The following is a 71,802-nucleotide window of genomic DNA, read 5'->3' on the forward strand; positions in this document are numbered from 1 at the left end:
TTCTTATCTTTTTGCTTGGCTCAGATACAGCAAGCTAAAGATGAGAGATTTCACGGCACAGCAACAGCCTTCCCAAAGTAAGATAATGGTTGACCGTTGATGGAATCCGCAGACCGATTTGTTCGGTTATAAAATAGGGTTAGCATCCAGAGTAAACTGCTTCGTGTTTTTAGTGGTTGAAATTGTAATGTCAAAAATAAAAACAGTATTCACATAGCAGTAGGTTACTATAAGATCTGAAAAAATGTTCTTGTGTTTTGATACCAACTGATAAGTAAAATGTTCATTTGATCTATGCCCAAAATCAATTTGTCGCATTTTTATTCATTTTTTGCCTATGAAAGAGACCTTTTCTATAATTTGGATTTTGGAAATGGGATCAAGTGCTTTTTGTGCGAGCGTGTGACGTCAGTGGCCTGATTGATGACAGCCCTCCTACCTCCCTCTGTCTCTTTCTGCTTCCCTGGGGGTCCTGTTAACTCCATTCTGCCCCCCCATGGTCGTGTGATACTTATCGGATTATAAACCCTAACCAACAGCAAACCGCAACTGCCCTTCTAGATCAGTGTCAACAGCCTGACAAAGACAGCACACCACATTTACGGAATAATCTACAGTTTTATACATTCCTGCTGCACTGGCCAAAAAAATACTGCATTAAAACTAAAGCGATGATGTCGAGTGAAAAGATGTCACGTTAAAATTTGAGGTGCTACTTTTTGATCACACTGATTAGGCTGCTCTGCGGCCTGAGCATTTTCATTTAAACTGACATTTGCAGCGTGGAAAAGATGAGTAGTGCACTCTTCGGCATCAATGGGAGGCTGGGCAGCAGCAGAGCAGTGTGTGAATGAATCTGGGGTGTGGTGCACTGTAGCAGTAAGCTGGGTGGAGAAGAGGAGCACTTACGTAAGACAGGCCTGATGATGACTCATGCCTGCTTTTATTAACACACACTGCAGTTATGAACCACCTTTGTTATTGTCGCCACATAAGCCATCTCTGTTTCCTCATTGGTGAAATATCGACACACCTGTAAGAACGACTATTGAATGTGACTGAGACGGAGGATTTGCATAGGTAATGGTAAGCTTAGTTTATTATATAACTGACTTCATTCATTCATAGAAAACAAAGTGGGTTTATTCCATTGCCTGAGAGTGAGTCAGACAGTCAGACACAAAGCTTTATATAGTAAATTCTCAGGGAAACACGCTGCTTTGCTGTTTTATTGATTTATAAAAACAGTTCTTCAAACCATTAGATCACATAAAAGTAATGCTTCACCAGGAAAATGCCCTAAAATGGCAATACCAAGCTATACCAACTTAGCTCACTGTGATTAATACATGTACAAACTGTCCGGAAGAGCGAGGAATACCCCGGACACAGTTAACGTGCTGTCTTCCTGATACCCACACATGTAGACCTCATTTAAAGCCAACAGGCATTTGGGTTTAGGATTCCTGTTTTTCTTGCTTGTCTACATCACATGGCCTTGGAAGCTGTCCAGTGCCAAATATTAAAGATTAATCTCTGGAAATTTCTGTTATTCACCATTCACAATAGCAGAAAATACATGAATATAAGCTCCCAGATTCTCTGACCCATTTCCAGCCGTTGTTCCTTTTTAGGTCATGTGACAGTGACTTTTTGTTTGTTTGTTTTGGCCGTGTAAAATGACGTGTTCGTTGTAAATGATTACATAAATACGATAAATACATAAAGACAGTTTTAAATGAATTTCTGTATGAGAGCGAATGCTAGGTTGTTTTTGTTGCCATAAATACACAATGAGGAAGTGGAACACTTTAGACAAAGAGAGAGTGGAGAATGGAAGGACTGCAAATCAAACTGGAACAGACGGAATATTGTATCATGACGCTCCATCCCACTTCTGGTGCTGAGAACACTAAAGTACTGTTTCTGGACTGCCTTGCCATAATGGCCCATAGAACAGTGAGACTACAAGACACAGAATTCTCAGATTCCACAATAACTATTCATGGAATCAAATGAATAACAGCTATTGTTTTGTTTTAATGCACCACTGGAGGGTTTATCTATTTTTACTTCTAGTTATGCATGTAAAATGAAGAATACACACTGCACACTTAAGTTATAGAGCTGAACAACAATACTGAAATTCTCCAAGTCCTGCAATAAAATGTTAGCCTAGATAACTTGAATTATTGCTTATTTATTAGCATTTTAAAACTCAATTTAATTACTTATGCTATTGACAATGTATTTGACAAAAAAGTGCATGAAGTAAGTTTTAAAAGCTGATCACAAAGGTGAGTCCTGCATTTGGCACTATGGCATCATGTTTAATATACACTCGCCAGTCACTTCATTAGTTACACCTTGCAGGTACTGTGTTGGACCCCTTGCCTTCAGAACTGCCCTCAACACAGTGCTGGAAACCAGACAGATGATTTGAGCTTTGTGACATGATGCATCAACCTGCTGGAAGCAGTAATCACAAGGTGTGTACACTGTGATCATAAAGGGACAGGCATGGTCAGCAACAATACTCAGGTAGGCTGTGGTGGTTAAATAGTGCTCATTTGGTACTAACAGACCCAAAGTGTGCCAAGAAAATATCCCCCACACCATTACATCACCACCACCATCCTGATCTGTTGATACAAAGCTGGGTGGATCCACGTTTTCATGTTGTTTTTGTGCCAGATTCTGACCCTACCATTCAAATGTGGCAGGAGAAATTGAGCCTCGTGGGACCAGGGAAGGTTTTTCAAATTCAATTCAAAGGTTTTTCTGTTTTCAAAATTTTCCTGAACCTGTATGAACTGTTTACTATTTCCCTGTTCTTAGCTGATAGAAGAGCCATCCAGTGTGTTTGTCTGCGGCTTCGAGCTTCATGTGGTGTTTGTTTTCAGAGATGCTCTTCTGCATGGCCACAAGCAGTGTGGTCATTCTCCTCTGACTTCATCAGCAAAGCATTTTCAACCAGACAGCGTTAGCTTACTGGATATTTTCCCTTTTCAGACCATCCTTCTTAAACTCTAGAGATGGTTGTGTGGGAAAATTCCAGTGGATCAGAAGTTTCTGAAATACTCGGACCAGCCCGCCTGGCACCAGAAACCATGACACATTCAAAGTCATTTAAATCGCCTTTTTTCCCTCATTCCGATGTTCGTTTTAAACCTCAGCCATGTCTACATGCCAAAATGCATTGAGATGCTTTTGCCTTGCTTACCCAATAAAGCTGCCATTTACTGTACTAACTATGTAGTAAAGTAAGAAGCTGCAATATTTAGTACATGGATGGCAGCTTTAGGCTCCTCTTGGCTTGGTGCTGTTAGCTGTTAGTGTGGGGTTTTTTTTTTGTGAAAACAGTTTTCTCTTACAACTAAAGGCAACTCAAGAAGACGTGTGAGACTAAATCACAGAGGAAAATTGTGGGCTGGGAAATTAGAGAGCTGAATGGGTCAAAACCTGTGCAGAGCGTTCTCATTTACATATTATATAATTTGAGTCATTGTTCATTTTAAAATATTAATCAAAACTGCTTCAAGGCTGGTGCTTGAGTAATATGCGTTTTTTAAGTTTTGCTACAGTGTAAATAGTTCAGTTGGAGATGTTTAAAGGGGCTTACTTTTGTTGGTTTGTTTGTGGGTTTGTTTTGAGTGACACGTGGAGATTCCTGCTATTGGCACTACGACATCAATATTTCAGGCACCGATGACGTAGAAGTACATCCCGTAGCACAGACATGCTTTTCATCTCACTCAGCAGTCCAGTACTATGAGCAACATATGGCCTTGTATGAATGGCATACCAGACAGCAAGACATTTCCAGCATGGCCTCCTGTGTAGCTCCTGAACGGGAGCGCAAAATAGACAGATGACCTTTACTTTGTGTTAGGTCTGCACAAGGAATGTTTTCTTTCACTGACTTAGCTGCAGATTAAAACTGCAAATAACTATCACTCTGTTCTTGTGCTTGGTGAGCGCAGGCTACTGTATATTACTGGATGGTGAATTTGGCTATGAAATGAGAGACTTCTGGTGTTAACAGATGGCCGCTTCGGCCTGCCACTCGGATTCCATGGGGCTCTGCTTTACACATGACCCAGTATTCTCTTGGCCAAAACTTACACTTCTCTTCCTCCTCAGATAACATACATGTCTCCCAGAACAGACTGATGTGACTTAGAAAGGTTTTGAGTTCAAATTAAGTTTACCGAACCATAATATTTGTTTTGATTTTGTCGTTATGTTGTTAATTTTTGCAATATGGTAACAAATCACAAAGTTGAGCTTTTTGGCATCTTAAATCTAGCTTTAAAAATCTTTTTTCCCTTGAAAACAAATGTGGGAAAATAGGAAGGATCGAAAATGGCTTTGCTGTGACTCCAAGCATCTGGGAATCAAATGGCAATCTCCCAAACGGGAAATTGGCATGATAACACATACCATTCCTCTGTAGTTATACATGGCAATAGGAAATTTCCATGTTTCAGTGCACTTATGAACTGACTAAGAAGAATTAAACACTTCCACGATCATCATGAGTGCTGGTAAAAAACAAATAAACAAAAGAATAGCAGGTATTTGTATCATAAAATATGACACAACCTTTTAGATATAACAAAGACAGCAAGGCTCAGGGGACAGAGCAGAACTGCATCTATGATGTCATCGCCTACTCAGGGACAGCCTTCGCCCAAATACTGAGATTAGGATTATTCTCGTTTGCTCTGAACATCTGCTGTACACAAACAGAATGAGACCAGCAGGAGTAAAAATCCCTGCACTAACGATGGCAGTTATTTAGATAAGAATGGCTTTTATAGCAGGAGGGCCAAACATTCATAGGATCGTGGTCACCCCTTTCGAAATGTACGAATGAACTCTTATTTTATGGAAATAGCGTAAATAGTCCTCTGTGAATACCGTGGCTCTGTGTTCAGTGAGGGTGAACTGAATAAATGAGCTAATGCTGTTAGTGTGCATCAGAAGCAGCTGTGAAATTATTGTCAGTCATGCAGTATGTTAAGTATGTTCTTATAACCACAGCAGGTGTGAACCAGCTCTGGCTGGCTTTTGCTTAGCCCCAGCAGCACAGGCACACACACACACACACACACACACACACACACACACACACACACACACACACACACACACAAATACAACATAAGCATAAGCTTGCAAACAGGCATAGGCCCCTTCCAACCCCCACCCAGAGCTAAAATCAAGTCAGTCTCATGCACATCTGCTTCACCAGCAGTGGCTGCTGAGTAAGCACTACATTAGCCTCTGCTTCCCTTCATAAATGATCATAACAGGACAGAAAAAGTCCCCTTATATCTCACAAAAAATTAAAAACAAAAACAAAAAACTACTTGGTGGGAAAAAGAAAGAAAGAAAATGACATGCACGGGCATCCATTTCCTGTAAATGGAAGTCAATCATCTTTCTTTATCAAAGGTTTGCTTAAAATGTTCTGCCAGACTTCAGAATGAACTCTGTAATTTCACATGTTTCTTGAGTGAGCAAGTGATGGGGAATACACCGTCTGCTCAGACCTCACACCCAGCTTTGAAGCTGGCAGCAAAACACAAAGTGATTCATAACTGCAGAATGCAAAAAGCTATTTTTAAATCTCAGGTGAGGCATTCCACAAATAACAGGTGTCAGGAGTGCTGAATGGTAGATGCATGGGAATCTCACTTCTGAACACCAGTTTGTACATTCTACCTGAAGATAAGTGTTTGATAGACACTAGTGTGCGACGGCAATAAAATCAGGTATTTAAAGGTGTGTAACCATTTACATCACTCTTCTTCACTTGTGTAGAGCACTGACGATACGTTGTGGGTCTACGGTGCCGTTTACAGATAAGTTCACTATGATTGTTCTCACTCCATTATCCCCAGGCACCGAACACTAGTTTTCCAATGCGCTGCAGCAACCCATTACCTTTGCCTTAGAGTGGGTGTCTTTTCAGACCTAATCATAGCTTTAGCCTGCAGGTATGTGGCTTGCCAGGTTCAGTCATGCTGGAAAACCCATCATTCAACAACTTTTATCGTCACAACTGCGAGGTGTTGCTAGGCACGTCTTTTCATGTGCTATATTGCTGCTCAGAGAGCTGTAAGGTTTTATATCTAACCCGCCAAAATATTCTCATTTGTCTTTGTCTCAAAGCTGGAACTAAAAGAGTTTTAATGTAGTATTTAATTCATTAAATGCCATACGGTGACAGTTATTGGGCAATGAACGGCTGTATGGATAGGGGGGCAATACAAAGCATTTCCCCCCATCTCTACTTTTTTTGTCTGACTTAGAAAGCTTGGCTTTGGTTCGTGAAACAATTTCTTTGGGAATTTATTACACCATCTTTCTGTCATCTGGAAAAGAACATTTGAATAAATCTCCCTGACAAGGTAGAAACAATACGAGACCTACTGAGCATTCAGGGAGCTGTAATGACACATCAAATAGAGAAAACAAAGAACTGCTTACCAATTCAGAAACTTCCAGACAAAACTCAAGACGTCTAATTATTGTTTTAAGGGATATGAGATAGAGTATATTGTTTGCATGGTATTATGAAATATACTTAATGTACTTTCTTTTCTTTTTTTACCAGAAAGTAAATACTTTCTTGTAAACTTTGTGTGTGAATGACTTCTTTTTAATTGGTAGCGTGAGAAAAGCAAAATGACGTGTTAATTTCCCTCTAAATGGTAGAAAGAGTGTTAAAGAGTTCTCAGTTCTTCTTTGTAAATAAACAAATTTCATTAATGGCTTTATAGGATATTGCCCCTTCCCCACCCCCTTCAGGAAATGTGCAAATCTTAATAAACAACAAACAAAAAAAGGTAATTTCACTAGGAATAACAGCTATTGTGCAGCACTGTTATTAAATTTTATCACTCTAGAGGAGTGAAGTTGCAGAGGGGAGCTGTCCGAAGTCTTGTATCTGTGGTGGATTACATGCTGTGTCATCTTCCTCTTCCTTTAAGCAATATATGAGTGACTGGTGGGTGTGCCTGCACTGTGGTATTGACAGATCTGGCCCTGTCACTTGTCTTGTGTCAAGACAGCCCTGTGGGAGACAGGAAGTCGGGCTTCAGCGTGGACAGAAAACAGACATCTGACCACAGTGGCAACCTTGATCCCAGAAAACACTGAACAACTACTTGCAACTCTCTCTGGATCTCTCAGAGCCCTGTTTGTTACTGACTCAACCACATAACCACCTTTGTTTTGAATGTTATTGACTCCCAGTAAAAAGAAAGCAAAAGTCTAAGCAAAGACAAACAAATCGTATTCAAGTAAAAATATACAATATATTTGAACTATAAACTTTTACAGAATGTCTTGGACATTTAGCTTTACACATACTATACATAAGGGTCCAACAAGGGTCACTTTCATATCTTGTTGATTTAAAAAAAAAATGTTCCCATGGCAACCACATTTTATGTACATCTTTATAAACATACCAAACAAAACAGCCCTTGGGAGCACTTTAAGAGGCCATGATGAGATACAGATGCCTTGTATAAAAATCCCTGAAAATGTCTCACTGTGAGGTAAGAATACACTGGTCAATCTCATTTCCTTTTATGCCCTTTCATTCATCAAACTCATTCATTTGTTCTGAGATGAGACGGGCGACAAAGCACAGCTAATTACACGTCATCTTTCTCGAAACATTCCGTTTTCGTCAGAAGTAGCTGCAGACTGAAGAAGGTTGGATTAAAAAACAAGGTGGACGTGTACTTGTTCATAAACTGAATACTTACATACTTGTTCCTTTCAACTGACTAAAAGGATACTCCTACACGTTATACCTATAATTTCATGTTAAGGTATGGTCAAGGCCTCACCAACAACAGGTTATATGATGTAAAGGTTACAAGAAAAAACCTTGATAGAACAAAGTCCCATGCAAATAATGCAGCTTTGAGCAACAAGACGTACAGGGAGCGTTTTTGAAGGACAACATATTCAAACTTTGATATTTTGCAATAAAAAATATCACAGTTAAAATATATATATACACAGAACAGGCTGCCAGAACTTACGTTTAAAGTCTAATATGTTTAGCAGAAATTTGTGAAAGTGGAAGAAGAAAATATTTATAATGTATTTAAATACTTATATAAGAAAAACTGGACAGTAATTCAAGCTGGGATTGCCGCAGTAGCCATTTCCCCCCCCATCAGCTTAGGTAACCCCCCAAAATATCTCATATCGGTTCAAAGAAAACATTCTAATTGGCCAAAGACTTTTTTTTAGACCATCAAGGCAATATTGATGACTGATACAAATACAGGAACATCCATTGTACAGCTGGTGAATAGCAAATAACAGTCAAAGAGCAATGCTAGAGAAATGTCCTGTTATTATGGCTGTACATGACCATTCATTAATACCATGTATGTCACATACCAAAAGTCATCATTGTGTTAGATATTAAGGCATTGAGACTGGATCTAACAGAGTATGTTTTCTGCATATAGGAGTAGTTCCTTTTGGTGCAGAAATACTGTAACTGACGTACTATAAATATCAGCCATCTGAAAGGCTCGGAAACCTCAGAGTCACCTCAGGAAACCACAAAAAAAGGCTGTTCTATCACATCTCATGTCGACTCCAGCGTATCTAGCTGAAAGACATTGTGATTGGTTGGTGTGGTGAAAAAGAGCTGCTCCTGGTTGGTAGAACAGTTGTCACAGGGACTGTGCAGCCCCAGAGTTCTCTCAAAGTCCAAGAGCTGACCCATGAAGTTGAAGTTTGGCGAAATGTTAGACTTCTTCCTCTTGACAAAGTCGTAAGCATCATTCAGAGAGAGGTGGAGTCTCTGCATCAGGTAAGCCACGGTGACGGTGACGGAGCGGCTGATCCCGGCCAGGCAGTGGACCAGTATGCCACATTGCTTTGACCTAGCCTCGTCTGTGAGAGAAAAGGTAGACTAAGGTCAGCATAACTCTTTGGTTATTTTAGTTATCAATGCCGTGTCTGCTTTTAACAAAACAAACACAGCATACCTAAAACCCGGTTACTTGCCAAAATTAGCAAGCAACCTCAATCTAAACAACACAACAAAGCTTGGCAACCCAGCAACCTGAAATCCAGACAAAGCGTGTAATAGACACGCCGGTCCACTGTATCCAATTCATGCTTTGCCTCTCCAAAAACTGAAATGTAGTTGTAGCAATCTGCAGTAACAGCAGAGGCAGATATTTTATATCAAGCCAACATGAAAATAATCACCAGAAAGTGTTTAGACAGACATTAATAACACATTAACATGTATATAGATATTAGCTTAAACGACTCTAAAGATTAAGGGAATGTACTTGATACGTTTTTTTGCTCACTAACTAAATATATTATCTCCCCCAACTGGTAATGCAATGTCTGCATGTAGTAATGCAACTTCTGCTATTGTCTCAATTTCATGTTTTGGAAAGGCAAAGCGTGAAATTGACACGATGGACCAGCGTGTCTGTTTTACGCATTGGCATGATACTGGGTTGAACCCTTTCATCAAACACAGCCCAGGGTGGAAACAACTTTTCCTTCCTCATTCTGGTTCATGATGCAGAACCGCAGCCACCAAACAAACAAGCGAAAAGCTGCGGTTTCAGGTGCAGTGACGGGAAGAGACGCTAAATCAAAAGCAAAATTAAAACAGCGTTGCGATGCTGCTAGAAACAAAACAAAAAAAGGAGGACGTTCTCTTCCAAGGTTGCTATCCTGTATAAATGTGATAATACTGTCTAACACCTGAGAGCATCATCTTTAATCACCCACTAAACTCCCACCTGTCCAACAAGCACATTCGAGAACCAACTGAGCTAACTAATGGATAGCTCAAGCATGCTCATTTGTTATTTTATTATTAATAAAAGAAACAAAAGAAATAAAAGTAAATCCCTCATTTGTTTGTGTTTAATCCCACGAACAAAAGCTGCCAAGCCTACTTGAACTTACAACCTACTCTCACATGACACGCCTTGTAGCAAAACAAACTAAACTTTCTGAAAAGTGAGTCTCCGAGCTTTTTTTCCAACAAAACCAATATCTGAGTTACTCACCTATAAATGATATTGCCTCTGGAAAGAACTGGGACAGGTTCTGACTCCAGTGGTCCGAAATGGGGATCTGTTTGTACCTGAAGTGTCCATCATGCTCAAACATGTTGGGCAGGTTGGGCGTCACATTCAGGATGTACTTGATATTGTACTTGCTGAGCACATCCAGGTTGGCGGAGTCTTTGGCACAGCCCAGGTAAAGGTAGGGCAGGATCTGGACGGGGAAGGCAGGCTGATTACTCGGAATGGGGCTCTCCTCGGACTCTGTGGCACTGGTAGGCTCGCGATCAGACTCCCCGTCGGAACAATCGGAGCTGATTCTGAGATTTCCGAAGCCCAGAACAGACACTGGTGGTGAGGAGCTGGGACAGGAGCTGTCCAAGAGGGTCTCACAGTGCTCTGGGTACTCCGTGTGGAACTTTACAAACCCACCTGGACAAGAGCCAAAGACACAAACAAGTCACATATACACATTTAAATCATTTTTTTTCTTAAAGTGCAACCTTATATAAAAGTTTATTTAAACCACATATCAATGGAAAATCGCTGCAGGGTGTTGAGACTGGCAGTACTGTAAAGACCCCCCAAAGAGGCCATTCATGAAATGCATGCCTGTTCCTGCTAGAGCAAAACATGGCGCAGCCATTTTGGAATTTTAATTGAGAATCTCAGTAGTGACACACAAACTTCTGAACAAGCTTCAAACCGCAAACACACAACACAGGATGAACATCTGCGCAGGACTAACATTTACGTTTGTATAGCGCAATAAACATTTACAGTTTCGTTTTAAACCCCAGAAGCTAAAAAAGGAAACCTCACAGTTAAAAAAAAACCTCACAGTGTCCCAACTTCTGCTCCACCGAGGAAAAAAAAATCATTTCTTTGCCTTTACCTCTTATAATAAAGTTTTGCTGCTGTTGGGCCAAATCTTACTTTACAAATTTACCTTAAAGGAAACTTATGCGCCGTGAGGCATTTTTTATCCTTATGAACTCAATTACAAGTACAGAACATTTGCATACACAGTTCTCTGTTTGTTGTTTGTTTATTTTAACCGCAAAACTATTTACCTTCCAGATAATACGCTGTACAGCCGTCTTCCCACAGTTTCTGAAGAAGCAGACCCAGAACCGACGTCGGAGTCCCGCTGTCCTGCCAGCCCACGGAGCACTCATCGTACAGAAGGACCGTGTCCGTCTTGCACCGTCTCATGAACTTCTCCTTATCCTCGTGGTTGGGAATGATAGCCCGGATAGGTATGTTTCCCTTTCTGAACCTCCGGAGCATCAGCCCCGGAATGGCCAGGTTTATGGCGGTCTCTATATGGGATGATTCATAAAGCTCATGTGAACGGCAGTCCAGCAGGAGGAGAGAAGTGCCCCCGGACTCTAACTCGAGTTGCAGCCATTCCACGCTTTTACTCGGCGTCACATTAGACATATCGGAGTCAATAGCATACTACTCGCAAGTGCAAACACTAACTACATAGTCCACCGATCGACGAAAAAAACAAACAAACAAAAAACAAAATAAAAGAATAGAAAAAAAAAGCCCTACATATCACCCGAAAAAAAAGACGTTAAATGTTGCCCCGCCAGTTCGTGGTGCTTCTGCTTGAGCGAAGAGATTTCCCCTTTTTCCTCTTCTCTATTTCCATCAGTCAGTGAGTCTGGTCTGCCCCCAACAAAGCAAAGACTCAGTGGAGACCTATTTGCACTTTAATTTACGAGACACACGTTTAAATGTGGACGCTTTGTGGCCAATAGTTTCTTCATCAACTTCAACTGCTCCACATCGTATCCGGGGCATCCATGCGCATTCTCTTCTTACCATTCCGATGCATGCATGGGAGGTTTTTTTTTTTTAGTTGACAGTAGAGCAACTCAAGAGGGAGGAGTTTTATCCTTACGATTTAAAGTCATAGCGGAAATATAACAAAGTTTGTTACGACCAAGTCTCAATGAAACCACTTTTTGTCAATCGCCGTATCATGAGCGAAACATTTCTTTGCGATTTTGTAACATTATAGCGAGTTTTTATTTAGAAGGGAGCTGTTGGCACTCGGTATTATTACATTTTAGTAACACTGGGCGATTTTTATTATTTTCTAAAGTATATTTCCCCCCACCCTTTGAGAACATGTAGGTTAGTATAACAGATATATTTGCGCATTTGTACCTTGAGGTGTAACTTATCCTTTGAGATGCTTAGAACTGAGGTGGAACTGCAGTGGTCCATATAATAATGCATTATTATTGTAGCATTATCTCTTGGTCACAGCCACGTTCCCCTGACCAGTGTGGAATTTTCTGTGGGACCTTCATGATACCCTTTTGAAACCGAAATCCAATGATATACTGCACTGTAGCTGTCACTATGCAGTTCAGTCCAGTTCATTACATAGACTGTAGTGTGGTGCAGTATTTAAGATTAAAATCACACACTTCAGGAGGTAAAAAACAAAAATGAGATTAATTCAGACACTTTTAGCTGGTGATTCATGTAGTTACATAATATTTGTGTTATCTTTCATGATGATAATATTCATAATCAGATTGGACACACCCCTGAAGGTGGAAATAGAAAAAAATTCACACCTCTTCCCTTTAAACTAATTTCCTTACATTTAAATATCATGGGGACTGCTAAGTGTGCTGTTGTGCTTTACTAAAAAGCACAACAGCACGGTCCTCCAAGACATTGCCATAGTACATCACTGGTGTATAATAATGCACTCGGATTGGGAGAAATAAGAGAAGGGAAAGGAGAGAGGGAGAGGGTGATGCGTGCAGTGGGAACCCAGCCATGCAGCTCATCCGTCTGCACACGTGAGTGGGGGGACACACAGATGTGCAGGGCATCGGGATTAACACAGTATGAGAAATGGAGCTAAATACACTCACATTCACACACAAACGCTCGCAGCCACAAACTGATCAGACACTCCGCAGCACGTATCGTATCACTGCCATTCTACACCTTACTGCCGTTTCAGCACCTGCAGCCAGCAGCAAACTTCCTCATCATTTCAAGGGGTCTGAAAACCAACGCACACACACACACACACACACACACACACACACACACACACACACACACACACACACACACACACACACACACTGCCTGTGGGCCTTCATGCCAGCATGATTTCTGCTCCAGTTCAGCTATCTTACAGGAAGTGTAGAAAAGTTGGACCTCCCCTAAAACTTTCCAATAAGGAACTGAACAGCCCGTATCTACAAAGGACAGTGATGGGAAGGGAAGTAATGTGTGATAATGAGGTCAGACAATGCACAAGACCCTAAATGCCAAATTATAGCCTCTGTATCATACGTCTCGTGTGATAATATCTATGCATAATGTAATAAATCAAACTCTACTAAGTCAACTCAATGCATAACAAGAACATTCATTTAAATAAAACCAAATATGGGTGTGCTCTGAGCTAGCAAGACTTGCATCATATTGGTGGTCTACTCCACTTCCACCGACACGGTTACATAACGGGCTCTAAACGTGAGCTCATGGTAATTCTCCCAGAGCAAAGAGGGGAAACGTCTCTGCTGCAGAATCCCACGTCTTTCATGTCAAGTGCTGCTTCAAGGGCTTCCACGCAAACACGGTGGATGCACAAGCACCCTCCTGCAATGTCCGGATGCACAGTTAGATGAATTAAGAAATGAGCAATAAAGCAAGTGCTTCCTCTTCATTGATTTCTGTCTTTGCGTTGGGAGTATGTTAATCTAATCATGGTGATCACGGCCTACAGCATAGAGCACCACTATCATGTAAGAAAAAAATACTGATAATACTGCTGTTACAGTTATAGCAGATTAAGTCAGTATTCATTTAATTGAAATTAGTATCTAAAATCTCTGATTTTACAGTTGTGCCATGCTGTGAGCTGTGTGGAAGTGTGTTTGTCGGATTTTAATACAACCAATGTGATCTCACGTGTTATCTAGATGGGAAACACAATATCCTGTTTTCTGCTGATACCCTCTAGTGGTTCATTACAAAAGCTGCTGCACCAGTTATGAGTCATCTGCAAAGGGAGGTGGTGTCTGATGTCACTGCCTCACAGCTGCAAAGAGGAGGCCCAGTGTGCCTCCATGTGGTGAAGCCATGAATGTCACAAAGGGCATTTCATGAATGAAAAACCAGATGACCACAAATCTGCCCTTAAGATCGTTTTGCATGCAGAAGACTACTAAATTGAACATCTGTATCTGTTGTTTCATATGTTTCACATTAAAAATGAAAACAGAATATTTTAACAGTAAAAAAAACAAACTATTTTGCTTATGCTATTTATTTTATTTCCTAATCTGTAAAACTGAATTGCAATCACCCTTTAGCATGCCTTAGTTGCAACAGATATATCTCTGTCAGGAGTAAAGCATGTAATAAAATTCCTCATATATCAGTACAGCACATATGCACCACAGATACCTTAACTGTCATCTAAATGTATGAAAATAAAACTGGATGAGCCCACAAAAACATAAAACAAGATCTGATCAGAGATCATTTTGGGCTGCTGGATAACTGTGTATCAGAGTGCAGGATATTTCATACCATGGGGTTGATATATGTAACAAACCCAGCACCAGCACACAGCAACCTTACTTACTGGAATAAATGAAAAATGAAAAGGTGAGCCTTTGGAAATATGGAACAATACAGAAGACCATTAGTAGGCTACTGAATTTAAGCTGAAACAGAAGGTCAGCCACAGTAAAAGAAGATGTGTTAGAAAGCATAGTGGCCATCTTGGATTAAAAAAGTCACACCATGCACAATTTGTGTTGGAAATTGTGCATACCTTGCACTGGAAGCAGACGTACGCTTTTTGTTTAGCACAAGGGGCTGAATGTCTGAAGAACACAGTATGAAGTAGTCCTTTGAATACAATGTCCAAGAAAAACAATGATTATTTAAATGGCACAAAATTATAAGATTAAACGTAACCAAAGAAAAAGATTTGAAGCTTGATAAATATCGGCAGCAAATCATTGGCCAGATAAAATGAAAACAAATTTGTTAGGATGACATGAGATTGACATGGCCATGGACTACACTGCCTGCATACAGCTGAATCTGATGTGCACAATGTATGCATGAGTGAAAACAGTAGATGGAAGTAGGGGTAAAGGTTTCTACACTCCAAGAATGACAGAAGATTTGAAAACTATGGCCTGGTCATAATTGGATTCACAGTTCAAGACTGAAGTGAAAGGTAGAGTAACAAAACTCTTCCAACAAACAGCAGCTGAAAAGATTAATCTGAGAAGAACGCAAGAACATCTGTCCACATATTTGTCCACTGCTGTCATCCTTTTCCCAGAATACTCAAATATATTATTAAAAAGAAATACAATTAAAAATATTAGAAAATCAAAGAATGAAATATGAAATCCAGTAGACTAGGAACACGGATCATTTATTTAAATATATGTGAACATAAAAACCTCTGTGATGGAAACTATGTTCAGTATTTAAAGTTTAAGTTCAGTACATCTTTGGAAAAAAACTACATTATGCACATATATGTAACAGCTAATTCATGTAAAAGCTGTAGTTTTTAAAAAATGTAAAAGAGTTCATTGATGCTTTAACCACACACAGACCGCATGTTTATTTAAAATTTAAAAAAAAAATACAGCTTTAATATCATGAGAATTCAGTGCTTTTGGTGATGTCAGACAACTGCTGATATCATGGGACTGAGGCCTTTGTAGTAAGACTTCTCTCTCACACTCATCTTTCAAAGTGAACAAGTTGCTGGCAGAAGTTGCACTCTGCTAAGGCGGGCGACCTCAGGTCCAAACCCACTTCCTTTCATGTTTCATCAGCCGATCTGTGAAGACAAAGCAACACAACAGATGCACTGACGACTGAGAATTACAGATGTTGGATAACCTTAACGGCTTAAATACTGACCAAATAATCCTATCATAAGCGAGTTTTTTAAACCATTAGCTGGTTCACTATCTGATGAAGCTATAAAGTAATACCTTTCATCATCTTTGTTACTTAATGGCCAGGCATATTGTTGAGCATAAAAGTCAACTTTTCTGCATTTTACACTTCAATGGCCAGTTTATTAGGTACACCTTTTGAACTACTTGTAAATGCAAATATGAAATATAATCATATAAGTATAAAAAAAAATCAAAAGCGAGTCCAACTTGTTACTAGCAAAGTGGGCCTAACTAAGTGTTTAGTGAGTATACGGTAAAAAAACATTAACCAGGCATCAAATGCCTGTTTCAGAACCAACTGTCCTGTCAGCTAAAGATTCCAACAGCATAATGTGCATGAATTTTCTTACTTGGACAAGAATAATGTGGTTTGGACAGTGAACCACAGGAAAGCCAGAATCCATCAGCATCTGTCGAAGCAGCTTGACAGTCGTCTGATGTTTCCTTCTGAGCATCTGGCCTTCTTCACTTTTCAGGATCTTAATGTATTCCCCTGCCAACAGCATGGGGGGCAGAGACTTGGTAGAGAAGAAACCTGCAGCACAACAGGGCACTGTGTCCACCAGGGGCTGGTGCTGGCAATATAGCCACCTAAACAGCTGATTGCCATAACTGGATATTAAATCCTCTATAAAACCTATGCAGCAGTTGTCAGAAAATGTTTGCTCTCACTGATGAAGTGTCCACTTACAAAGTGTACCAGAGATGATATCCATTTTTTTCATGACTTTATCTCTGTCTTCAATCCCTCCTCCTCTGGGGCCTTATAATCCTCTAGCATGCAATTCATCCACAAATGTAATAGCACCAAACTTGTGGGCAACGTTGCACATCCCTTCAAGTAGGCACACAGCTCCTGCAGAGAGCACGGCATTGAAAATTAAAATATTTTTATTCATACAAATCAACAGTTTGCATTTATTTATTCATTGCTGACCCTGACGTGTATTAGATGTGTGATTTCACTGAATCCACTTACACAGAGAGTAATAGAAACTTCTAGAAATCCTGTACATTCTAATTAAAAAGAATAGCTGAACATTTTAAAAGCCCAATTAAAGACATTCACACTAAAAGGAGGACCACATACTTACCATCCATTGAACAATTGGCAACGATTTTTGAAGTGGAGGAGTCCGATTTCTCAAGTAGCTCTTGTAGGCGGTTGGCGTCATTGTGACGATATAAACTTTTTAGCCCAGCTGTTTCTTAAACCCTGAATCACTGATGCATGGTTTCCGGCTTCCGAGTAAATTTCACAACCTTGCAGAATAAACAAAAGAAAGAAAAAAAATCTCTCCAATACATTTCAATCAAAATAAGAAAATGTGTAACCATTCAAAGACATTCAACTTTAGGTCACTTATTACATTAGTTTAAGCCAAAATTGAAGTAGCTGGTAGCATCTTTGACAGGGTAAACTATGTAGAGTCATTGGCTACAAAGCAGAGAGTGAACAGCTGTGCTGCATCCTTCCCAGGCAGGTCAGGTAGTTCATAATGAAGATCCACATGGAAGTTGCTTGTTATTGAAATGTTTGGTGCTCCTCCTGCACTAGCACCATGCTTTTGTACAGCATATCTCCAGAACAGAAGCAGAGAGAGTTTACTGTCCTGAACCCTGAATTATTTTTCTCCATCATATTTGGTCTAAACAAAAGTAACAAGAGCTACAGATGATCAGCGTGAATACTCACATGATAGCCTTGATGATTTTGGGGTGATGGCTCATGCCTAGGTAGTTGTTGCTGCACCACACAGGAACATCTCTCTTTGTGTGAAAAAACTTTGAGTAGTTTTCTGCTATAGGAAACGAGGAGGCAGATCAGTTCATCTTCTTAAAAACTCTATATGTGTGGTCTGGGTTTTTTTGCTTTATATCTTCTTTTTAAAAAACTTGTCATACTGGAATGCAACAGCCGAAAACAAATTGTGGAAGAAGGGTTTTAAACTTCAGATCAGTTTTATTCCCTTTGAAAATAATTGTGCAATAGAAGAATCAGCTTACATCCAGGTAGTGTCAGGTGTGACACTGGAAGATAAGGGTTTTTCTGGCTCCACTGCATTGGCCTTGTGTGCCCTGATAAGATCCACAACTGATAACTTCATGTTCGTTTTTATTATTCAAGTATGGCCCATTCAGCAGTCTTCAAATGCATGACATTCCTCGGGTATGCACATGAACTGTCACTAAACTGTGCATACTCAAAACAATGACCTTTCACCTATTGTTTTTCTGCACCATCTCTGCAGTCAGAAAAGGGTATTTAGAGCCCACAGCCTGAACAGCTGGGGGAGTAAAGTGTCCTGTGGGCAACTTCAATTTACATTTCGGATCTGGAGTCAAAATTTTTTATTACAATCAGATCACTGAACACACACAAAGCTGAAGAGGGCAAGGCTCTGGACAGAGGACTGGAGGCCATGTCAGTCATCACTGGGCACTTTAGTGCATAACTCACCAGTGATGACCTCCCACACAAGTAGAAGAAAACATTGGGCCCAAAATTTAAGAAAGGGCTATCAGCGGATTACTGCATCCATATAAGGGAGTCTAAAAGAAGAGGTGAAAAAGAAATATTAAAACCCTTGGGGAAAGGCAGGAGGGTAACCAATATGTATGTATGTATGTGTGTATGTGTATATATATTAGGGGTGCAATGATACACAAAATTCACGGTTCGGTTCGATACTTTGGTGTCACGGTTCGATATTTTTTCGATACAAAAAAAAAAATGTTCATGCCTTTTTGTCATTTATTAAATTTTCACGGCACATTCCGCATCACATCTCTGTGCGTTCATCATTTGTTTGAAGCCAGCTCACCTCCTGCAACTACTTTTCCGAGAATACGCGCTTCTTTTGTGGTTCGCACTCCTGACATTTCTTTGGAGGTGGAGGAACATCACAGTAATTGCTTAAAGGAGCTTCTTCGACATCTTTAAGAGTTCTAAACAAATGTCTGTCCTCCTCCTGAAAATCTTATGTACGCAAACACGCGTTGCAACTTCTTATCTTGTGCGCGTTTTTTATTTTGACAGCGAATGCGCACCTGCGGACCACTTATGTGCAGCCCTGGTTATATAGCTCGTCATATTGCAGCCACAGAAATTCTTTTGTCCATGAAACCATAAAGCTGCACTTTCTTTTTGCCTTATAGTCTGATTTGTCATAACTTTTCCATTTTGTGGTAAGCTTTTCTTTGGCTGTCACTTCTTCACCCTGACCTGTCTTATTTGGCTCAGCAGAACTAAAATATATATCCTGCTGATTTTACACACACACACATAATGGTCAGCGATTCTCGGCGCGATCAACCTCTCATATGTTTAAGCTTGCTGCGGGAGATTTCACTTGTCATGTTTGCATAGTAAGCTAACGATTGATAAGACCATGTCAGAGGAATTGGTGCACAAATTATCATCACTCACCAATCAGTGCTGTCGCTCTCTATACACAGTTCGCGCAATTGCAAAGTGAAAGCAAAAAACAAGCGCAAATTCAAACGCGATTTCAATATGTCACATATTGACAGTGGCTCATCGATGCCAATGACATAATTACCCAGCTACATTTCCGAAAGAATGCAAAAGCATTGACATATATTTTTCCTTCCTACAATAGCCCGACGGGCAGGGCAGAGATAGATTTTGGTAGTCCGACTGGAAAAATCGCTAGCCCCGGGACGTTGGGCTAGCGATTTTGCAAGCCCTGTATCTGATTGAGGAATCACTCATCTTTGGAAAAGAGAGTTTATTACAGAGAAATGTCTCTTTCCAAAATAAAAGCTATACTATACGCTTCTTCTGGGCTATATTCTCAGCAGCATATTGTAGCGGGTCAGGGCTGTTCGGGGTTCTGTTTGTACTGTTATGTTTTGTTTATGTTGCCATAGTGACAGGTGACGCCCTCTCGCACCCCTAATATATATATTAGGGGTGCAACGATACTGGTATACTCATATCGATATTGAACCGTTCGATACAGTGCTTTCGGTTCGGTACGCATATGTATCGAACAATACAAAATTTGTAATTTATTTTATCAACTTTCCTTCTGACGATGCTGTCTGTGTTGAGCGCTCAGTGAATCTGCGTTCGACTACTCCGCCTAGGCTGCACTTTCGAGCGCAGATCCACTGAGCGCTGAACACAGACAGCATCGTCAGAAGGAAGAGCGCAGGGCAAGCTAGCGAGACAGAAGTTAAGCTCTCCTTGCAACATGGCAAATTGAACCTCCCCCACCCTCATTCAGATCTGGCGTTTGGAATTATTTTGGTTTTCATGTGAGGTATGACCCTGAAGGTAAGCGCGTCATGGACTAAAGTAAAACGGTATGTTGGATGTGCCACGCAATGCTCAATTACATGGGTGGGAACTAGTGTGTTAGCGCAGTTAGCTCGTTAACGTGTTGGCCGTCTAGCCCCATGCAGGGGTAGCTCATTAACGGAGATTTACCGTGTTGTGGCGTTAACGTCATTTCAACAAGATTAACGCTGACAGCACTAGTACACAACGAACACAACGAATATGACTGCACATTTACGCCGACATCATCCTAGTGCAAAGACAAGTGGAAGCAGACAAAAACAACAAGCATGCATGCTACAAACTTTACCCGAGTCATTTAGACAGCCGTTAGCACATGATTCTCCTTATGGGGACCTGATATGTTTAATATTGTGGCGAGCTCAGACAAGGAGGAGAGGGAGGTGTCGTTTGGTCTTGCTTCCCGTGAGCTAGCCAGGGAGCACAGCCGTTTATTGACATCTGCAGAAGAACACTGCCGCTAGGTAACTGCTCAGCGCGGCAACCGCACAGCAACAACAACAACAACACAGGGCGCCCTCTGACCCCGGAAGGACACACCGTGGCAGCGAGAGGGCGTCACCCGTCACTATGGCAACATAAACAAAACATAACTGTACAAACAGAACCCTCAACAGCCCTGACCCGCTACATAGCCCCCACCTAAGGGGTCAGTCGTCCCCGACGACCCCATTGCCCCACACAAAGTCCTGCAAATGTCCAGGTGCCTTCTTTTGGCGCACCGGCCGGTCACGACCGGCGGGGGAAAAGTCACTTGAGTCAGAACATGGGGTGCCACCATCATCCCACTTCTGACACCAATGTGGCGAGCTCAGACAAGGAGGAGACGGAGGTGTCGTTTGGTCTTGCTTCCCGTGAGCTAGCCAGGGAGCACAGCCGTTTATTGACATCTGCAGAAGAACACTGCCGCTAGCTAACTGCTCAGCGCGGCAACCGCACAGCAACAACAACACACAAGGCGCCCTCTGACCCCGGAAGGACACTGTCGCAGCGAGAGGGCGTCACCCGTCACTATGGCAACATAAACAAAACATAACTGTACAAACAGAACCCCGAACAGCCCTGACCTGCTACAATATGCTGCTGAGAATATAGCCCAGAAGAAGCGTATAGTATAGCTTTTATTTTGGAAAGAGCCATTTCTCTGTAATAAACTCTCTTTTCCAAAGATGAGTGATTCCTCAATCAGATACAGGTGTTACAGCGCCAGATCTGCGGCCCCGAACCGTAGTAAGGAAACCTCTGGCAGTTACTTGAAGGTTCCGTAACTGACTCGTAGCCGGCAACAGCTTACTATACAGGTCAACTCCGCTAGCAAAAAGATCGAAGGAGGCGTAGGAAACTGCTTCACCAAACTTTATTTCTTCTCTAAGGCACGAACACCGCGTACAGTGGGCTGAAACAGTTTACTCACAGCGAGCATCGCCGACACAACTCTGGCTGTCAAGGGAGTTATTATATTCCTTTTATTTATTTTCTTTTCGTCTCTTCTGTAGCTAACCGTTACTTTTTCCCCTTCTCCGCTCTCTCTCTTCACACACACACCAGGCAGTCCCGCTACACACATCCCGAATACATTTCCCATCAGGCTTCATCCTTAAAGGGCCATGCCTGTAACACAGGGCTTGCAAAATCGCTAGCCCGACGTAGGGAACGTTGTAGGAAGGAAAAATATATGTCAATGCTTTTGCATTCTTTCGGAAATGTAGCTGGGTAATTATGTCATTGGCATCGGTGAGCCACTGTCAATATGTGACATATTGAAATCGCGTTTGAATTTGCGCTTGTTTTTTGCTTTCACTTTGCAAATGTCCAGGTGCCTTCTTTTGGCGCACCGGCCGGTCACGACCGGCGGGGGGAAAGTCACTCGGGTCAGAACATGGGGTGCCACCATCATCCCACTTCTGACACCAATGTGGCGAGCTCAGACAAGGAGGAGACGGAGGTGTCGTTTGGTCTTGCTTCCCGTGAGCTAGCCAGGGAGCACAGCCGTTTATTGACATCTGCAGAAGAACACTGCCGCTAGCTAACTGCTCAGCGCGGCAACCGCACAGCAACAACAACACACAAGGCGCCCTCTGACCCCGGAAGGACACACCGTCGCAGCGAGAGGGCGTCACCCGTCACTATGGCAACATAAACAAAACATAACTGTACAAACAGAACCCCGAACAGCCCTGACCTGCTACAATATGCTGCTGAGAATATAGCCCAGAAGAAGCGTATAGTATAGCTTTTATTTTGGAAAGAGCCATTTCTCTGTAATAAACTCTCTTTTCCAAAGATGAGTGATTCCTCAATCAGATACAGGTGTTACCGCGCCAGATCCGCGGCCCCGAACCGTAGTAAGGAAACCTCTGGCAGTTACTTGAAGGTTCCGTAACTGACTCGTAGCCGGCAACAGCTTACTATACAGGTCAACTCCGCTAGCAAAAAGATCGAAGGAGGCGTAGGAAACTGCTTCACCGAACTTTATTTCTTCTCTAAGGCACGAACACCGCCTACAGTGGGCTGAAACAGTTTACTCACAGCGAGCATCGCCGACACAACTCTGGCTGTCGAAGGAGTTATTATATTCCTTTTATTTATTTTCTTTTCGTCTCTTCTGTAGCTAACCGTTACTTTTTCCCCTTCTCCGCTCTCTCTCTTCACACACACACCAGGCAGTCCCGCTACACACATCCCGAATACATTTCCCATCATGCTTCATCCTTAAAGGGCCATGCCTGTAACACAGGGCTTGCAAAATCGCTAGCCCGACATAGGAACGTTGTAGGAAGGAAAAATATATGTCAATGCTTTTGCATTCTTTCGGAAATGTAGCTGGGTAATTATGTCATTGGCATCGGTGAGCCACTGTCAATATGTGACATATTCAAAGTCAACTTTATTGTCAATTCTGCCACATGTACAGGACATACAGAGAATAGAAACTTCGTTACTCTCAATCCCTAGATAAAATAGAAAATGAACATTTAAATATAAGAGTGATTAAAAATGCAAGTAAAATATTTTAAAGTAAAAAAAATTAAATAAAATTAAATAATATAATACAATTTTACATATAACAAGAAAGCTATACAATATACAATATAAGGGTAAATGACATTGAGTGCAAACCAGGCAGAGTAGTGCAAATAGGCAAATAGTGCAAATGGAGATTTAGTAATGTAGTAATATTGAAATCGCGTTTGAATTTGCGCTTGTTTTTTGCTTTCACTTTGCAAATGTCCAGGTGCCTTCTTTTGGCGCACCGGCCGGTCACGACCGGCGGGGGGAAAGTCACTCGGGTCAGAACATAGGGTGCCACCATCATCCCACTTCTGACACCAATGTGGCGAGCTCAGACAAGGAGGAGACGGAGGTGTCGTTTGGTCTTGCTTCCCGTGAGCTAGCCAGGGAGCACAGCCGTTTATTGACATCTGCAGAAGAACACTGCCGCTAGCTAACTGCTCAGCGCGGCAACCACACAGCAACAACAACAACAACACCACACAGGGCGCCCTCTGACCCCGGAAGGACACACCGTCGCAGCGAGAGGGCGTCACCCGTCACTATGGCAACATAAACAAAACATAACTGTACAAACAGAACCCCAAACAGCCCTGACCCGCTACAATATGCTGCTGAGAATATAGCCCAGAAGAAGCGTATAGTATAGCTTTTATTTTGGAAAGAGCCATTTCTCTGTAATAAACTCTCTTTTCCAAAGATGAGTGATTCCTCAATCAGATACAGGGCTCGCAAAATCGCTAGCCCGACGTCCCGGGGCTAGCGATTTTTCCAGTCGGGCTACCAAAATCTATCTCTGCCCTGCCCGTCGGGCTATTGTAGGAAGGAAAAATATATTTCAATGCTTTTGCATTCTTTCGGAAACGTAGCTGGGTAATTATGTCATTGGCATCGGTGAGCCACTGTCAATATGTGACATATTGAAATCGCGTTTGAATTTGCGCTTGTTTTTTGCTTTCACTTTGCAATTGCGCGAACTGTGTATAGAGAGCGACAGCACTGATTGGTGAGTGATGATAATTTGCGCACCAATTCCTCTGACATCGTCTTATCAATCGTTAGCTTACTATGCAAACATGACAAGCAGTGGCGGCTCCTGAAAAAAATCTCAGGGGGTGCAATTTTTATGATATCGACTAAAATGACCCATTTAATGAGTACATCAAACAACACAATTTTAATTTGTTGCTAGGTGATTAACTCATACAGTGATACCTCATGCCCACTAGATGGCAACACACAACAGAAAGCTTTCCTCTAGCTACATAAGTTACAGGTAGAAAGCGAAAGAAATTAGCATCCAGTAGCCTTTAAGCAAAAATGAATGTGTCCACTTACTCATTACTTAGGCTACATCAATCCAATGTTGTGTGGTGTAATCAAGCAACAATATAAAGCCGGCTGCATCATATAAATCAATATGCACAGCCTGTCAGCCACGACTTGCGCTGGAACCAACTCCGACAAAAAGTCCTGTTGTATGCTTTTGACTTCTCCTTCGTTGCCTGGGTTAGTTGAATTTCGGGCTTGTCAGGTCCCAACTCTTTAACTTGCAGTTTTTCTGCCATTGTCCTTCTGGCAAAAGGGTAGGTTAGAAGCGATCTAACCGAATTTGGGGGAGGCTGTGCCTCAACCGTTAACAATACCGCTGCCATCGTCTCTCTCTGACCTTATAGCTCACTTAGGCTACTGACTGAGGTAAAATTCTAGAACAGCAAATCTTCGCGCGTTTTCTGCAGGGGCGCAATTTTAAGCGCCCCCAAACCATTTAATTCAGCGACGCTGATAGGTCAAATATTTATTATTTTCCCCTGGCAACCATTTAATGATAGGCTATTTCGCTGCATATCAAGGGCGCTTTGACGAGCGCCCCAGAAGAAGAAAAACACCGTTTGTTGGTTGAACTTTAATGAGTCAGCTGGTGAAAATGTTAAAATACGCCTGGCTGTATATGGGCACACACATAGTAAAACTATCATTGATGAATTTTTTAAAAATATATATTTTTACTCCTCCACATTTGGGGGGGCGGAGCCCGAGCGCCCCCTATGGGCCAGCCGCCACTGATGACAAGTGAAATCTCCCGCAGCAAGCTTAAACATATGAGAGGTTGATCGCGCAGAGAATCGCTGACCGTTATGTGAGTGCGTGTGTAAAAGCAGCAGGATATATATTTTAGTTCTGCTGAGCCAAATAAGAGAGGTCAGGGTGACGAAGTGACAGCCAAAGAAAAGCTTACCACAAAATGGAAAAGTTATGACAAATCAGACTATAAGGCAAAAAAGTGCAGCTTTATGGTTTCATGGACAAAAGAATTTCTGTGGCTGCAATATGACAAGCTAAATAACCGGGGCTGCACATAAGTGGTCCGCAGGTGCGCATTCGCTGTCAAAAAAACAAAAAAACAAAAAACGAAATGCGCACAAGATATGAAGTTGCAACGCGTGTTTGCATACATAAGATTTTCTGGAGGACAGACATTTGTTTAAAACTCTTAAAGATGTCGAAGAAGCTCCTTTAAGCAATTACTTTGGTGTTCCTCTACCTCCAAAGAAATGTCAGAAGGAGTCCGAACCACAAAAGAAGCGCGTATTCTCGGAAAAGTAGTTGCAGGAGGTGAGCTGGCTTCAAACAAATGATGAACGCACAGAGATGTGGTGCGGAATGTGCCGTGAAAATCCCACTCTAGCGGACAAAAACAGTGCTTTTTATATGGACGCAAACGCGCGTTGCAACTTCTTATCTGGTGCGCGTCTTTTATTTTGACAGCGAATGCGCACATGCGGACCACTTATGTGCACCCGTGTAAATAACATAATGTTCTGCCGGGTGTGTTGTTGGTTTTCTCTCGATTTCTGAGTCGACAAGCGCCTTTGTTACTGGGACCAGTCATTTTAAGAAAGGCCCCCATTAGAACCCATGAGAAATGCAAGAAATGCATTATTGTTCAGTCTGCAATATCTTTCCCAGAACAAACACCAATTGCAAATAACATACTAAAAATAAACCTGAAAAATCTGTTTAGAACAGCGTACTATGTTGCAAAGAGTGAACTACCACTGGCACAATTTAGCAGTCTTTGCAAACTTCAAAAAGCAAATGGCCTAGATCTTGGTTCCACTTGTCTCTTACCCGTGACTTCAGTGGAAATTTCAAATTCAGGATCTGACACAGACTGATTCATGTCCTACACAGTTCTTACAAGTTCATAGAAATTTCTGTTCAATTAGAACCAAGTATTTGAGTTGATGATTGTAATTTTTATACAATGCTGTAATTTGTTTTTCAACAATTTTTGATTAATGTTTTGTTTCCTTTACAATATTATACTTTAATGTATAATATTGTAAAGGAAACAAACTGAAACAAAACATCAATCAAAAAATTGCTCTCTTTTTTATTCGGGCTAATTAAATTTATTTTGGGCTACCAAAAACTGAAGAGTCCCTGCCCGAAGGGGTACCAGGGATTTTGAAATTTTGAGAGCCCTGAGATATATTTATTTTTTTAATTACTTTTGTTTCAGCAACATTAAATTTAAAAACTGTACTTTTGAGTTAAAATATATATTTATAATTTTAATAAATGACAAATTAAAAAGGCATGAACATTTTTTTTGTATCGAAAAAAATATCGAACCGTGACACCAAAGTATCGAACCGAACCGAACCGTGAATTTTGTGTATCGTTGCACCCCTAATATATATGTAATCCATAAAGTAAAGATTAGCTATACGAGCCTGATTTCATTCTGTTTTTAGCTGTCCTTGATAAATGGAAAAAGGAAGGCCCCTCAAGTCTATATATATCGATATAACGATATATATCGGATGACGATATAAAAACGTCTATCGTTTCATTTTACGCTATCGTTTGTTTCGTGGTGTCGCAAAATAAACTCTTTACGGCAATATTTTCGATCGTTTCGATGGTCACTGTAGTGGCTATATTAATTTCTTAAAGTTCTCTCTTTCTCTTATATTTAATATAACCACACTACGGACAGAGAAGCGCCTGTTTTTATGCGTTGTGGTTAGCAACAATGACGGTAACACCATCGCGTGTCCACCACGTGAAAGAGCAGATTATTTACGGATGAGAAGTAAAAAAGAGCTGCCAGGTGCTAAAAAATAAACCTTAGACTCAAACGTTAGAACAGGCTTTTCACCGCAGCACACCGTGTAATAAATACAAAGAAAACGGTGGCTGTTACAACTTATGTCTCAAAATGTATAGTTTCATGCATTGGTTAAAACACTCAACTCCAGCTACATGACACGCAGCTGGAAAGACTTCCCGCAAGTCAAGCTGCCCGAGATTAACAGAATTTACAGAAAATGTTACATTTTTGTGATTTATATCGTTATCGGGACAATAGAATTCTTATATCGGGATATGAGATTTTGGTCATATCGCACAGCCCTACCCTCAAGAACCACTTTCACTAATGCAACAGTTTGGTCATATCTAAAGCAGAGAAGAAAGCAGCTGTTCAGATGAATGCAGATACATATCTGCAACAGTCGGAGTTTCCCACAAAACAGGGTCACGGCAGGGTCTTTCATATTGTAAGAACCATAAAAGGCTCTAGGCTTTAGGCAAATGTTAAATTTGACTAAAACTGAAAGTAGCTACTGATAAAAACTCCCGTTATCCCACCTTTCAGTTACTTTGATCTTACCAAAATCTGGTTTATCCTGTTGAATTAAAATGGTGTTCTACCAAAATCCAACCGCTGACATTACAGGTTAGGTAGCTACAGTGTGTGTGTGGCAAAAGCAAAAGCATGCCCTCTAACAGTCACTCAACAAGTGGAAGATGGTCCTGCAGCCCAATCAGAGGACGTTACGTTTGCTGACGTTTTTTTTTAAAGAACAAATAATAGCACACCACAAAAAACGTGGAAAATAATTACGAAAAAATAAGGCAACAGTGTAATATATTCAGAAGAGTTTCAGATATTTTGCTATTTACATTTCTTAACGACAGCGCATATACATAGACGCAGCCATATTGGTGCGGGAAAGTCTTGTCTCTAGATGGCCTGCGCCTGCAAAGACAGGATTCCATGTGTTATTAAAGCACTCATAATACTTTCATCTGTTTGGTTTCGTTTAACAGAACACTTTGTAGGCACTATGAATGATACTTTGTCAAATTAAAAATATGTTCATTACAAAATATGTGCGTATCTTTATTTTTTGTTAATTGCTTTTTTTTTTCTTCCTGTTGGTCTAACATAAGACTATATTTGTTTTAGTAAAGTAGTATAGTATTTTGTTTAAATTTGTGGAAATAGAGAGCTGAATACATACACACATGACTGTAACGAACACCAAAAACCACATAAAACTTTAGGAAGTCTTGCGGTTCCACATTTCAAGCAAAATCGCCTCGTTGTTTGCACTGAACGTAGATCAGCAGTTGTAAAAATCACACACATACATCAGCAGAATTACATCAGCAGTTGCGCATGTAAATATAAACAAATACTCCAGATTTTGTACAGTATGTATTAGCATAACGGAAAATGTTTGCCACTTCATGAAACCGGCAACACTGTGCAGGCTAGAAATATTATTTCTAATTGTCGAAATTAAAACACAGACGGTTAAATATTGCAAGATAAGTACCTACATGATAAATGTTACTGTCTCTGGTCATCCAGTTTGAATTTGCTCAGAAACACCGCTGCAATATGGCGGCGACGAACTCGCGTCTCATAAGGGTGTAGTGATTCGTAGTGCCAGCAGGTGGGGCTATTGCCTTTGGCTTCAATTTACGTCTGTTAAACCAAACGCACTTTTACTAGATTTTGGGTATGAATACTTTTTGGTGTGCCTTGAATTAATGTGGTCCTTGAATTCTCACATTTTTCTTTTTTTATATTTTCTTTTATTTTGTCATAACCCTAATAATTTTGAGTTTATGCAAATATGACACACTTCTATGTATCAATCTAAATGTACACAAAGTTACTGTTAGACACAGACGTCACCAAATGGTGTTTCTCTATATGAGATACTCTGCCAGGTCTTTACTGCTGCTTGTTTCGCAGTCTTGCTGTGTTCACTTTGTGTCTTCAATAACTGAAATGCATCCTCTGTTAGGTTGAGATGAAGTGACTGACTTGGTCATTTAAGAACATCACACTTCTTTGGTAGCTTTTGGGTTTCTTTTGTAGTATGCTTCGGATCATTATCTGTTTGCACTGTGAGGGTCTGTGTGATCAGCTTTGCAGCATTCGACTGAATCTGAACAGAGTAAAGCCATGAACAATTGAGAATTCATGCCGCTCCTATCAGCGGTCACATCATCAATAAACAGTGTAGGCCCAATTCTATCACCAGCCATGCCATAAAACTGTCCACCACAGCAAACGTATGATATGGTATGCTTCAGATCTCTTCTAATCATTCGTAGTTGGTTTCATCTATTCACTTTTTTTCCCCAAACTGCAGTTTCTTTTAGTGTCTTTTTTCCTGGTAAAATCTATTCTGGCCTTGTTTTTGAGTGGAGCCAGTAGTTTGCACCTTGTTGTAAACCATTTTTATTTACATTCATGAAGGTCTCTCTCGTAGACATAAACAATGGCTCGGCTACATCCTCATTAGCGTCACTTGGCAAAATGCTGTGACGTTGTTTTTCTTAACCAAGCAAATGATTCAGGGTCATACACTTTAGTTGTTTTCTGTGGCACTTTTTTTGTTGTTGTGGAGTTCGTCAGTCCATTCATTTTTAATGCATCCGATTGGTCCGCCCTGCATTTTACTTGTATTTAACTTTGTGCTTTTTCAGTTTCATGATTCACATAGATCAACAGGTCTTTGAATCTAAGTTCTAGTGAACAGCTACCAAATGAGAGTTCAACCCTTGGAAAAAAAATATCCAGACCTTTTATCTGCTTAATTTGCCAGTGGATAATGAAAACAAACAGGCCTTGCCTGGCTGTGAAACTGCTTGCCAGTTAATTTTCTAATTACCCTGAAAACAGGGGACTATGTATAAAAGATGGCTGTAATCCATAAACAGCTAATGCATTGCTGTTTTTGAACATCATGAATTAAAGTCTGCACTTTAATCACATCTTGATGGTTAAAAGTCACTGTATTGGTGTAGAGGGAAAGTTACAAAAATAACAATGTTATTGACCACTTACAGAGCTAACTACCAGTTACTACCTCTCAGCAAGAAATCATATCCTTCACAAAAAAAAAAAAAAAAAGAAAAAAAAAAAGAAAAGTAGTGTGTCTGTGATACTGATTGACCAAAGTCAAGCAGAGAACTGCAAGTTTATTTACATCTTCTTTCTCTGGTGAAGCTCATGACGAGTGGATTTGAATTTTAATGCACACCTTCTACAACAGCTGGAAAGCAGATTATAGGGCAGCAGCATGATTTGCTGTGCCTTTGTGAATGAACATCCTCAACTACTGTGCTGCAATTACAAACCACCAAATTGTTTTGAGCACACTTGTGGTTTTTGCATCAGAAGCCTAAGACGTCAGTGGCTATGACGTCCGCAAAGCCTTGCTGGAGGGGTGGGGGGGGGGGGGGGGAGATCTACTGTACCACAGTGTGGTTTCACTTTGGAAGTACACACAAACATCTTGGGAATATCAGCAATGCTAATGAAGACAAAGTGGAAACACTCATAAGTGGGATCATGGAGGTTTTAATTACACTTCTCAAACAACTGCATCCAATATACACAAAGAAAGGTGAATAAATATCCAAACACTACAAACTAACAAACTGAAGTTAATACTTTCATTTGTCTGACAATTTACGTGTAATACCACTCTTCATTCTTCAAAGCAACTTCAGCAGTTCACTTACTCATCCACTAAGTGGCAGCATTGAGCTCATATCCAGCCTCCATAGCGCAGCTTGTTGGGCAGGTAGATTTGTGTGAGGAAGTCAGGAGCTATAGCTGTCAAAGACTGTATTTCAGCCTTTACTTTACTTTGCTGCATCAGTTTCATCTACAAAAACAGCAACACACAGTTTTAGTGGGATCAGACAGGAAGCTGTGCAAACAGACAAATCATAGATGCATAACAGACACTCAGCAATGGAAAATAGCTGTTACAAACTTCCAGGAAGCTAACAGTCCTCTCACAAACATTCCTCTACTGTGTGGCACAATATCAAAATGTTCAGTGCGACAGGTTTGCTCTGTGCTTATGGAGAAAATTCAAGGCCTGACCTTTTTATTTATTTATTTTTTTTAAATTAACAAGTTATATTCATTCATCCAATCAACTTTTTTCTTATTGCTACAACAGAACTGCCAAAAAAACATCTCACAGGGTTGGATGAATGTACTGAGGGAGACAAGAGGCAAAGCTTTGAGTTTTGTGGTCAAAGTGGGACAATTTTGTTTGACCAGATCCGGATTCTTGCTCACCAAATTCCGCTTTGCCCTGTCAAAGTTAATCTTTGGTAAGTTGGCTTTCCAAGGTTGAGTTCCACTTAAATTTGCTAGTGTATATCTCTCTCTCTCACACACACACACACACACACACACACACACACACACACACACACACACACACACACTCCCAGAGAGCGTGTGAATCTCTAGCATGTATACCCTGTTGAAACAGAGGCTCACGGTGTTATAAGTTGGAAGCTGTAGGATCCTAAGGCCATGGGCACTGATCTGAACACTTGGAAAGTTGTAGTATCACAACAATCAGCTTATAGAAACTTCAGCTCATAAAGGCATCCAAATGTGTGCAAAGAATTTCAGGAGAAAGATCTCAACAGTTGCAGAGACCAGCGTCAGACTACACTTGGGTTCACAGTGAGAAAGACCGCCACTCCCGTATCTGCCTGTCCAGTTGCAGTACCGCCACAAAGAGTGCAGCTCCACAGTCTCGCAAGACACACAGCGATAACCAACCTGTATTGTGCTCAACTGCTTCTTATTTGTTATGTTTTTGTATTTTTTTTTTTTGCTCATTTTGTTGTTGGATAAAATAATCAGGCTGCCCACGTGCTCAGTGACCTTGTGGTTTCCCTTAAATGTTTGGGCTCAGTAACACGTAGAGGATCTTGTGGGAATTGTAAGGTGCCATTACGTAAATGCTCATTTGGATAAACAGCTTTTTTTTTTTTCTCCATTCAGCTAATCAACATGTGGAATTCCTTAGCTGCAGAACTCAAACAGGAACCCTAAAACTGAAGCAGTTATTTAAAAGTATCAGTCCTGCAGTCACGAAGAATTGTCTGCTTCTTGTCTTACAGTGCTTTATTGTTCTAAAATTGATTACTTTTTAGTTTATTACACCTATTCCATCTAGAGTTTTGTGTTTCTTAATTTATGTATCACATTTTATAAAATTTTTTTTTGTTAATTCTCATGCATGTGTTGCTCAGTATTCTGTGTTTTAAAGAGCGTTTTAGGGACGGGGATTGCAAATTAACTTAGACTATAAATGCTGTGGTGTGTGGCATGGTTCATGTTACATTCTTTCAAATAAACAATAAGCAAACTAAACCCAGAGACTGTAACTAACTGCACTGCAATGTTGTTCTAATTGGGAGAGGAAATGTTTCAGACTTTGGACTGCTTCAGCTTGCTTCTCCCACAAATTAGACCTCTCATTCCTCCAGATTCCTCCAGTCTAAAAATGAGATTTTGTAATATTTTTTATTTAATGTCATTAATTCTTTTAGTAGTACCATGAGCTTTGGAAGCTTTTGTATATTTGGCTCTTGACAGGCAAGAAACCCCCCCCCCCCAGAAAAAACTGGTTTCTTAAAAGAGAATAAAATGTATTGGACGTCACACAGGACAAATCAACCATATTAATCCATATCTAGATAGAAAAATCCTTCAAAGCTCAGTACCTTTCAGATACCTTTCCTTCCCATCCCACAAATTTCTACAAACAGTTTCATCTATCCTCCTACATAAACTGCAGCACTTTCCTCTTTGGCGTCCTCTTTCACTCACCTCTTTCTGCCACTCTGGTTGGCTGGTTAAGTACGGCCTTTCAAGGAGGCTGCAGAGTTTGCTTTCATCTCTCTTGGTAAGTGGGATCAGAGCGTCCTTGGGAACCCGCAACCTAAAAAATAAAATTTAGATTTATATATATATATATATATATATATATATATATAAAAGAGACTTCAGTTCATGGATGTTATCCCTGAAGAATGTTTCGTTCCCTTTTTTTTTAAAAACAGACTCCCAGAAAGGAGGTTATGTGTAGGTTCAGCCAAGTAAAAAAAAAAAAGAAGAAAAAAAAAAAAAAGAAGAAAAACCGAATAGACTACAATTTAATGTATGTCAGAAATTTTCTTTCGGCCCAAATTTGTTCAAGGGGGTGTATACTTAAAACTCAATATGTTTTTGCAAAGAGCTCCATGAAGGGGAAAAAAAAAGTGATGGCAACAGCAACAGAAACCAAAACAAACAATCTAAACTTCCCCAGAATATAATCCCAATTAGAGGCAGGAGGAGGAAGTAGGAAGTAGCGAATGCTCAGTCCAAACCTCTGTAGGTCAGAGGGGAGGAGGCCTAGCCACATAACGCTGGGGACGGTCAGACTGTGGGCCTCAAACGACATTGCCTGCGGATAAACCGACGCATACACACCCAGTCACATACGCACACATCAAATACACATAGCATGCTTATACAGAAAACAAACACACAGTTAATCAGTGCTGTACTCTCATACCACAGCAAACCCCAACACATGTTTACAATGAAGTTAATGAAACAAGAATGACTACAAAAGCCTCACAAAAGGTCAAAAGTGATGCGATTGTGTGACAATCGCATAACAGTTTCACTTCATAGCGTGTCTGTTTAATTTTCTAACATGCATGACTGATTCTTTTTATGTAAAGAGGTGCATAATTATAACGTGCTAATAGAGAGACACTCAACAGGCTACAGTGGATAATGCAGAGTACAGGAATAACGGCATAACAGGACTCACCACTGATCCATACTTGTAGATGCACATGATTTCAATGCCTGGGAAAATCAGAGGGAGGGACAGAGAGACGCTGCAATCACTTGCATACCAGAGCAATTATCCTCTGTGATGTGATCTTAGAACAAAGTAAAGCATTACATATGTGTCTCGCCACGCAGCAGCAAAAAACTTAGTGGTATGGAGGCTGATGGAAACCGAGCCAACTCCCCCTGGACGACATCACACCAACGGGAATAATAGCTAGACTAGGCACCATGACGCAGTGGACAGGTGCGAACTTTTGTTGGCTTAGCGAGACATGCAACCCAGCTGTGTGTGTGTGTGTGTCTGTGTGTGGATCTGAAATGCTGTTAAATGTGTGGGAAAATGCAAAGTATGTCTGACAGCTTAAGTATTCAAGCAGATGAATTATACCATGAGGATCAGCATCCACGAGGGCAAAGATGGGGATGTGCAGCTCATCCCAAAGCCTTTTCACCATCAGCCTGCTGTTCACATCTGGCACACCTTTACCCTGATTCACACAAACACAATGATTAAGTAAACAGATTACTAAGACTGCTCTTTCTGAAAGAAGACAACATTCAGATCAAAAGCAGACACAGAAAAATACTGTGATAATGATGCAAGGGGAGATCTTTGTGCAGAAGTCATCATCCAGCAGTCTCTGGAACGTCGCATCCTTCTCGATGATCATGACAAATTTTGCAGATGATACAATATCTGAAAAAGGACAAGGACGACAGCTGCAATGATAGACTTACAATCATGGGACAAAACATGAAAGGAGCTTCTTAAACAGATTACAAAGCATACTTTTAATTCCACTGATGTTCGATGAAACTGAGACAGCCTGAAAGCAAAAAAAATAGAGAAAAAATTAAGAAAATAAATAAATAAAAAAAAATTGCACTATTACATGGCATTTAAAAAAAAAAGTTTGCGTTTTCCCCCCCTGCAAAGCAGTCTAAGTGCTTTGTATTGCTAGCTGAATTTACTGTTCATCTTTTTCTTGGAAGAAAACGGTTGTCGTTATGCTGTCTACAATGAAAATTAACCCTTTGGATCTACTGATGGGAATCACATACAGGTTATCTATATTATGGATTTATATTTAGAATTTATTTTAGATTAAATCTTTTAATACTAATAAATGCTAGACAGTGATGTGCAACACTGGGCTTCAGTAGATCAGCTGAAATGTTTTTTTGTGGGACAATGGTTGCCTGTGCCTCTGTGATGCCCATCTCTCATTCAGTGACATTATTGACATAGTGTCTCTAGCTGCTCACAACCCTAGCAGAATAGCGGCAAACAAAGTGTTGACTATCAGTCTGTGATGCACGTGGCAGGCTTGAGTCATTACTCAATGAGATAATTTCCTGTAATTACTGGCTTTACATTCTATCACTGTAATAAAAAGTTTTAACCCAGTGAGCACGAGGTCGTTAGGATGGCTTTGCTAAATAAGCCAAATGTTTCTCACATTTCAAAAGCTGTAACGTCGAACTAAGCATAGTCCATTTCATGCCTGTCCATCGAGCAACCAGAACCTCATCTTAGTCCTAGTTTAATGAAGGCTTTTAGCCGTATCAAACATCTATGGCAACATTTCATCCTCAGAGGGCCAGACTATTTTAGAAAAAAGTAAGGAAAAGGCTACTATGATTAAATTACATTTTTCTTTGATACACAAATGCAAAGCATTACTGTACTAAATTCCGTAATCACATTACTCTTAAAATTATATTATTGCCTACATTATACAGCTTCTTCAATTATGTGCACAATGGGTGGATAGAAATTAAAACAATGATAGATCAATAAACATTTTTCCTGTGCACTGCAATCAGCTGAGATCAGTTATTAAGCAGAGAGGAGAAAAACAAAATTAAATACAGAGCAGAGAAGGACAAACATTTAGCCATCAGTAAAACAGTAAAAAGTCTGTTTGCACGTACAGTATAAACTGAACGCCCTCTGTTGGAATCGACTTAAATAGCAGCTCAGATTTAGTACAGATTCATTAACATAATGCTGCCTTTTACTGACATTTGAGGGGTTATTTAGATTTCACTTTTAAGGGGCTGGTTCTGTTCCCTGAGCTGTATTTTGACTATATTTGGTGTATGGTCAGATAATGTCAATATTTTAAAGGCCCCTGGAGAAATTTCATGTATGGTGGTATTAACCTATATAAATAAAAAAAAGGACGCCTGGCTTCCGTAGCTCAGACTTACAGTTACTTTCTTGGGGAGTACAGTAAACCAAAAATCCAGCTATAAATGATGTACTGTTTCTTGTTGCAGTGTCATTTAAAAACAAAAAAACAAAACTGTGGTGTGAATGAGACACGGCGGGTGTAGGAGCCATATGAGTTGTTTCTGTCTGACTAAGTGGGTTGGTTTAAATGGACTCACTGTATTGGTGCATGGGTGTGGGGCGTGTCTCATGGGTGTGGTATAAGGTAAATGTGGTTGCACTCACTTGTACACAGCACCTGATGTGATGAGCAGAAGGTAGGGTGAGCACGAGGCAAAACTTTCTGTTGACCGCAACATATCGCAACATATCGCAACATTATCACAATATGAATGCAATTGATAGTAACTTGAGCGCAGTTTTGGGCGCAGCTTGAATGATTGTGAGATATTTGGACTGTAACTTGACGATGTTGGTATATTTGTGCACTAATTAATGCCATAGACTAGTTTGTAATGGGACACAGTAGCTAGTGCATTTATTCGTAAGTTGCAGTTATTTGCTTGTGCCGTCTGTACGTTTGTTTGACAGTTGATCCCATGTGCTGATTTGTGGTTTGGACAGTTGCATGTGAAAATAAAGAAGCAAATGATACAGAAGTGTTTTGTGCATTAATTGTTGCGCGTCATCGGTGTCCTCATGTTTAGCCTGCCGCGGCCACTGGTTGGAAGAGCCGCAACAAATTGTCAACAGAAAGCGGTTTGTAGGTTTTATTGGATTATTTATAACTAGATGAGTTTTTTGGTGATATTTTGTAGTTGCTGTTGCCTTTTACCACCCGCTTTTAGATTAAGCCTTTGGCTACATAAGCACATTTTGTTCAGGAGTCTTGTTCCCCTGTTAGGTTTTAGCAGTACAGCTGCACAAGGCGTTGTACTGATTTGCTTTCTAGTATTTGTGCATCAGGCGGCTGAAGCCATTGGCTTGGGAGTACCGCCGCAGTTTGTGTTTAAGACAGTTTGTCTTTCTCACAGCTGACGGTATGGAGGTACATAAATACCCACCGCTAGTATGTACGGAAGACTAGGTGGAGTTAATTAGGTTTAATAGGCAGTTAGTGGGGGATATTGCTCCTGTCAATTGTGTATGGCCAGGGTTTATGAAGTGAATGTCATCAAGTTGAGGTGTTGGAATGAAGCTGTGTGGCATAGGTGCAGTTCAGCGTTTGGATTTCGTAATGTTTTGAAGAAAAATGGAGACACACCAATTAATACAATGTGGTGATGTGGATGGAAAGAAAAGACAGCCAAAACCGACTGCTAAGGCTTTGGAGAATCAGATTGAAAGACTGCAAACAGAACGTCACACTAAGATTAATAAAATTAAAAAGGTCATAAAAATTATTAAAGAGTTAAAGCAATATGAGGATAATGTTTCAACTGTTCAGGCTCAGTTAGAGAATTTGTCTGTGTTGCTTAAAGAGGCGACTCATCTGCATGAAACCTTGCTTCCTTTGCTTCCTCAAGAAGAGCAAGAGAAACAAACTGCTTGGTTTATACAGTGGGGCAAAAAAGTATTTAGTCAGCCACCGATTGTGCAAGTTCCCCCACTTAAAATGATGACAGAGGTCAGTAATTTGCACCAGAGGTACACTGCAACTGTGAGAGACAGAATGTGAAAGAAAAAAAATCCATGAATTCACATGATAGGATTTGTAAAGAATTTATTCATAAATCAGGGTGGAAAATAAGTATTTGGTCACCTCAAACAAGGAAAATCTCTGGCTCTCACAGACCTGTAACGTCTTCTGTAAGAAGCTTTTCTGTCCCCCACCCGTTACCTGTATGAATGGCACCTGTTTGAACTCATCATCTGTATAAAAGACACCTGTCCACAGCCTCAAACAGTCAGACTCCAAACTCCGCCATGGCCAAGACCAAAGAGCTTTCGAAGGACACCAGGAAAAGTATTGTAGACCTGCACCAGACTGGGAAGAGTGAATCTACAATAGGCAAGCAGCTTGGTGTGAAAAAAATCAACTGTGGGAGCAATCATCAGAAAATGGAAGACATACAAGACCACTGATAATCTCCCTCGATCTGGGGCTCCACGCAAGATCTCATCCCGTGGGGTCAAAATGATCATGAGAACGGTGAGCAAAGATCCCAGAACCACACGCGGGGACCTGGTGAATGACCTGCAGAGAGCTGGGACCAAAGTAACAAAGGTCACCATCAGTAACACACTACAACGGCAGGGAATCAAATCCCGCAGTGCCAGACGTGTTCCGCTGCTGAAGCCAGTGCATGTCCAGGCCCGTCTGAAGTTTGCCAGAGAGCACATGGATGATACAGCAGAGGATTGGGAGAATGTCATGTGGTCAGATGAAACCAAAGTAGAACTTTTTGGTATAAACTCAACTCGTCGTGTTTGGACGACGAAGAATACTGAGTTGCATCCCAAGAACACCATACCTACTGTGAAGCATGGGGGTGGAAACATCATGCTATGGGGCTGTTTTTCTGCCAAGGGGACAGGACGACTGATCCGTGTTAAGGACAGAATGAATGGGGCCATGTATCGTGAGATTTTGAGCCAAAACCTCCTTCCATCAGTGAGAACTTTGAAGATGGAACGAGGCTGGGTCTTCCAACATGACAATGATCCAAAACACACCGCCCGGGCAACAAAGGAGTGGCTCCGTAAGAAGCATTTGAAAGTCCTGGAGTGGCCTAGCCAGTCTCCAGACCTCAACCCCATAGAAAATCTGTGGCGGGAGTTGAAAGTCCGTGTTGCTCGGCGACAGCCCCAAAACATCACTGCTCTCGAGAAGATCTGCATGGAGGAATGGGCCAAAATACCAGCTACTGTGTGTGCAAACCTGGTAAAGACCTATAGTAAACGTTTGACCTCTCTTATTGCCAAAAAAAGTTATGTTACAAAGTATTGAGTTGTATTTTTGTTATTGACCAAATACTTATTTTCCACCCTAATTTACGAATAAATTCTTTACAAATCCTACCATGTGGATTCATGGATTTTTTTTTTTTTTCACATTCTGTCTCTCACAGTTGAAGTGTACCTCTGGTGCAAATTACTGACCTCTGTCATCATTTTGGGTGGGGGAACTTGCACAATCGGTGGCTGACTAAATACTTTTTTGCCCCACTGTAAGTGTGCGAGCACATAATACTGAGTTTATGGAGGAGATAAAGAAATGGCTTCATGATGCAAAGGGAAACCCTCAGAGCAAAAATCAGGTGTTTGAGCTTGATTTGCCACATTTAAATCCACCTGGTGTTGATTCCTCTGATGTATTACCTGCTGGAAATGGTTCTGGTGCTGCTAGGCACACCGGGAATGTTGGTAAAGGTGCTGCGATAGATGATGTTAAACCAAGTGATAGCATCTCTAATGTTGGAAGCAAAAGTTGTAGGAAAAGCAAATCATCACTCAGTGGCTCAATGGTTTCATCTGCCTTGTCAGCACACATAACGGCAGAGGCTGACATGGCTGCCCTTCTTGTTCGACAGAGGTTGTTGAAAGAAAAGCATGCTTTGGAAGAACAAGAAATACAGCTTAAGAAAAGAAAGGAGCTGCTTGACTTGGAAACTGAAATAGCAGCCTCAGCAGCAAAGGTGAATGTTTTAAAAACTTCTGAAATGTCCCGAGTCTCAAGTGCTGCTAGTGTTAAATCTGATGGAATGAATTCGTATTTAGAACGAGAGCAGGGGCGTTTAGCCGTTTTAAATCCTAATGCTCCGACGTTCAAACCTGTGTTACCAGAACAACCATATCAGGGTGTGGATGCTAGTGATCATCAAGCACAGGTATTGGATGTAAGGCCCAAGTTTAAAAATACTTTTCAACCCAAGGTCGTTTCATTGGAAAGGGCAGAGACTAAGTTACATCAAGTATTTCCAGGTGCAGTTTCAACTACTCAGATGATTTCGCAGTCTCACGCACAATCAAAACCTCTCACACATACAGTGCAAGGTGGTGAGGGTCATGATCATCTAGTCACAGTTTTGAAGAAACAAAATGAAATTACAACTTTATTGGCTGAGCAGCAGTCTTTGTTTTTGCTACCAAGGCGTGACATTCAGTTATTTGATGGTGATCCTTTGCAATATCAAACATTTATGAGAGCTTTTGAGCACATGGTGGAGAGTCAAACTCACAGTGCTAAGGATTGTTTATATTTTCTCGAGCAATACACTAGAGGCCATCCAAGAGAAATGGTCAGAAGCTGTCAGTATATGCCTGCTGAGTATGGATATGCTAAAGCTAAATCTTTGCTCCAAGAGAACTTTGGCAATTCGCTGAAAATTGCTGCTGCCTACATCGAAAGGGTCAGTAAATGGCCATCTATAAAATCTGATGATGTGAAGGCTTTGCAGGAATATGGATTTTTACTAAGGCAATGTTGTAATGCAATGGGAGACGTTGAGTCCTTGCATGAGTTGGATGTCTCTGCTAATATGCAAGCAGTTATAAAAAAAGTTGCCTTACAAGCTCAGGGATAAGTGGAGAAATGTTGCCTGCGATTTGCAGGAGAGATTTCAACGTAAAGTGTCTTTTTGCGATGTTGTTGAGTTTGTTGAAAGGCAAGTTAAGATTGCAAGTGATCCATTGTTTGGGGATATACAGGATCCTCCGACAGCCACCAGAAAAGATGCGAGGAATAGTAAATCTCAGTTTTACCCCTAAGGCTAAGCGGAGTAGTTTTGCTACTACAGTAGCCAAGGTAGAAGGGAAGATTGAGCCAGCATTGAGGCGAGAAAATGGTTCAGTTATGACCAAGGCCTGCTTGTTTTGTGGAGCAGGGCATATGTTGGAGTTGTGTCCTTCATTTGAAAGAAAGTTACACTGTGAAAGATTATCTTTTTTGAAAGAGAATGGTGTGTGTTATGGTTGTCTGCGCATTGGGCACAGAAGCAGGGACTGTAGGAAATGTCTCTTGTGTAAAGTTTGTAATCAGAAACACCCCACACTCTTACATATTCACTCCAAGCAGAGGGAAAGTGTTGCAGTACAAACTATAGGAGGGAGAGAACCACCAGATGAAGGTCCTTCATGTGCTGTGCAAAGCAGTGGTGTTACTGGGGCCGGTGAGCAAAATAGTGCTCTGTCCATAATACCAGTTAGAGTGAAGTCTAAGAAAGGTACTCAGTCATTGGTAACCTATGCTTTTCTAGATCCTGGGAGCTCAGCTTCATTTTGTACGGAAGCGCTCATGAATAGACTAAATCTTTCAGGAAGGAAAACTGGCATTCTTTTGTGGACAATGGGTCAGGAGAAAATGGTCAGTAGCTACGTGGTTTCAGATTTGGAAGTAGCTGGTTTGGGTTTAGATCATTACTGTGATTTGCCTGACTTATTTACTCAAAAAAGCATGCCTGTTCATCAACGTAATATTCCCCGACAGGAAGATCTCGACAGATGGCCACATTTGCGCCATATTAACGTACTGGAGATAAATTCCGAGGTAGACCTGTTGATCGGGACCAATGTGCCCAAGGCTTTGGAGCCATGGGATGTTATCAGAAGTCAAGATGGAGGTCCCTATGCGGTAAAAACTATGCTGGGTTGGACGGTGAATGGTCCTCTCAGAGAGGATTGTAATACTGACATTTTTGATGTGAGTGTCAATAGGATTTCCGTAGCAAGATTGGATGAACTGTGGGAACGTCAAATGAAGACTGACTTTCCAGAATGTATTCAAGATGAGCAGTTGGCTTTATCTAGAGAAGACCAGCAGTTTATGAAGTCAGTGATGGATTCTGCTAAGTTGGTTGATGGTCATTACATCATTGGTTTACCTTTTAGATGCAATCAGGTAAACATGCCAAATAATAGGAAGGCTGTAGAACAGCGAGCTCTGAGCCTTAAACGAAAGTTTATTAGGAATGGTTCATTTCACAACGAATACACCAGTTTTATGACTGAAATCATTTCTAAAGGTTATGCAGAGAAGGTGCCTGTTGAAGAATTTGATCGCTGTGATGGAGGATTATGGTATATTCCACATCATGGGGTGTATCACCCACAGAAGAAGAAGTTGCGAGTTGTCTTTGATTGTGGTGCTTCGTTTCAGGGAGTGTCTCTGAATGGACAACTTCTGGAAGGCCCAGTTCTCACTAGCTTGCTAGTTGGGGTCATAACCAGATTCCGAAAAGAACATGTGGTGCTCATGGCAGATATTGAATCCATGTTTTATCAGGTCAGAGTACAAAGAGATGACTTAGATCTGTTAAGGTTTCTGTGGTGGCCAGACGGAGATCATAGTCAGGATCTGGTGGAATATAGAATGAAAGTACATCTCTTCGGAGCTACTTCATCCCCAAGTTGTGCGAATTTTGCCTTGAGGAAATGTGCAGAGGACAACAGAGATCATTTCAGACTAGAGGTTGTCAACAATGTTTTACATAGCTTCTATGTGGATGATTGCCTTATCTCTGTTGGTTCTGAAGAGGAGGCAGTGCGGCTCTATCAGGAACTTGTTGCTCTTTGTGCTAAAGGAGGCTTTAAGCTCACAAAGTGGGTTAGCAACAGAAGAGCAGTGCTTGCTGCCATACCTCAGCAAGAGCAATCCAAGGAGGTGAAGGATCTGGATTTGGATAGTGATGTGTTACCGGTAGAGAGAGTACTGGGTGTACAGTGGTGTATCCAATCAGATGCATTTAAGTTTAAGATCACACTGAAAACCAAACCTCCAACAAGGAGAGGGATATTGTCCCTTGTGAGCTCGATCTACGATCCATTAGGGTTTTTGGCACCTGTGGTGCTGCCTGATCCTTCAGAAACTGTGCAGAAGTCATTGGGGTTGGGATGATGTGTTGCCAGTTACTGTTGAACAAGAATGGACAGTTTGGCTAAATGATCTTTGCCTTCTTGCAGATTTTAAGGTCGACCAGTGCCTTAAACCTTCTGATTTTGGAGACGTTGCTTCTGCTCAGTTACATCACTTCGCAGATGCAAGCGAGGAGGGTTATGGCACAGTCACTTATCTGCTGTTGCGCAGCACCCAGAATCAAGTGCATTGTGCGTTTATAATGGGTAAAGCAAGAGTGGCTCCATTGAAACAAACTTCCATTCCTCGCATGGAATTGACAGCTGCCTTAGTTGCGAGTAGAATGGATAAGATGTGGAAAAAAGAGCTGCAAATGCATTTGCAGGAGTCAGTATTCTGGACTGATAGTACCTCGGTGTTAAGGTATATCAGCAATGAAACCTCAAGGTTTAAAGTGTTTGTAGCAAACCGGGTGACCGAGATACTTAAAGTGTCCAAACCTTCTCAGTGGAAATATGTTAATACATCATGTAATCCTGCTGATCTAGCCTCTAGGGGAGTTAAGGTGCAAACCTTTTTGAAGGATGATTCTTGGTTGTCAGGGCCAAAGTTTCTTGCTGAACCAGAAATTAATTGGCCAGTGAATCTTGATCTTGGAAAGATCTCCATAAATGATCCAGAGATTAAAACGACCATTTTAGTCAATGCTGTTTGTAACGCTAAGTTATTTAAAGGACTAGTTTATGTCAATGGATGAATTTACTGACTGACGCGCAGAAGAAATAGTTCTTTATGGAGCCTAGATGGTATGAATGATGAGACCAAAGACTGTCATGTCTTGTACCAAAAAATATATTGAATAAATAGGGGAAAGGGGAAATGGAACAAAATATTTAACACAACACACAACATAAATGTCCACAATTAAATAATAAATCAGTGCTGTGATTTTTCTGTGCAAGAGTCCTTTTGCTAAGAGCCCTTTTTTTGGTCCTTTTCTTTTTAAAGTTCACTTTTAAGGTATTCCTCCTTAGGGTCCAGCTTCATACAAGGGGGAAATATGTCCGTAATCCAAAGACGGCTAAGTGGGGGAAAAGAGGGGAAAACAAAGGATGGTCCTACCGGCTCGCCACTTCAATATGAAGAAGATCAATTCAAAGGGGAAAAAAAAACCTGACCTGTAGGTCAGAAAAATGTCCATTAGCACATCAAGTTCAATTCAGTTTACCGGTAAACAAATATATTCTTCTGCAAGTCTAGGTAACAATGCAAATCATAAATCATCATCATCAATCAATGTACAACAGTTAAATCATTAATCATCTTGGCTACGTAGCTTAATCTATACATTCCAGTAGCGTTTGCTACAAACAATACAAAAACAACAATAAAGAAAAACAACTGTCTAACAGACAGCATAGCCGAATTCAAGGCAACACATAACAATAATCATTCAATCGCACTTTGTTTCAAAGTAAGCCCATTAAAATGCTTAAGTAAACAAAAGTGTTCAAAAACAGCGGTTTTTGAACCGAAGTTCTGCTCGCGGTGGGAACGCTGCCGCACAAAGTCATTTTTTAATCGCGAAAACGATCGGCTGGTTACTGACAACCAAAGGTTGAAAGATATTAAGGACACTTACCGCTGAGTTTAAAGTTTAAAGATGAATTGAGGAGAGAAAACGCTTTGTTTTCCAATACCGCTCTAAATGCCATAAGCTCACAGCCACAGCAGGAGTCGAACCCGGAAGTATCCCTCCACAGCCGGTTTTCAGAGTTGCCGCGACGTGAAAGGAGCCAATCAGAAGAGGGACCTCAAATCAGCTGATGTGGGTCATGTGACAGGGAGTAGTTGATATGGGTTACAGGTTCCCCCCTCGATCTCATGTACGTCCCTGTACATGGTGGTTGGGTCCGGATGACAGGTTGTTCAGTGGCAGTAAGCAGATGGTCCTCTTCATCCTCCAGTGCATGAGTAAAGGCAGTGGTTAAGCCATGGACTAGTGCCTGAATACTTTTCAAGATGGGCTGACCAAGCGTAGAGTATTGTAACCGGTCCGGAGGTTTCCTGGTCCGAGTTGATGTTCTCAGTGGTTCTAGTTCAGAGCTGGAGGTGTCAGAGTTAGATGGTAGATCAGCAGCAGAGGACATACTGGACTCAGTCGGCAATTCAACATTGGTAGGTTCAGCAGAGGACAGACTGTCCTCTGATTCCACAGTATCAGGAGCTTCCTCCTTAACAGGGGTTTCTGAGTCAGGGGTGTCGCTCTCTGCTGGCTCAAGAGAAGGCAAAGGGAGCGTAGCAGGTTCACAGACTGGTGTATCAGATGGTAAAGGTTCAGTGGCTGGAACGGCGGATGACGGTTCTGGCAGATTGTGGACAGTGGTGAATTGCAGAGGCTCTGAGACAGGATCATACCATTGATGCGGTATCATTTCATCCTCATCGTCTGACTGAGGTTGTGCACAGTCCTCATCAGAAAGGTTGAATGACTGCTTCCTGGTTGGTTTTACAGTTGTTCGGCTGGTTCTAGTGGAATGTGGCAAGAATCCACATGGTAATAGGAGATCTCTATGTAGAGTACGAATCGGTTTGGATTTGTTCTCTGGTCGGACAGTGTACACTGGAAGATTTTCTGCTTTTTGTACCACCACATAGATGTCTGGTTCCCATTTGTCTGCGATTTTGTGTTTGCCTCGGAGTTTCACATTACGTACCAGCACCCTGTCACCAACGTCCAGTTCAGAGGGGGTGATATGTTGGTCGAAACGGCTCTTGTTTCTTTCCATGAGCTTCTCCGCATTGCCAATGGCAATTTTGTAGCTCTTTTCTAGATTTGACTTCAGGTTCTGGACATATTGCGAATGAGTCGGTTGATTGCCGTCCACAGGCAGTCCAAAGACCAGATCAATCGGGAGGCGAGGTTGTCGACCAAACATGAGCTCATAGGGTGAGTAGCCAGTAACATCACTCCGGGTGCAGTTGTATGCGTGGACCAAGGGCTTAACAAAATCTTTCCAGTGAGTTTTCTCTTCTGTGGTGAGTGTTCCGAGCATATTCAGGAGTGTTCTGTTAAAGCGCTCGACTGGATTTCCTCGTGGATGGTATGGTGTAGTTCTTATTTTGTGAATTCCAGCCATTTTGCAGAGTTCTTTTATTGTGCGTGACTCAAAGTCTGGTCCTTGATCACTATGGAGCTTTTCTGGGATACCATAATGAACCAGAAAATTGTCCCAGAGACATTTGGCGACAGTCTTTGCTTTTTGGTTTGGAGTGGGGACAGCGACAGCGTACTTGGTAAAGTGATCTGTTATTACCAGGATGTCTTTGGTTCTGCTCCTGTCGGGTTCCAGTGATAAAAAGTCCATGCAAACCAGTTCCAGAGGTCGATAACTTCGAATGTTCACCAGGGGTGCCGCTCTTTCAGGTAAGGCTTTCCGTTTGGTGCATCTCTCACATGTCTTCACTTTATTCCACACATCATTGGCCATTTTCGGCCAGTAGAATCTTCGACGTACGAGGTCAAGAGTACGTTCGATGCCCAAATGACCCATCTTGTCATGCAGTTCTGACAGTACTTCAGCCCGAAATTTCTGAGGTAACACTAACTGGTGATAGAGCTGGTCCCCAACTTGCCTCCTCCTCACGAGAATGGCGTTTTGGAGCTCCAGGCGATGTTGGTCTCGGAGTAGATGGGGCAGTTCTGGGAGTTCATCCCGCAAGACGGGAGGTGGACTTTCCCCAGTCTCTAGCAGCAATATGACATGCCTCAGGGTCTGGTCTTCCCTCTGTCTCTCAGCAATTTCAGCATTCGTCAGCTGAGGAACAACAGGAGGTGCAAACTGAGTGTCGTTGACGAAGCTGTCAGGCAAACTGTCGGCATGGGCAGTTAGTGACTGGATGAGTGCGGTGGTGGACATCTTTTCAGCCATACTATAAACGAGCTGCCGGTCACAAAGGGCCTTGACTGTGTGTTGATCGATGGAAATTGAGGAAGAATGACCCAGATGATGTTGGGCAAATCGGAGAATTCTCTCCCTCTCCTTTTGGGACATCTGGTCATTGGAGAGTTCTCCATGTGGCCTGCGAGAGAGAGCATCAGCATCTGGATTTTGCCTACCAGATCTGTACATTATTTTGAATGAAAATGTGGAAAGAGCAGAGAGCCAACGGTAACTGGTCGCATCTAATTTAGCAGAGGTAAGTAGATAGGTGAGTGGGTTGCTGTCAGTAATGACAGTGAAGTTGGTGCCGTAGAGGTAGTCAAGTGGAAGCGCTGGGTCAAGGAGTACCTGCCCCAGCTTCAAGAGCGTCAGAAGTGGCAGAGAATCGGACGGAACTTCATTCCTGGGGATGTGGTTATCGTTGTCGATGATTCTGCGCCTCGTAACTCTTGGGTGACTGGAAGGATTGTGGAAGCAATTTCTGACAGTAAAGGACTTGTACGTCGGGTTCGTGTTAAGACAAAGACTGGTTGTTTGGACAGGCCGATCACTAAAGTGTGTCTTCTACAGGAAACAGAAGAGTCATGAAAATTGACTTTTTTCAAATATCTATTTGCATTAATGTATATTTATTTAGTTGAATTAAAATTGTATCTTTGAATGTTTGATAAAAGATTGATCATGTTTATCAGTATGTCTCCTACATGGTAAGTATGATGTAATTATTGCTCTAAAAGCGGGTCCAGGGATCGTAGGTTTGAGCCATTTTATTCAATATTTGTCACACCACAACCCACCAACCCCTGAGTCCCCGTCTTTTTAACTAGGCGGGCGTGATTAAGGATGCCGTGCAGGTGCGTCCGCCCTCCCTGCACGGCACCACAGACCATGCCCCATGACAAAAACAAACACTAAATCAGGTGAAGAAGCATTAAAGTGGTGCTTACAGTTGAGCTGGAGTGGCAGTCAATCCTCGTGCCGTCCTCCTCCATATAACACAGGTCACCTGAGATCAATCCCTTGGATGTGGCCAACTAGCAACAAAGTTACAGATAAGTTACAGAATTTAGCACAAGCCCATATTATCACACACATACAAGGGACACGCTATTTCAAGCACTGGGCCCTGAATTCAACTTTAATTTTATTTCTCTTTGATCAAAAGAGCTGTTTGTTTTCCACAGGTGTTTCCTGGGACAAGAAGCAGAACAAAAATAAAATATCATCCTAAACTAACATACTTCATCTGTGGGAGCTGAACTAATATCCAAAGGAATTTTTCTACAAGTTTTCAATATCAGGGGTTTGTATTTTCTACCACACAATCATGTGAACCGCATCGCCTGCTAACACAGACATGCACACTCACCACATGTAGTGATCTGCGAGGAACCTTTAGCATGCAGGAGATGTCATCTACGATACTATCAACAGCTTTCTGTGAACCAAAGAGCTTTGTGTTGTTGTAATAGATGTCTCTGTGGAGACAAACACTGTTATGTGAGAAAAAAAACCAAAAAAACCCCCTGAAATTCAAGCATTCCTATGAAAAACAAGGGTACTATATGTTGGCTTTAGTAAAGTATGGATTAATTATAAAGAACCTTTTTGTAGCATATGAGTTGCTCTGGACAAGCCTGTAGATGACTGAGAGAATCTTGAGAATCTGGGCTTTGAAGAGAAACACAGATTTGGGGAAAAAAAAACAAAAAAACCCCAAAAACTAATTAAACCTTAAACACTACATCAACATATCAGAGATTTAAACAACACATTCTGTATCCATGTCGTAAAACTGATCCCAAAAAAGGCAACATGTTACGTCTCTGCCAATTTGTCACCTAAAACTAGCTCTGACTTTTACTGACATTTGTGCAATTTATGCATATGTTCACAACGAATACAAATGAAATCCATATGCACCATACAACTGTGTTAAAGAACTTCAAAACAGAGATGTTGCATAACAAATAAAATGAAAAAACAAAACAAAAAAAAACAAACAAACATAACAGTTCATCTTCTCACCAAATTTAGTGACAGATGAAGGGCAGTCGGCCCTAATGGTGGTGACAGACTGTCTTGAACTCATCTGAAGCCCAATGGCACTGTCAAAGCTTCAGTGGGAAGCAATCAAAAAAAGATTTATGATTTCATGATGTAAACAAAGTAACAAAAAGAGCCCATTTAAAAAAAGCATCTGCACAGACTGTGTGTGCTCCATTTACAGTAAGTGCTTTCAAACATTAGCTCCCACCTGCAAATTATCTAAAATTCCCCACACCCCGAGGGCTACCTGTAGCACTGTTCCATTTAAAATGGCTGAGCCAGAATGTGATTTAAGCTGTAGCAAGGTTTGATCTATTTGAGATCAGACAGTCCTCTTTGTTCTAAGCACAAGGTCTCCACATCCTAGTCACATTAAAGCCTCTTGACAAATGCTGTGCTTTTCAATTCCTTATCAGTCTGTCATCTTTTTAGCAGCAGGAAGTTATTTTAGGTTTTCTCTGAATCAAAGCAGAAGATTTTCATTTCCACCACCTGGTTGACCCCATGGTCAGCTTGAAAAACCCCCATCTAAAAATTCAAACAGAGCAAAAGTCTGCGTTTATCTCTTTAAGGGAAATTAAATAACAATGAAATAATCCTGTGTGGCTTTACACACGATTCCTTTTGGCTTGTGCCATCTCCCAAAGGTCATGTGGCTTAAAATGAATGAGCGATTACATGTGTGGAGGGAAACTTGCCATGCTACAGCATGTTTAAATCAAAATACCTTATGTTGGCCCAGCTGGATCTGTTGGGCAGCGCCAGGACAGGGGCCTCAGCTTTGGACAGACTGGTGACTATTTCCAGGATTATGCTTTCAATTCGGTTTAAAATTTCCTGGCTGGAAATAGAAATACTAAATGAAGTTATAATATCACAAGAAAACTTTTTCCAAACAGACAACCAATTCTACAATTAATGTCAAAGACCAATTGTAGTCTAAGACTGTGATTCTCTTTTATAATAATATGCAACCGGCAGAATTTAGGAAAATCAAAGAAACTGTTTCTGATTTAAATAAATATCTAAATTAGAAGCTACATCACACTGCTGTCAAATGATATAATACCATCAGGCAATGCTGTTCATTGTGAGTACCCATGGCACCCAGCTTTGAATCACTGTAATTTCTAACCAGATTATTCTAATTGTTACTTCAACCAACTGTGTGTTTAATAGTAAATCTTTAGAGGCTAAAAATTCAACTTTCTAAATTCATCATTATTAAAAAATTTCACCTATAATGTGAAATGGAAAAAAGAAATGTATTTATAAATGGCTAACAAATTAGAGGATAAAGCAACTTAAATTGTCTTATAGAGCCCAATATATCAATGGGGTCGATATAATTACTAATATATTGATTTTGGAATTTTAAATGACCAACTAATAAAAATGTAAAAAGGAAAGAAGAGACAGGAGAAACACCCTTCAACCATATTATTTCTGTTGCTGTTACATATTTTGTTCACCAGAGGGCACTCAACAGCCTCCCTATTGGCAAAAACTTGTTTGGAAAGAAACAAACCACCACCAGCTGTGCTGAGGAATTTGTGTGACAATAAAACAAGATTAATTTTAAAACACACTATCATTATTTTAGTAAGAACTATTATTATTAACTAGACATGACAACTGCTAGGAAAATCTGTTTGCTTTAAGTGTCTGAAAGGGGAAAAATATATACTTTTTTAAAATCACTAAATACCTTATTGGTGTTAAAAGTCCTTTAAAGTCCTTTTAAGTGCTTTGGCACTGATTCTATAACTGAACCATCATCGCAAAGTTATTCCCTCATTTGGTATTATGATGATGGTGCTGGAAATCACAATAAGCCAGATTGGTCTAAAATTTCTAGCTCCTCCATTAAGTTGAGCTCTTGTGACTGCAAAGGCCATAGTCAAGTTTGAAATCATTTTCATATTCATCAAATCATTCACTGTCATTTTCAGGCTGTAAGAAACGACTCTTATCAAGATGGAAATGTTTCATCACAGGATAAAGGTGATCCCATGGGAGACTTTGGAGGCCATCCGAGTACAGAGAACTTATTGTCTTGTTCAAGCAACTAGTGTGAGATAACTGGAATGTTGTGAGATGGTGTGTTATCCTGCTCGAATCAGCCATTACAAGATAGGGACACTGCAGTCATAAAGGGATGCACATGGTCAGCAAAAATACACACTAAACATTGCTCAGTTGGTACTAACAGCCCTAAAATGTGCCAACAAGTTTTCTCCCACACTATTGCACAACCATCAGTCTGAACCACTGAAACAAGGCAAGAGGAGCGTGTGCCAGTAGCCCCAGCTTCCTCTTCTTAGCTGACAGGAGTGGCGCCCAATCTGGTCTTCTGCTGCTGTTGCCCATCGGCTTCAAGGTTTTGACATGTTGCATATACTGAGCTCCTCTTCTGCACACTTTGGTAGTAACAAGTAGTTACCTGAATTATCCCATTGGTTCAAAGCAGTTCAAAGGCTGACGTCTGGCATTAACAAGGCATTTACCCACAGAACTGCTGCTCACTGGATATTTACTTTTTCAGCACCACTCTCTTTAAACCCTAAAGATGACTGTGTGAAAATATCTCAGACCTACAGACCAGCCTGTCTGACACCAACAACTATGCCACATTTAAAGTCACATAATGTTCTCTGCATATCCTGATGCTTGACCATGTTTCCGTGCACCACGTTGCTGCCATATCATTGGCCAACTACACATTTTCTTTAATTAGCAGTTGAACAGGTGCACCTAATAAAAGGGCAACTCAGTGTATGATTTTTATCTTGCTAGTTAAACATATTTTGTGCAAAAATTTTTTTCTAACGACCACATTTTTAAATACTTCCCGGACACATAACTGTTTCTACAGTAAAGTGTTTCAAGTAGAGTACATGATAAAATCAAATTAAGTAACACTACCCATGATTGGCAGACATTTTTACATGTGACTGATTACACTGGGATAATAACAGGGCATAATGACAGGCTATGGTGAATTGGTAAAGTACATAGCTAGCCAACTACGAAACAATGTCGAGTAAACCCTAGATAAACTGCTCTTTGTGAATATATACACATCAATATGAGTTTAAATATTAAATATAACCGCAATACCAGTTACATTAAACCGCTTTGGCTCCTCAAAACACCGACAGTCTCTGTGAATACTGTTGCACTACACAGAGAATAAGCTAACCTAGCATAACTGGCTATTAGCCGGTTGGAGTAGATCGGTGTGAACTTACTGGTTGATTTCTTTTTCAGCACGCTGCCAGTCTGTCGTGACTCCCACGTTGATCAACAGTTTTGCATGGAGCTTATCAATTTCAGAACAAAAATGAGCCGCACGGGATTCCATCACGTTACCTGTTACTAGATGTCATTTTATCTACCTGCAAGAAATTCCCGCGTAAGGATGTTTTACGGAAATCTCGCGCGTTTTTGTGTCGATCACGCAGTTCAGACCTGTAGTATTTGTTTTGAATAAATTAATTTGCAACAATTATTCTGCCCTAAGAATTTCTACATGGTATTCAAGCAAAACCGAGCTAATACATAGATACATTGCGAAAGTAGTAACAAATAGTAATGATAAAGTGATCAATAATAATAAAAGTTTTAAATTAATATGATTTTTGAAAGTAAAATAAAGAAAGAGGTGTCTCCTAACACTGTCACGCCGTTTTTAATGACCGATACTAAAAGTTAAATAAATAAATAAAAGTGGTGCTGCTTCAGACTTATGTGATTCTGATAAACAGGCAACACTAACATTCTCCAGACTTTTTTTTTTTTTAAAAGTTACTTTTAAAGTGATCTTAAGCAATAGTTCCCCAGGCTTTCTGAAGGCCTGTTTTTTGTTAGGTCACTTAACAGTGACTTATGAATCATTCAAGCATAAAAACTCACTTATGTCAAGAGGTAGAACAGTGTTGTGCTGACACCTAACAGACATCTTGGCAAAGAGACAATTTTAAACTGTATCTTTAGACACTTTAGATACTTCACACATTGTGAAGTAAATACTTTTCAATTTCTTCTGTTACATTTAGGGAAAATCCAAAAGACAACACGGTTTGAGAGACAGAAAGTACCATTTTTGGATGAACAAGCTGATTTCCAAAGAGCTATTAACTGAAAACATAGAATATCTCAGTACTGCGCGCATTGTGACCTTAAGAAATCTGAGGAAACTGGACAAGTGGTGGACAAAAGAAGTGGCAGATCTAAAAATGATCTAGAGCAGAGGAACGGCATGGAGCCATATTCTTAACAAATAGGAAGAAAATAAGATAAGATAAGTCACAGCAGGAGTGGACAGTGCGAAAGTTACATAGCAAAAATTAGAATACAATAAGAATAAAATACTGTACACAAATGTACAGAATAGAATAAAATAAAATACTATATACAGTAGAATAAATAGAATAAAATATACAATAGGATAAAAATAGAATACAAATGCTGTATACAAATGCTGTAGTAAAAATACAACTTTGTCAGTTTCAACTTCTGAAAACTAATGAATCCAATTTATTTATTTATTTTTTTAAAGATGGTTCAACTCATCATCAATATGTATGGAAGAGTTGAAGTCAGAGGTGCCACAGCGCATGTCTGAAGCCATCTGCAAAACAAGGTGTTGGATATCCTGTCAAAATCAATGAAATTATGAATGCAGAAAAGTGTTGTGAGATGTTAATTAACAATGCAATCCGATCTGGAAATTGCATGACACACAAGAACTTTCTTTTTTCCACATGACAATGATCCCAAACACTGCCAATGCAGTAAAAGCATACCTGGATAGAGAAACACACAGTGGAACACTATGAGTCATGCATTGGCCTCCCCAGAGCCTGGACCTCATCATTATTGAAGCAGTGTGGAAAAAAGGCATCATTTTGATAGAGAACAGAGCAAAAGGCAGCCAACGACCAAAAAGAGCTTCAAGAAGGTCCGTCAAGAAGTCAGAGATCTATTCCTGAATACTATAAATATCATAAGAAAGCTTGCCTAAGAGAGTTCAGGCTGTGTTGAAGAATAAAGGGGGTTATACCAAATGTTGACTTTCACCTGGTTAGAACTGGACAAACTGTTTTTGCTTTGTAAACTCTATCTCCGTATATGTTTGCACGTTTCAATTAATCCCTTCACCTGTTTCCCATTTTCCTGCCAAAACAAAAAGAAATGAGGGGTGGCTCAGGTCTTTTGCACATCACTACATAAGCTTAAAACTTATTCCTACCAGTCTTCCCGTTGAAGATAAAGACCAGTGATCCAGTGTGTGTGGGCCAGTTAACACCTCAGTGGTGTAAATTAGGAGGCATATCCTGGTAATCTAGAAAAATCCACATCAGCACCCTATGTGACATTCATAAAGCCGTGTCGCTGAGCTTGCTGTTTTTTGTCCAAAGGTGTGTCGTGTGTGTGTGTGGTTTCCGTAGGGTGGGTGCAAGTTTAATTGGTTGTGGTTAGCGTCTGTGAGAAGCCAAATATATATTGTTTCTGTTAGCCATGTGGAAGTGATTTTTAAATGTAATTTTGATGATGGCTGTGTGCGTAACGATAATACTGGCCAACATGTGTTTTAAGGCTCTCTTAAATGGTACAAATGCTGCTCATTCTTTTGTTAGGAGCTCAGTTTACTAAATCAGACAGTTATTGCCTATTTGCAGCTGTTTTAAGCTACAAACATTAAAAAGACATTAAATAAATACGACACCCTGAGGAAATTACACATTTTGCTTCATAAACAACCTTTCAGAACCTGTTTCTGTCTCTTGGTTGCATCGTGCTGCAGTCAAGTCGCTTCATTAAAGCAGAAAAATGTGCTTGGATTTTACAACTATTAGGTCATCAAGAGTCCCCACCTTTCAGAATTGCTGGCAGGCATGCTGCGTGTGTTTGGAGAGGCGCTGTGGTCTTTTTTTTCCACAGTGTGAAGGCCTGCTCAGAGCGTGTGGGAGCCAGGATCTAAAGAGAAGAGGTCCGTGCCCCTGACCTGACCCTGAATATTTTCTAATGTGCAGCTTTACCAATGGTCCCTCTTTCCCCTGAGTGACTTTGACAAGCTGCTTCCGTAGTAATGTCTCTTAATTTCAAAGTAATTGCTATCTCTTAGTGATGAGGAACAACCCCTCACCCAAGCTGAAAAAATGTTAATATGTGGAAGACCACAGGTTGCCGGGGTCCTTTTTCTTCTGTTCCAGAAAGCCTGAGACCCCTGCTGTTCCTTTGGCCCAAGAGAGATTTGTGTCGAGTGTGAGGCCCTAACCTGAGGAGACAGAGTGCAACGAGTCATGTGCTTGTCTCGGGATGAGTGTTTGTGCTGGGCAGGAGGGGGAACATGGGGGAAGTAAGGGGCTGCAGGGTCAGAGGAAAGAAAGGGGGGGCGGCCGCTGCAGGTGAGGGGGATTAGCTGCAGCTAGAGGCCCAAAGAAACTAAATACAGATCTGTCAACCTAATCCTCACAAATAGAAAACAGAACCACCCTCCCTTCACAATCCACATTCAGCTCATCCACCTCTTGCTCTTCTACCCCCCACTACACGCCAACCCTCCCACCTCCCCTCCACTTACTACCTCAGGCTCTGCTGCTCCTCTGTTTCTCATCAGTTTTTGGCCAGTCTGTCTATGCTGCCTGCTCTCTAATGGCTCCTCAGACCAGCATCCCCTAAAGAGGGGCTGACTGATCACCCAGGGTCCTCTCTGATTGACAGACCAACATAGCCTTACGGAGTGATGAAAGCAAGAGTCAAAGGGGCAAGGCCTCTCGCTACACAGACAGGAATCTTAATGGGACCTCTGTCGAGAGTTGCTGAAACTGGGTGGACATTTATCAGGCCCACACACCTCAGTAACGGATGCCGATAAGTGTGTGGCTGGATGAGGAAACCAGTGTCAAGCCTGGACTCTGTGCTGATGACACAAGTGACAGGGCGCCTGAGTGATAACATCCTATAAAGGATAAGCTCTACTAAGCTGGGTGTTATAGAAGGCTTAACTAAAACGGTATCTCTGATTGTCAGCGACACCAACTATAACTGATGGGTCTGGCTGGACTGCTGAGAGCTATAAATCAGGTTCAAGCTGCTCTGGTGATCCCAAGTGTGATATCAGCTTGCAGACAAACATGGGGTGGCAGGACATACCAGGTTGAAAGAAAGCAGTGAGTGATGGAGAAGAGAGCTGCAAGGTGCACTATTTCAAATAAGATAATCACATATTCCTCAGTGGAAAATATCTGCAGATCATTTGGACGTGTCACAGTATCATGAAGCTCATTTATACCAAATTAAAGAACGACATAAGGGTTGGGTTGCAATTGCCAGTTTCAAAGTATATGTAACCTATTTGTTATTGCTCAAATCTAATAAAAGTCCTCTTGAATTTTTATCGCCGTCCTTTTTCATGATTTTTGTACCTGGCAAAACATTACGTTTAGTTGTTAAACATTGAGTTTTGGTTCTTTGGTTGTTGAGCTTTACAATGTGAACTAGTTTGAAGCTGTTTCATATACCCACCCCCCTCTTTTCTTCTGCCTGTCTCACAGCTGTGTCTCATATGTTCATGAGGCCCCTGGAAGTGTGAGACACCAAAAGGGGAACATTTGCAATAGCTCAGCTCCACCTGGTTAGGCTGTTTTAACAGGCCGTCGGTTTGTGCAGCGCACACAGTGGGGTTACGCCAAAAACATAGACGAAGGAGGACAGGACCAGCAGAAGAGGGAGGGGGCATGAGCAAAAAATGTGCCTCCGCCCTCTTGTGTCCTGGCACCCCAGCCCTACACTTCTTTATTTGAAGGTCAGTTTACCTTGAAAAAAAGTTTTACTGTATCGTCTGTTGGTCTACTTGGTCAGACCCCGCCCCTCTTCCACCAAACCTCATCCGCCTCACTGCATGCACAGGTCTTCAAAGGACTACTGCCTGCTGCTCTCTGAGGCAACACATGAAATAAATATTAATCTGACCTCTGACCGCATGCTTTGAGCTCCTAAGCAGTGTTAACCGGGCAGACAGAAAGAGCATCAACTCTTGTCATAGCTAAAAAGAAGTAAAAAGAAAGAAGCACAATATTTTGAAGTGTTACCTGGATGTGAAAGCATTTCCAGGTATATTTCACTGCACCGCTGTGTGGTCTTCTTTGGAGCTTTGCATCATGCTCCAACCTGTTGGAGTGTAGTGGGGAGGTGTTTATTTGCTCAGATCCCCTAAGATCATAATGGAAAGAGCGCATGTGTGTGCAGTCAAAATGCTCCAGGCCAAATGCTGGGTTTTAAAAGAAAAGACCTTTTGAGTTTACCATTATGAGCTCTAATAGAATAAGCCTTGTCATCATGGCTGCACAGCTGTTCAACTCAGCAGAGTTTTCTTCCTGAAAAGACTTACTCAGGTACACTGCATGTCTACATGTCTACGTTTTTCAGCAGCTAAGCAGAAATAATCTGTGTATGTTTTATTTTATTCATTTATTTTTAACATTTTCTTTTACAGGCCCAAACAGAGTGTCTCACCATTTGTCCGGCTTGTGTATTTTAGCCAAAATATTCAATTTAGTGGGACACACTTGAGACAAGTTGTGGCTATTCTTTTGGAAGTTTGTATGTGTGTGTGCATTACTGACAGGATATTCAAACACTGTTTGTTCTACTTTTCTACTAGTCCCCCTTGTCAAAGGCCCCTTAGTGCAGCTTACCCTGCCTGGCCTCTGCCTGTGCCCACTGTTTACTGGGACTGTCACCAGACTCATGGAGGCCGAAACAAAGGGGGGTCTGTTCTTATTGTCCTGTCCAGGATTGTCAGCCCTTCTCTGGGCACAAACTGAACTGAGGGCTGGGGGTTGTTTGAAGAGCACTGGGGGCATCTGACCTCACCAGACTTACAGAAAGGGCATGAGAATGAGACAATGAGAAAGTCAAAAGAAAGTGAGAAAGAGAGGAAGATGTATAGCTATAACCCAGAACCTTTCAAGTCCTCTGTCGGAAACTGCTGTTATGTAAACACCTGCAGCCATTAGCTGATTCTATCTGAGGCACCGGATAGAAATGTTTATATGTTACATACTACTGAAAGGCGAGTTAAAAGCAAATAGAGTATTAGATATACAAAATGAGTAGTGGCAGGCTATGTAAGCTTTAATGCTTTAAGCAATGTTGAATTGTCATTGGAAAAAAGAGGAGTGGAACGCCTTTGAAGACAAGAACAACCACATTAAATGGGCAGGAAGGTGAGCTAAGACCCCAAGACATGCTCTACCTCCTTTCCTCCCTTTCCTCTGTTTGCAATCATAGCTTAAGCTGTCTGGCAGCCTCTCTTGCTGTGCCATTGAAGTCTAATTTTATTGTCATAAAAATCACCTGGCAGGCTGTAGCCTGAAGACCCTTTGAAACTCCTCTCTCTGTGCAGTGAGTACTCTCTAGATAAAGCAGTCATTCTCGGGCCATCTGAAGTCCCTCCGCCTGTGTCAGTGAGAGCAAAGCGCACATGAGGGTAAGGAGCGTTCTATTAAAGTGTGGTGTTTAAGAGGTGCTGGTGCCAGGGGGGCAGATGGAGGAATGAAGCAGCTGCCGAACATCTGCACCCCTCCTTTGCAGTCTGAGCCCTGTGCACTGCTGCTTTTGTCACAAACTTCCTGCTCTAGCTTTGGGGATGGAAAACTAGGATATCTTCAGAAATGCAGCGTGAAATGGCAGTTGTGGGGCTGCAGTGCAGCCTCTTTGACATCAAAAGATAACAGGCTTTAGAGTCTCAGAGCCACATGACCCAAGGCATTCAGAGAGTGCACCTGCGGATCCGCCAATTAACTATTATAATGGCAGGACTGCAACTACATGTTGAGACCTCTCCTACAGTACTGAAGTACTCACTTGCAAAGTCAAATAAGAACTCTCTGATATGAAATCAGCCTTCCATATGTACACTCACCATGAACGGTCTGTTGTGGTTGTCTTAACATCAGTCGTTAGTGAATTATCACGAGCCTACAGGTACTAGGAAATGTGGAAAGCATTGACTAAATGTGGTGTATAATAAACTGAAGCGTCATAATGCAAACCCAGTCCTAATCCTTTTCTTATTTGCACATGTAGCCTCAAGGCGTTCTCCTACTGGCAACAAAGCCAGGCTAGCTCTGCTCAATAAGGCAACCATAACATTCTCTCTCTCGCTCTCTCTCTCCCTCCCTCCCTCTCTCTCTCCCCCTCCACTCCTCTTTGCAAACAGCGCCTCCTCAAAACTTGTTCTCGTCTCTCCTAGTGAAACCTGTCTGCTTGCAGCCTTCTCTCTGCAGTTGCAGGCTGCACTACAGCTGGTAGAGCTTGACCGCAGGTTGCGCATGAGGTCCACGCGTCCAGGAAAGCAGTCAATAAAAGGACTTTGAAGTGAAGTTGATGTTTCACTCGGCAGCACGTCCCTCAACATGAGGGACCGTAACTGATTTTGGATATTAAACACAGAGTGTCTGCTGCTAAAAGTTTACTAACCATTTTTTTTTTTAGAGTTTCAGTGATCCGAATTGGGCGCAATTACGCACTGCGAGCATTATGGCACAGATTTTGGATAAGCGTGCTCCCGTTTTGCTGTTGGTTTGGAGCTACTGCGTCCTGGCAAACACTGCCTTTACGAACTTTACTTTGGACAACGAGTTTCACTCCAGTTTCATCCACCGTCGGCTGAAGAGCCAGGAGCGCAGAGAGATGCAGCGGGAGATCCTGTCGATCTTGGGGCTGCCGCACCGGCCGCGACCCCACCTCCATGGAAAACACAATGCTGCCCCGATGTTCATGCTGGACTTATACAACGCCATGTCTACAGACGGAGACGAGGACAGATACTCCTATCCTTACAAACCCGTCTTCACCACACAGGGTCCACCGATAGCCAGCCTGCAAGACAACAACTTCTTAAACGATGCAGACATGGTCATGAGCTTTGTGAATTTAGGTAGGCACTTTATTTTCTTAAGTCTCCCATCACATTCAATTTTATATAAATCCCCTCCCAGAAAAACAAGACGGTGGAGAATAATAAACACGTTGAAATATTATCAATGTAATCGTTGTTATGCGCGTCATAATAACCCAGGTCTTTTATTTGATTATTAAAATGTAGTACTAGTATGACTGTCTTTATCTATTAATTATCAAACACATAGCAAGGACTTTGAAAAAAACGCTTTTTTTAAGGACACATATCTTTGGCTTGACGATTATAAGTGTTGAGAAGTTTCATATGTTAATTCGCGTCGGTGTTCTTTTTTTAACAAGGAGATTTAGCACTTTTAATATTGCACTCTGCTTGATACATCTTACACATTGTTTTTGGGACAAATCAGGCTTTTAGTCATATGATATGTAAGTGTCAAAGGTGGAAGAGCAGAATGACTGTGGTGGTATTTTATCTTCTTACAGCGCTTCACGTAAAGAAACAGCACAAGTATTTTTCTGATGGTACACCTGTGTCCACACAAAGGAGACCAGCACAATAACCACGTTTACATACTGCAGTTATCTAGCTAATACCAGGAGTGGCACATTCCAGTGTCCTTCTCTGTTAAACAGCTGTGCAACCAGCTAATGTTCAGGTGCTGTTCTGTGGATGATGGACCAGCAGCAGCTAACTTGTCAGCCATGTGTTATCTAAAGAATGAGTAAGTCAACAGCAGAATGAGTTCAAAGTGCACTGGGTCCTCCCTTAACTCTAATCTGGAGACATCCCTCACATTACAAATAATGCCAGCCAGTGATGTTAGTGTAGTCACAGTGTGGTTTAATTAGATTCAGTTGTTCACAAAGTGAATAACAATCGCATAGGACATACTTCACATCAATAAAACTGCTTTGTTGAAAGTTGTTTTCTGGCCCAATGTGCTTATCTAATCAAATATGTTTATTGACCTTTTATTGCTGCCAGCAACAGTCAGAGGTTGTTAAGTGTAAATAATCAAAACATTAGCATGTGGTATCAGATTTATGGATTGATAAAAGCATCATTATGATTCAATTTACTTAACAAATTATGTAGTCACAGCAACAGCTCCATTTAGGTTCCAGAAGAGTAGCTTTTACATATCAATCTGGTACCAGACAGACATAGAAATAAATCAAATCTGTAGCAGGCATACGGGTGGTTACGGTTTTTGTCAGCCAATAGATTTTGTTTCTTGACTTTCTGCAAGCAGTGAGACATTTACATTCAATCCTGGAAAGCTCATTGTTGGAGTGTCTTGGCAAGAGAGAGGGAGGTGACACTGGCTCCTCCACTGCACTGTGTAATTACTGTGGGAGCTGCTGCATTGTGACTATTTTTGACAGGCTGTGACACAGATGGATCTGACCACAGAGACTCAAGACACAAGTCAAGGGCCTCACAAAGTCAAGGGCCAAGACGGCACTAAGATGGCGAGAAAGGAGGGAGAAGGGAGCCTTTGGCAGAGTGATAAAGTTGGTCTGTCTATTTTGCAAACATCTTTTTAGCAAAAAACTTTTGCAAGATGGCTTACATCAACTAGGGAGAACTTTTTTTATTTCCTATGTTAACAACAACAAAGTCACACTGCCCTCTTGAAATCTTGTGGCTAATGTAATCACTAATGGCATCTGCTCAGGTTGAGTCTTCCTCACAGCACATATTTAGTGTTCCCTCAAATGACACTCATTTGGATATAAACAGCGCATTCGTGATTTAATCTGCCACGTGTTAAATCTATCAGTAGGGCCTATTGTTAGGCTGGTTTCGTACTCTCATGTGATACCATCAAATAGACATCCTGGTGGCTTTATTCAAAACAGCAGATAATATGCAATTTCGTTACCCTTTACACGAGAGGGAGGGAGGGAGGGAGGGAGGGAGAGGGAATTCACAGAGAAGAAAGTGATGGCTTTCAAATGGATTGACTATTTCCTCTCCAAATTCCTTCCTTTCCACATTTGCTCGTTGTGGTTTTTGTTTTCTTATTTAGGTTGTCTGAGAGCAAAATGAGTGTAGCTTTTATTTAAAAATTGTCCCTCAAAACTGCATGTCTCCATAGCTACTGAGCCAAGGTACATTAGTCAGACTTTTTACCCTGGGCGCTGCTTCCTGAAAGGCCCGTTTTCATGCACTGTTTGCATTTAAATTTAAGGTCAAATATGTGAAAATGGATCTGATTTTAGAATTGCCATCAAAATCAAAGATCCCTGAGCCACTAGAATAGTCCATATTATGTAGAATGTAAAATAATTGTTCTAGCTCTCGCTCTTCCTTACTGATTGCCACTCAACAGAGCTGATACACTTTGTTGTCAGCTTGTTTGAGTATATGCAGAGACCAATGCAGCCAGCTAGGGTGGGTGTGGGCTTTGGGACAGACCTCAGGCCAGGGAAGTCCTCTCTCTGAGTCACTTCAGTTTAAAAGGCCAGCTGTGTAAATGACTTACAGCATGCATTCAGAATGCATACTGCTGCATGGAGCGCAGCTCACCCAGGTCCTGGGTGTGTGCCGCACATGTACATGTAGCACACCAGAAAATTAGCACACTCACACTGCTGTCATAGCTAAGTAACAATAATGAATTTTACCTGAAATGCCCATTTTCACATTCCCAACCACAGGAAAGGGCCATGACTTGGCTGTCTGCTATTTGCATCCTGGATGACTTAAAGAGAAGCAACATCGTCACCTGTGCTGTGTGTGTGCGTACGTGTGTACGTGTGTGTGTGTGTGTGTGTGTGTGTGTGTGTGTGTGTGTGTGTGTGAAGAGGGAGGTGAGGGCATAGTCTATTACTGCAAGATGTTTTCATGAGGTGTGTTAGTCACAGCGTTTTTCCTGTTCTCATGCAATCACGGATTAATGTATTCTTATGGGGCTGTGAGTCAATCACAGTGCTACACTAAGGCAATCATTTAGTGGAAGCTACATTTAGCAAATTCATAAGGCTATGATATGGTAGTGTCATGTTATTACTCCAAGTTAAGACCAATTTTATCCTTTGTTTTTCTAATTGCCAGCAATTCTTAAAGTTCTGGCATGTCTGATTTTAGTTCCTGAATGTCCTACCCTGCCTGTGGCACCCAGCTTCATGCCAGGTCCTGGGTGTGTGCCAACTGAAGAGGGTAATCAAAGTTACAAATTCACATTTTGTTGTTCTCAAGTTATATCCCTTTAAAGCTTTTAGATAACCACAAAGGCCTGAATGCCCTATCAAACTGTGGCTTTACAGATAATTCTTATTAATTGTGGCAGTGTTTGCAAAGTTGTCAACTTGTTCGTCTGTGGGATGTTTTCAGCTGGCAGTGTAAGGTCCAACACAGTAGAATTGGCAGTTTGTTTAAAAAATTGAATTTTTTTTGTTGGTTTAAGCTAAAGAACAATATTATTACTTAGTCCCCTCTTGCTGTTCACAGTAAATTTTGTGGTTTTTATTCACTGAAATAGGATTTTTTGTTTCACATTTAATACAGTAGGTTATGTACCGATACCCTTGAGCTCCACACTATTAACGGGCCATAATCCTTTAATGACTACTTGAAGCCACAGATGGCGCTGTTACCATTTTACAGTTGAAGTTGCGGTAAAAGTTCCTATAACCCTTTTTTGTGTCTACCTGTAGGGCCTCCCTTTCTCTGATCGCATTTTGTTTTCCTCTACCTTCTCTTGCTCTCTCATCCCGGTCCTGTGGATCTGAGACACTTCTGCGACACCTCAGGCTTCGGAGCGGCAGCGGACAGATCTGACGGCTCGCATTAGCCCAAGTGCCTGTTCGGCACCCTCACACCCCTCAGTCCTGCTTTGCGCGCTTCCGCTACTCTGCAGGGGGTATCTCACCCCGGCACCACTCTCCCTAGAGTTAACTACCACTATTTGCACCTCCTTTAGATCCCTATAGAGCTCATTAACTCTAATAACACACCTGGTACCTAAAACCAGATATGCGTAGTCAGTCAAAAGGGGCTGAACAAACAAGACTGGAACACTGCACTAAATTATACAAATTGATACCCTGTAATGATCTGTCTTTTTCTTTATTTTTCGGTTGCTCTCACTCTAACAGTGTTTTAAACACAGAACTGGGAACAAGTAAGTCATACTTTCCGTATGCTAAAAGGAGACTGGTGATGAAAAGTGGAGTGCAAGGGAAGTGTAGCTTGCTCAAGATGTTTATCCTATAAAGAGCAAAGAGAGTTTGATCTCTTGGGTACAGAGTGACTATCCACAGTAGAGCGATTACCACGTTAGGAAACATCCTGCCCACTGGCAGCTACTGATGACATCATGCCTGCGTGATGCATTTATACTGCTGTAGGGTCTGACAGCACTGACTCTCTGGGAAAGGGTCAGCAAAGTTTCATGCTATAACTTACTCACACTTAACGATCATTAACTTGCCACAGCAGGAGTGTGTGCACGGTCACAAACACATGCCTTTGAGCCTTTGCACAAGAAGAAACAGTAACCACAGGAAGAAGAGTCTTTACATTTAAGACTTGTGGTCAAACCAGACGTCTTTTGCTTGAAGGCCATGGAGAGGTTTGAGATTATACTAACAGCAGCTTTGCTGACCTCTTACTCTCACTGCAGCCATAAAACATGTTTGCCCTCTGCACCCATAAACCTTACTTCTGGGTTCTACCTCATGCTTCACTGAGGATCACAAATCAGAGATTTATACAGAATATGTGAGAACCTCGAAGAAACACTGACTGTAAAGACTTTCTTGGTATCTTGATGCATGCTCAATCATCCAGGTAAGACAATCCCAAAAAGCCGAAGCACTACAAAGTGATAAAGTCAGTCTCCAAAGAGGCCGAAGAAGTCACTTGGATGAGTGACGAAACAGTTCTCTCACTGAAAAAGTTGCGACCCATTTCCGCCAGAATAAAGTTTTTGGGACTTTCTTGGTACAGTCATTCTCACTTGCTTCTGCTGGTATAGAGCCATGCAGATGTTTTTGTTTTAAAGCAATAATTTGGCTGTTCAGTGAACACGCTTTATCACTTTGTAGTGGACTGTTGGGTAAAAAGATCAATAGCTCGCTGTGAAACATGAAGCAGCAGGGCAGCTGAGGCTTGCACTAATTACACCCTGTTTGTTTAATTAATGAAAACAGTGAAGTGTAAAAGCAACATTTTGCCGAGGTTTATTTGCCAAGCTATTTCTTCATTGCTCCAGTAGCTTACTGTATACTGTCATCCTCTATCTGACACAACTCCTCCTTAAAACCCTAAAGCTGTCATTTTTACATTTCTGTTTTTGTATGAATAAAACAGCTGGTGAACTTCAGAGATGCTTGTAGTTTTGATGTAGCCAGGCTAGATGCTGCCCCGTGCTTCAAATCTTTGTACAAAGCTAATTTAGCTCTGCCATGGATGTAATATTGATCTTTTTTTTTATCAAAATAAAGATGAGACAGCAAACAAATCCAGTTTTTAAAAAAAGATTCCTTCAATTTGGCTTTGAAATACCCTATATTGAGATTTTTTTCTGTATGATGTATGATAGAGGTTAACTGAAATCGTTTTATGTTGCTCACTACATCAAATCACAGTTCATTTTTCAACTACTCATTAACTAAGGAGTGAAACTGAAGAACCTACTCGACAGTGACGGTTCTGAATATTGGAACGTGCAACTTGCATCAGCTTCCTTGTCAAAGGCAATTAGATATTATTGAAAGGTGACTTTGACTATAAAGCAGCCACATCCTAAATCTACAGCAGTCTTTGTTTTGATATAATGTGCTGGAAGACAGGGATAAACTGTAGGGATTAACTATAGGATAAAACAACTCAGAGATGTGGAATTGCAGCCATTCAGTTTCCCCCACTCACCCACTCTTCCCCTCATCCCCCTGTTTTTATGTTCTCTAATTTTGTGACCACAGGAGCCACACCCTCCTCATCCAGCCAAGCCACCCCTTATTATAGACCTCAGGAAAATTCACATACAATACTCATGTTGGCAGAACGAGAAACTTCTTAAAATTGTCTCCTGCATCACAGTGCACTGTCTTACGCACGTGCGATGGCCACATTGACACCCTGTTTTTATCAGCTTGTTGTTCATTTGGTGGAATCACAGCCCATTCCTTCTTGAAATAAATAAAATAGCTGTGAGGAAACTCAAGGGAAACTCAGCTGCTTGCCTGAAGAAATAGAAACCTGTGACAGCCAGTTCATGTTCCATGCTTCACAGGCACAATATTTCAGCACTTATCATAAAACCACTTGCGTACATTTGTTGCTTGGCTTTTACAAGCTTTGATTTGGCTGTCGGAGCCTGGTGAGGAATCTGGTCAGTATTATGGGCTTCCGCTAACGCAATCTTCCGCTAGGAGAACTAACACACATTACACAATGCAGCTGGTGACTGGGCAGGGTAGGTGGCTCTAAAATAGTGTTTGAGTTCGCACTCCCGTCACGGCTCCAACATGAAAATTCACAAGCACAAGATGTTCACACAAGGAAAGACAATAAGGAATGAAATGTGTGGCATCTATTTGCGATCCACCTTTATCCTCATGTTTCTTCTTTCATTTCATTCCTTCTCTCTCTTTCTCTCCCCTCTGCCCTGTCAGTGCCTCAGTGCCATGCAAAGAGCGGTGCATTTGTTTTTGCATCAACAGAGCTATTGGTCCCAGGATCTTTGACTTTGCTCTCGCCCCATCTGCCCTCTCAGCTTCACTGTTTGGTACCTGCTGTCATGGAAGTGCAGGGGAGTGCAGATGCTGCTGCGCACTGATAAGGCAAGGCCAAAGTAACGCAGACGATAGAAAAGTAGGAAAATGTGTGGAAATATTTTTTATTCAGTGGATCAGGTTTTTGCATTTCAATATGCATATTGGGGTTTTAGCCAAAAAGCAATATTATTTCATTACTGCAGAATTAGAGCCACATATGGACAAAAGAAATATGCAAGGAAGGAGAGTAAAATTATTAGAAACACTAAAATGAGTGCAGCATTCCTGGCAATGAAGGAGGTCCGTCTATCATTGAGGCAGAGCTAGAACGCCCGCTGCTTAGTACATCTGGGCTTTTTGACCACTCGCCACATCGTCCCACCCGCAGATTGTTTCATCATCTCTCTCAGCGAGTGCCTTAGCCTGGCCAAATGCACAGAGGTTCTGTTATGTACATCCAGATATCATTTCAGACTCCTGGGTTCAACAGGTGAATTTCTTAGATAAGACATTGGGAAAAAAACATAATCTTCCTTGATCTTGTCAGCTGTGTACTCTGTGAAGCTGTTGGAAGCTTATGAGAAAAGAGATTAATTGTCTCCATTTGTGGTATTTATTTACACACTAGACCTTGGTGCAATACGTCAAATTGTGGAGTACATTAAGAGAAATTACCTGAGAGGAAGGCCGGGCTATCTGTACTAGCTATTACATTCCTTTGCTTCTGCTCACTCCCTGTCCAGCAGAAGGCAATAAAACGTGCACTCAATAACACTAATTAGCTCCAGAAACATTCCTTCTGAGCAGGAAAGTGAGCATACGTTGCTCTCCACACTTGTACACATGAAAGTAGATAAATATGCATGTGCTTTTTCATTCACTGGGAGTGTACACAGAAGCGATTACATAAATCTAGAGGAGGAAGAAAGATGTGTTACAGTCACAGTGTCAAGGACAGGCTGCATGCAAAGAGGAAAGACTGGCCTTCAACGCATACTTTGTAGGCCAGACTTTATTCTGGCCCACATGTGAGAAGCCTCCTCAAACACAGCTGGGGAAGAAGCTGTAATAAAGAAAGACAGCGACAAACAAATTCAGCAAATCAAGAATAGATGAAAGGTGGAAATCTCTCTGCTTCTCTCTGCTGTGTTTAATAGAAAAGCATGGAGAAATTAAGGGAAGAGGAAGGGAATGCTATGGTTTGCATTCAGAGAAAGTGTGTGGATGTGTGTGAAAGAGAGATGGGGAGTAGAAAAACATACAAAAGAACTTGAGAAAGTGTTGAAATGTTTTATGTCTGGGAGCACAGGAGGCCTAAACCTCTGGAGATGAGGGGCAGAGTATGAGTTTGGAGACTAAATACCACGCGGCACCTCTGGGACCATAAAACAACAAGTTAATTAATACTAGGAGGCCAGTGGTGATAATCAATACTGTTGATTCAGGAGAATAGGCAGGGAAATTTGGTATCATATGGCCCTGTGTGTAGGACATACTAAAAACTGGGCCAGACGTGATGGTGGAGGTTTAGTTAAGGGGACTTGTTGGACGCCGAAAAGATAAAGTTTCTCTGCACAGCTGCTTTGGCCTGCAGACAGCGGGAAACATCTGTATTAGCCTCAGCACCACGGGCAGCCCACTGTGAAGAGGAATGCAAGGAGCAATAGAGAGAAGGGCGGGGAGGGAATGAATGTGACATATGAGTGTGTATTTAAAAAAGAAATATTGGAGTTCTTCACTTGCTATTACCTGACTTGGCTACTAGCTATAAAACTAGAGCTGCATGCCTCTGGTGTGACTATAGCGTGACACAACTGCTTCTGAGCGCACAAGTGTGTGACACAGTGTTGTCTGCAAGCCAGAGCCTCTTATATGTCTAAACTAATTCACCAGTTAGTCATTCCTTCCCTTCTCTGGTCTCCATTATCTTGCTCTTAACACACAATATGTGGAGAAGGAACTGTGGCAGCTCCTATGGGAACAGACAGAGGGGCATGAATGGTGCAGGGCCCGGTGGTCCCATATCAAGTCATCGAGGCAACACAGAGGAATATGTACATGGAAGTGCAGGTCTGTGTGGTACTTCTCCATCTCCACGATGAGAGAAAAATTTGTTCGTTTAGTTCTTTTCACATCTGTTTAGTCAGATGTATCACATCTGGTGCTGATTAGAAGCACTAGAACACTTAAAAATTAATATAATTTTTCATTGGCTTGGTATTTATTCACTTTGTAGATGTTTTTGCTACAGCCTCCCTTGTGACTTAGAATAAGAGCTGATTACCATTACTGCTGCTGCTTACATGTCCCGTGATCTATCGGGTTTAGTTCCCACAAAAGCAAGAGAAGAACCCAGCTATTCATATATAAGCATAAAGAATAGGACAAAAGTACAGAGAAGGAAGGACATAATACACTCTAGACCTGTGTAATACTGTTCATCTCCATAATATGATAATAACAAGAGAGGTCTGAGAGTACATATTTACACCCAGGCTGAAAATTCCCTCCACATCATGCATGAGATCAGTCCCCGGATCCAGAGATGTATCTGGATCCAGATTAGTTTATAATACTTTCTTGAGAACAAAAACAAGACAGTATTTCCCACATTTTCTTCAGTTTCATATGTACTATTTGTTGAAATATGATGCAACATGTCCTGTTTTGCAAAGAACAAAACAAACAAACAAACAAAGGATCTGAATGAAATTCAATCATTGCTAAATCTTTGGCAAAACAAATTCCATGCAAATGTATTTATTATATTTGAGTAATCCTACTAACAATCAGACAAGGCTAAACTCTTTATTTGTGTTGAAAAGTAACTTTTGTGTATTAATCTTTGACTTATTAATGGACATATGTGGGTTACCCATTTTTAATGGTCAATAAATACTCCTAGTAAGCCAGTTAATATTACTTCCTAATTGAGTTGCATGAGTGCCAGGTTGACATCAGTGCTGAGCTCTCACTATTCAGACTTAAAGCAAGCCAAAGATTTACTCTTGTCCTGCCTCTTGCACAAGACTTTTCCCCCCCTGCTTAGAGTTCTTGGTCAGCGTCCTCTTTGGTCTTCTTCTTCAAGCTGTCACAAAGCTCATATTTGGTGGTTTGTGACATAGTGCCTTTGAGCATTAAGCAGCATGCTTCTTGTGGAAAAATTGTGTCCAATCAGGCAAAGTTACGTAATGCATTTGGGGCCAGAGTGGAAATGAAAAGGGGAGTCACTCTCTTTGACATGTGTTAATGTGCCAGTTACTCATTTTGAAATTGTTATTTTATGGTTAAAAAAGTTATTGAAGTGTAAATCAACAGTGGTCGTGTCTGTTTTTGCTGTTATTAAATATGTAGGTTTTAAATGTGAGTGGGCTTTTTGAAATCCCTTTTTTCTAATGGATAAAAGTCCTTGAGCCCTATGATTTCACAGAGCAGTAATTTACTCAAATGTTAGTCTAACACAAGTAAATTAGTGAGTAAGTGCACTTTCTGGGGACTATTTCAGTTTGATTTATTTATGCAACCAGAAAGGTGTATGTGACATTAAAGCCGTGGCTTTATACAAAGTGCTGAAATAACATATTGTCCTTTTCTTGTGAGGTGGTGGTGGTGGTGGTGGGGGCATGTAAATCTATCTCAAAAAGTGTTATAGGAGTCTATGTCTATACACACAATATCTGTTTTAACACAAAGACATGTTGGATTTTTTTTGGTTTTTTTGATAATTCGAAAAAATGTGTTCAGAATGATCCTTTTTTACATTTGATTCTTCTCTCGAGAAAGAATTGCGGTTTTGGCTTAGCTAAGATGCTAATACAGTGTTCATGAAAAACCTTCTGGCTGCCAGGTGCATGGTAAACTGAGAGGATGGAGGACTCACTGTCCCTCTAATATCTGTGATGTGTGCTGCTGTGCACGTGTGTGGCCTGCTCTTGTTTCTTGTTAAATGATATGGGATAACCATGCATCATCAGCGTTTTTAGAAAAAGCAATCAGACGTCTTAAGACCAAATGATAAAAGCAGCTCGCTGTGTAAGAGTAAGTGCTTGTGCGCTTGTGTGTGTGTGTGTGTGTTTGCCTCTTTGCATTTGTGTGTTGTTGCGTCTCTAATTATGGATTACAAAAACCCATAATGATTGTGTTACCGTGCTGTGACGCACAAGACTGTTCACTTCACAGGCAATACTTTGTGATAGTTGTGCGTGTGCAATGGACTATTTTTCTGTTTGTGTGTGTGTGTGTGTGTGTCCGTGTTAAGGACTCCGACTGATTTGGACGTTGAAAACTCTGAATGAAGGGTTCACATGGCATCAGAGGGTGTGTTCGCCATGTTTGTGGTGTGTGTTTTTGCGACACAGGTGGGGTGAAGGCTACTCACTTCCTCCCAGAGGAAGTCATAAATGCACTCACTTGGCTTTAACTGTGCCTTGTCCCCTCATCTGACGACTGCTTCCTTTGGAGAGAATTAAAAGAGAGAAAACGGAAGAATTGTGGCAGAGGCCTTAGCTGCACTCTGTACGCTGCGTTATATATTTTTTTACACAAATTACACAAATACCAGCAATGAAGAGTGGACATTTGATGTGAGAGGAAACTATTTAGTGTGGGAGTTTTACAGCAGCAGCATCCAACTGCTCTCATAAGCAAAGATAAAGAGCTTTTACAGTAAAGGGGCGGGGTGGCTGCTCAGGGGGGGCTCAAGAACAGGTCTGGCTTTCTCCCCAGAGGGACTGCACCTGCACTGGGCTACAGAAGGAGGGAGAGTTCCCTGGGACAGT

General features: G+C 41.3%; 4 protein-coding genes and 1 long non-coding RNA gene across 7 annotated transcripts in view; 1 reads left to right on the forward strand and 4 right to left on the reverse strand.

Moving 5' to 3' along the window:
* Positions 1 to 7,308: 7,308 nt before the first annotated feature.
* On the reverse strand, positions 7,309 to 11,943 carry dusp7 (dual specificity phosphatase 7). The gene is made up of 3 exons (XM_040007765.1): positions 11,159 to 11,943; positions 10,089 to 10,517; positions 7,309 to 8,940 (listed from the first exon to the last, which is right to left on the reverse strand). Exons 1-3 carry the CDS (start codon positions 11,526 to 11,528, stop codon positions 8,630 to 8,632), a joined length of 1,110 nt encoding a protein of 369 aa, XP_039863699.1. The 5' UTR covers positions 11,529 to 11,943; the 3' UTR covers positions 7,309 to 8,629.
* Positions 11,944 to 14,947: 3,004 nt separating this feature from the next.
* On the reverse strand, positions 14,948 to 18,719 carry LOC120718979. Its single transcript, XR_005692603.1, has 5 exons — positions 17,772 to 18,719; positions 17,170 to 17,338; positions 16,767 to 16,931; positions 16,426 to 16,610; positions 14,948 to 15,951 (listed from the first exon to the last, which is right to left on the reverse strand). It is a non-coding gene; the product is annotated as an uncharacterized LOC120718979 (long non-coding RNA).
* Positions 18,720 to 31,073: 12,354 nt separating this feature from the next.
* spo11 (SPO11 initiator of meiotic double stranded breaks) lies at positions 31,074 to 52,814 on the reverse strand. 3 transcript variants are annotated; one of them, XM_040007774.1, is made up of 13 exons: positions 52,612 to 52,814; positions 50,088 to 50,216; positions 49,340 to 49,428; positions 48,916 to 48,982; positions 48,681 to 48,804; positions 48,259 to 48,345; positions 35,189 to 35,225; positions 34,986 to 35,095; positions 34,787 to 34,886; positions 34,373 to 34,410; positions 33,921 to 33,997; positions 33,379 to 33,490; positions 31,074 to 31,399 (listed from the first exon to the last, which is right to left on the reverse strand). In XM_040007774.1, the coding sequence occupies exons 1-13, from the start codon at positions 52,722 to 52,724 to the stop codon at positions 31,280 to 31,282; spliced, it is 1,203 nt and encodes a 400-aa protein (XP_039863708.1). In that variant the 5' UTR covers positions 52,725 to 52,814; the 3' UTR covers positions 31,074 to 31,279. The 3 variants fall into 3 exon arrangements, with proteins under 3 accessions (XP_039863708.1, XP_039863710.1, XP_039863709.1); XM_040007776.1 differs by having other exon boundaries at positions 50,088 to 50,201; positions 52,612 to 52,812; XM_040007775.1 differs by having other exon boundaries at positions 48,681 to 48,789; positions 52,612 to 52,812.
* Positions 44,204 to 48,238, reverse strand: LOC120718974. The gene is made up of 2 exons (XM_040007767.1): positions 45,010 to 48,238; positions 44,204 to 44,545 (listed from the first exon to the last, which is right to left on the reverse strand). The coding sequence occupies exon 1, from the start codon at positions 47,498 to 47,500 to the stop codon at positions 45,182 to 45,184; it is 2,319 nt and encodes a 772-aa protein (XP_039863701.1). The 5' UTR covers positions 47,501 to 48,238; the 3' UTR covers positions 44,204 to 44,545; positions 45,010 to 45,181.
* A 6,771-nt stretch (positions 52,815 to 59,585) lies between the features above and the next one.
* bmp7b (bone morphogenetic protein 7b) overlaps positions 59,586 to 71,802 on the forward strand; it is a 22,451-nt gene continuing 10,234 nt past the window's right edge. The window contains exon 1 of the mRNA XM_040007772.1: positions 59,586 to 60,311. Within this exon, the coding sequence (XP_039863706.1) occupies positions 59,912 to 60,311 (400 nt within the window). The 5' untranslated portion in view covers positions 59,586 to 59,911. The remainder of the gene's footprint in view (positions 60,312 to 71,802) is intronic.

This window comes from Simochromis diagramma, unplaced genomic scaffold (assembly GCF_900408965.1).
Source record: "Simochromis diagramma unplaced genomic scaffold, fSimDia1.1 OVJJ01000545.1, whole genome shotgun sequence".
Classification (NCBI taxonomy): domain Eukaryota; kingdom Metazoa; phylum Chordata; class Actinopteri; order Cichliformes; family Cichlidae; genus Simochromis; species Simochromis diagramma.

Bases quoted from the DNA above. Each gene is read 5' to 3' on its own strand.
- dusp7 (XM_040007765.1), bottom strand. From the start codon at position 11,528: ATGTCTAATGTGACGCCGAGTAAAAGCGTGGAATGGCTGCAACTCGAG. The intron at 10,518-11,158 runs GTAAATAGTTTT...GCTCTTGTCCAG, and splicing joins TACAGCGTATTATCTGGAAG to GTGGGTTTGTAAAGTTCCAC. The intron at 8,941-10,088 runs GTGAGTAACTCA...TTTCTCTCACAG, and splicing joins AGAGGCAATATCATTTATAG to ACGAGGCTAGGTCAAAGCAA.
- LOC120718974 (XM_040007767.1), bottom strand. From the start codon at position 47,500: ATGTACAGATCTGGTAGGCAAAATCCAGATGCTGATGCTCTCTCTCGC.
- spo11 (XM_040007774.1), bottom strand. From the start codon at position 52,724: ATGGAATCCCGTGCGGCTCATTTTTGTTCTGAAATTGATAAGCTCCAT. The intron at 50,217-52,611 runs GTAAGTTCACAC...AACTTCATTTAG, and splicing joins GCTGAAAAAGAAATCAACCA to TATTTCTATTTCCAGCCAGG. The intron at 48,346-48,680 runs GTGAGTGTGCAT...CTTTGTTGCTAG, and splicing joins CTCGCAGATCACTACATGTG to TTGGCCACATCCAAGGGATT.